The 60,948-nt window shown below is 37.5% G+C and overlaps 2 protein-coding genes across 3 annotated transcripts; one reads left to right on the forward strand and one right to left on the reverse strand.

The window, feature by feature from the left end:
- Positions 1-35,989: 35,989 nt before the first annotated feature.
- Positions 35,990-52,226, reverse strand: slc47a1 (solute carrier family 47 member 1). Its single transcript, XM_008427151.3, has 17 exons — positions 51,932-52,226; positions 51,523-51,624; positions 48,919-48,987; positions 48,701-48,849; positions 48,283-48,325; positions 46,118-46,162; positions 45,578-45,675; positions 44,867-44,964; positions 43,609-43,722; positions 43,025-43,092; positions 42,836-42,944; positions 41,974-42,049; positions 41,821-41,890; positions 41,601-41,733; positions 39,549-39,643; positions 38,062-38,166; positions 35,990-37,982 (listed from the first exon to the last, which is right to left on the reverse strand). The coding sequence occupies exons 1-17, from the start codon at positions 52,142-52,144 to the stop codon at positions 37,608-37,610; spliced, it is 1,962 nt and encodes a 653-aa protein (XP_008425373.2). The 5' UTR covers positions 52,145-52,226; the 3' UTR covers positions 35,990-37,607.
- Positions 52,227-53,001: 775 nt separating this feature from the next.
- On the forward strand, positions 53,002-60,731 carry tmigd1 (transmembrane and immunoglobulin domain containing 1). Of its 2 annotated transcripts, XM_008427148.3 has the most exons (6): positions 53,002-56,365; positions 56,866-56,952; positions 57,070-57,348; positions 58,823-59,110; positions 59,226-59,329; positions 59,414-60,731. In XM_008427148.3, the coding sequence occupies exons 2-6, from the start codon at positions 56,889-56,891 to the stop codon at positions 59,432-59,434; spliced, it is 756 nt and encodes a 251-aa protein (XP_008425370.2). In that variant the 5' UTR covers positions 53,002-56,365; positions 56,866-56,888; the 3' UTR covers positions 59,435-60,731. The 2 variants fall into 2 exon arrangements, with proteins under 2 accessions (XP_008425370.2, XP_081471599.1); XM_081615473.1 differs by having other exon boundaries at positions 59,226-60,731.
- Positions 60,732-60,948: the final 217 nt, after the last annotated feature.

The following is a 60,948-nucleotide window of genomic DNA, read 5'->3' on the forward strand; positions in this document are numbered from 1 at the left end:
CCTAAGTGGAGCTACCAGTCACCCCCACCTTTTTACAATCAAACTAAATTGATATTAAATGTTTGTGCTGGTTTGTGCAGCAAAAATTCTGTTTGTCATTTACAAAATCAAACAAATGCCAGGAATCTGGTTTAATTTTAGTAAGTGTATGAAAACGTACAGTGATGAAAGACTTATTAAGCTTGTGGTTCTTGGTGACGTCTGGAGGAAGAGTGATGTGATTAGAAAAGGCATAATATGCCTTGAATACATTTGAAGTGAGGAAGAATGACATCTTCTGGTCCAGTTGTGGAAGGTAGATGTTGAGAGGAAGGAAGGATCCAGATGGTGGAACGTCATCTGGGATAGATTGCTGTTGTTGATGAAGACTGCTGAGGAGTTAATGGATTCCTGGAGAAGAACTAGATAGAGCAATAGATTGTTGATTGCATCCAGGATGGCGTGGAAGCCACAGCAGGAGGTAAACCAACAAAGAACACATGGAAAAAGTAACTAGTGAGAAAGGTAACACACCAAGCATGACTGATCTCCATGTGCCATCCAACAGCTTCTTAAAAGCCTCTGCAAACTAAGAGATAATTGCAGACAGGTGTAGAGATTGCAGCAGGTTGACCACAACCTCCAGAAAAGATCTTCCATTAAGGAATGACCTCCCACACACACAAGCACAACCCAATATCAGGATCCTGACAAACCCCTCTTTAGATATCTCAATGATTGCTTTAAGAATTTGTGGAGAGTTAAAAATATAATTTTGGTATTTCTGAATCAATGCTACTGAAACATAATGTCAGGTGGTTTTATATTTCATAGGTGTGAGAGAAAGGTTCTGAGAATACCCATTTAAATGTTAAAAAGCAATCAGGATTAACATCTCCGGTCTTTGTGGTGCACTTATGCATTCTAGTGTTAGAATCCATTTGCAGAATTGGGTAGGAAATGGCCTTTTTTTTTTACCTGAAGACTAAACCAAGGTTTTATTTTGGCTCAGAAGAAGAGTGTCACTTATTTTCTGCATTACAATATGGGGTCTGAGTCCGTGGATGAAAGAAACACATCAAAAGGAGAAGCAATTTGTAATAATGCCTTGAGGCAGCGCATAACCTCCGTTTGATTAGATTCTGCACAAGTGATTGTTTGCTGCAGAATGCAGTGTTACTCAGTGTGTTTGCATGGCAGACATGTTTGTGTGAGTGCATGTTCATCTTAGTTGAAATGCTTGATGGCGGCAGCAGGCTCGCAGAGGTAAGTATGAAGCTGGAGGGCAGATGCTGATATAACGGTCTGGTATTATCAACTGCCACTCAGCATTAGTTGGCCCCTTACCCTCACTCCATGTCCGCACCCCCGCACTGACTCACGCTCCCCCGCCTGCTCGGCCACTCACACAGTTTAACACTGATGCACCATGGCTGCATTTAATGGAATACATGCACTGGAGAACACACACATGCCTCACAGTAATGGTTCCATCTCTCCCTTTGTTGTTGTGCTCTCCTATCTCTTAAACAGCATGCTCAAACATGCATCCCCTCTCATGCAGTCATGTACATTTCAAACAAATGAACCACAGGAGGAGCTTTCCCTGACGGTTCCCTGTGCAAGCTGCTAACACAAGACAATGGCTACATATAGATGGTCTTTTGTTTAATTTAATTAAGTTTTTCTTTCACCATTCTGGTACTGGACTGAGCAAGGCAAGCAGGGTTGTGGGGTAAGGTGAAAAATCGACATGCTTTATCACCGGGAGATGGGGAAAAATGAATGCTGACACAATTCTGGCCACAATTACGGTAATACAAGCGGGGGGATCTCTGAGCAGGCGCGCTAATGCAGCTCCTCGCTCAGCCCTGTGAACGGTTTCTACCTGGAAGTGATAAAATAGAGCTCATGATTAACAGAAGCTATTTCCGCCCACGGCACTTTGTCAGAGGAGGGAAGTAATTGCACCATAAGGTTTCTACAACACAATGCATAGCAGGGACTTGATGATGTGAGAGACTCTGGCGCCCACACTATAATCTGCAACAGAGGTACAGCCAAGTTTTTTTTTCTCTCTTTTTCCATGGTAGCAACACGCTTTTTCAAAAGTTTGAAATTGCTGCATGCAGTGCAATGTTAACTTTAAAAAAATCTGATATGAGAACCATTTTTTGTTTGTGAGAAGGACTGTATAAATGTTTTTGGCCTATTTTTGTGAATCTGATTCAGTCTCATTCTAACATTAGTATGTGAGTCAACTGTTAAAGGAGGCAGCACAGCATCGCCAGACAGCATTTCAACCTCATGGTGCTCTGCTCACTCTTGGAGTTGTTGTTTGGGTTTGTTAAATAAACAAAGAGCAGGATTGGGCTTTGTAAACCTAACTTTTGGTTTTCTGGTGAATTACAACAAAAACATAGATTGAGATCATTTGCCAACAATTTAAGTTACAAGGCTTTTCAAACTTTCTTTGAAGGTCCAAATCTGATTCTTAGACTTGGTCAAAGATCTGAAACATCTGGGGACACTTGTTGGATGACCAGAAACACTCAAATACAACTTTAAAATGAAACAGCAAAAGTAAAAATAAAATAAAAAATAAAGAAAAGGGTAAGCACTTTCCATAAAATACAGTGACATATAGCTTTACACTTGAAAAAAAATACGATTCTGCATTTTTATTGTATAAGAAAATAATAAATCTTTGAAAAGAAAGAAAGAATGAGCTTGAAGGTGGCAAAAATACTCTTTCCATTCCCATCTGCTCCTTAAATCTTTAACAGGGACAGCAAAGAATAATGCCCTGCTGCTCACATTGCACCACCCTCTGAATGAACATCACCCCTTCGTAAGTTATCTGTGGCAGGTTAGCACATCGACCTCATGATGAATATGGTGTTAAAAGTAATATTTGGATCTATGAGCCAGTATAAATGATGCGTAGAGCTCCCAGTGACTGCCAAGCAGCTTTTAGACTCATAAAAAGACTTATGACCAGAGTCCGTGGTGCCTCTGAAAGTGGATCCTGCTTGAAAAAATGTGTGCACATTCCTGGCGATTGTTGTCCCGCACTCTCATTGTCTGCTACTCAGAAATTATTTACCTCCTTTGACTATTAGCTGTTAAAATGTGCATTGCAACCTTTGAGAAAGTGGTGGTGTCAGTGATGAATGGTGTCGAAGGCCAGGAGCAGGCAATGAATTTGAGGTTGATGAGGCGACTCATAACAGGGCGTGCAACAGCAGTGCTCACCATCAATCTCTTCCTCTGTCCCCTGTAGACACCTGGCACATGCATCAGCAAACACACTGCTGCAAGTGAACTGAGTCAACCCAGGCGAACACACACACACAAACAGAGTAGTGCCAGGCCTTGTGGAAAAAGACTTGTCCTCCAGCCAAATGCTGCCATGTAATACAGTAGAACGCAGCAAGTGGCTTTATTAGGACACTAGTTTGCATCTATATCGTTTGGGTTCACGGCACAAATGGCAAAGATGGGAAACAGTTATTGTGGCAGGAAAACAATATTTGTGTACACTTTTGCTGCAAGAAACCAAAGTGAATAAACACCTACAATTTCTAATACGTTGAACGCATGTGCACAGCTCATGTAATTCAGTTATACAAAAAAAAGAATTTCAGAGAAATTGTCTTTGATATTTCTTCACTGACTTATTTTCTTGATCTCTGTTGTGTGAAAGTAATGATTGTGAAGCTCTGTCTATTTCATTAGTGTAAATAAGACATTATGTACCCACATATTCACTTTCATTTTCTTGGTAGTTCACTGTTAAGGAATTATGGAGATAAATAATGAATAAAAATGTTGAATTCTCACATTTTTAATTTAGACCATGTACAGAGAAATAAGAACCAATAAAAAATATAAATTAGCAGGTCGAATAAAATTGGTGCATCTCAAGTTTCCATCAAATAAGAAATGCAATCAAAATCATATGAGAATAATATTGTTCAAATGATAAGTCATTAAAATTCATGGCATCGACGGATGTAAACATTTACAGGATATTTAATCATATTTCAGCCACGGCACTAGTGCTCATCATCAGCCATCAGAGCAAAGGTTGCCATTTTATTCAAGTGTAGAAGTTTTAAGCTCCTTATACTTGGGATAGGATATGTATACATGCAGCGAGAAAATGTAGATGGCAATTTTACAAAAGAAAAGTATTTCCTCTGCAGCTTCATGAAATACACACATTTTCATATGGCTGAAAACCATTTCATCCTTACCCAACACCCTTTTTTTTTTCTTTTTAGAAAACCTCTAATTTTTACATTCATTTTCTAAAATATCAGAATGGCAATAAGTAAAGCACAGTTGAAAAATAACTTAAGTACCCCTTGAATTTGGATTTCTGACTTTGAAATTCTGAGTTTCATGAAATCCAGCACAGCTGTTTATTTTAGCCACTGTTGCTTTTCGATCATCTCAAATCCATCCTTCGTTGGCTTCTGATGGTCAGATTTGTCCGTACAGCTACTCCTCATTGGATGTTTCCTTTACTGGATGGTAGCTTGCCCAGGGGCTCAGCATGTGAATGCGTACGTGAATCGGTGAATGACTGAATGTATTGTGAAGCGCTTTTGGCTCCTTTGGTCTTGATAAAGAGCTATACAAGCCATTTACCAGACAGGAAGAGGAAACCTGGTTTGCAGCAGAAGATAATGGAGGCAGGTGAGTATCCAGGTAATATCTCACAAAGGAAAAAGTGACTCAAGAAATGTGGCAACTCAGGAGTTACATGGCTAATTCATCTCAGTCCTAGCTGTTAGGGCCTGGGAAGCATTGAGGACATACATGGTGAGTTTTCTCTAAGGCAGGGGCGCAACTACACATTATTCAGGTGTATGCGAAAACATAAATCGGCGCCCCCACCCCCCCCCCCCCCGGAGACGACGATACGTGAAGGGCGCACTGAAGTGTATGGGAAAACATCATCGGCGCGCCGCCCCCTCCAGACGGGGTTTTGACGCCCCCTCTGGTGCTGCGCCCCTATGCGTTGCATGCGTTGCATACCCACTTTTTGCGCCACTGCTCTAAGGAAGTTATTTTTTATCATGGGAAGATCCTTAATTGTACCGCATAGGTTGATGTAGTTCAGCAGACACCTGATGACGTGTTAGGTGTGAACACTGACTGCCCACTGATGCAAGCATTGGAAAAAGTCACAGAAACACACCCAACACACTCACAGTTCACAATCATGACAACAAACTGCTTGATTACAGTTATTTTAAGTATTTTTAATCAAATGTTTGACGAAGATCCAATAAATGGAAGACGCAAGCACATCTTAAGCAGCACCTTTAAGGCAAAAAACATGAACATTCCGAATCGGCTTAATGGCGCCTTTCTATGAACAGTAACCTAATAGGCTTTTTCTTAACTATTTTCCTACTTAAGTGGATTGGTTTTGCACCAGCAGCTGCAAGGTAAATACGATACCGTGTAATAAAAAAAACTCGTAATTAATGTATTTCTAACTCTTTTGTAGGAACAATGGTTATTTTCTCCAGTTCTTTTGCTTCTGCATTTGAGTGTGATTACTGTGGTATAGGCCAAATGCTGGTTAAGACTCCACTAGAGACTTACCTTAAGGCAAACAAACAGAAGGAAAGATGAGTCCTCCAAAACTCCTTGTCGAAGTGAAAACTGTTATCGGTTATCAGCGCACCACCCGACTGGAAGGGAAGTAATTTGAAAGCTGTTTGAAATGCAGTAATTTGCTAGTGTGACTCATCACTGACACCTACAGCAACAACAACAAAAAAACTCTGATCCTTTAAAGGCAGAGGAGGGTAACATAACTGTGTGTGTGTACGTGTTAGATAAAACCAACAAGATGGCATTTGAGGTTAATAGAGACAAAGCTATAGAAGGGTATGTAGCTCCAGCTACATAAATGTGGACTACACATGCTTGCTACTTTTTGCTGCAAATATTTTCCAAGTTGCACTTGCTGACCTTTAATTAGCATAATTAACACATGAATCTTTTCCTGTTGATTGCACACACTTGACTTCTCAGGCCTCTAATTGTATAGCTAGATTTATCATTTCTGGTGTTGGGAAATGTCTCTGTTAATAGATATTTTAGCCATGCTAAGCTCGATAAAGAAGAAAAACAACCTTAGTGTGGGTTGGTGAAGCCTTTCTTAGGGTGGCAATGCAAAGCACACCATCTGTATCCTGCTATCAAACAGGAAGCCACCGTCAAGTTAATATAATTTTGATGACAGCCTGATGGTATCAAAGCAAACAGTGTATCCTCACTTGAGGTGTCAGGTTGAGGGAAATTATTATGATTAATACAGGGTTACAGCAAGGCAGGAATGTAATCAGTCTTTGCCTTGCTAATCATTACCTTCCTCTGATTCATTTTGGCTCAAGATTTAAAAGAAGATATCAAGCTCTATTGTGGTAGGAACACAGCTCAAGCAAGAGTTTCATTCATGTATCCTGCATACGGTGAATTACTAGGTACTGGAGCTGGCAACTCATAAATAACGGTATTAATGACAATGATGGTAATGACTTCAGATCATCTTATAGCTGCCATACAAGAAATAGGACACTCAAAATGCTCCACTTGAAACTGCCACATTTGCTGTGGACAATTTCAGTCAAATCTTTTACATACATTTTGGATCATATTCCAGGGGATTCTCCAGGCTCCCAAAATTACCACGTGATTGTATGTTTGTATGCTGTCATGTCTTTGCATCTTAAAATGACTCAACTGTGTTTGGTCCACCTGGTTAGACTTATACAGGACTCTATGATGTTTCAACATAGATTACGTATTTAAGTTTAATCAAAGTTAATATAAACACAACAAACACTTCACTTTTGAAAGCCAGAAATTAGAAGAAAAACATTATAATGCAGGATCTATCTGCAAATCTTATTAGGTGATTTTAGATTTTTAGATGCATCCCTTCTCCAACACATCTGAATAAAACTAACGGTTTGTTACAAGGCCTCTAAAAGTTGCTGGGCGGCTTGATCTCGAAGACTGGACTTGGGCACTTCACGCCTACAAGGTTTCCAGTTATTTGGTTGACTTACAAACCACATCTTATCTAACTCAAGTAACAGTCAGATTAGATGGCTTCAGCTGGAAAAGGCAACTGAAGAATCTCTGAGTGTAAAACTATCCAGTTTATGTTTCAGCATTTTAGTTTTTGATCCACCTAACATTTACATAAACTGCCCCTGTGGGTGGAAAATGGGGGGAATAATGAGCCCCAGATGGAAATGTCTTTGGGTTACATAATGGCCTCTTAATTGCTTATATAGATTTGATTAACTACCCCTCTGGGTAAAAGATGGGGCTTAAATGTGTTTCAGACATTTTTAAGCATGTAAACAGATTTTCTAATACCTATTTTAGACCCAGAGCTACTTAGGGAGCACAAATAGTTTTGTTGGAAAGGTTGTATTTACTCAACCCAAAGAAGAAACCAGTTGTGAGCAATAGGCCACAACTGGTGAACTATTGCTCAGGCTGCATGGCTGAACAAAATCAGCCATGCAGCCTGAGCAAAATCCATATGGGACGCATAGTGATGGGAAGAGCTGGCTTGTTTGGCTCCCAAATACCTCTTAATTTATTATCATCTGCAGCCTCATATTTTAGCAACATTTTGCAAATAGGAATATTTTGTATGTTTTCTATATTTGATTCATCACGTTTTATTTGATTAATTGTAAGTATTTGCTCTGTTATGAAAGCAGACATTCTTACTTTTGTATAATATTTTAATTCAAATTTTTATTTTTTAACAAAAACAAATAAACGACAGTGCAAGCAAATCTGCCAAACAGACCCAAAATAATATTTTATTATTATATAATCTTCAGGTGCTGCTCCTCTTACAGGTATCAGTTATGTTCAAGTGTTTTTGCAACACACTTTCCTCCTCGCCACTGCCTATTGACTCAGGGATGGACTCATCCGATTGTTGTCTGTCCCCCTCTCTGTTTTCACATAATGGTATGATCCCATATCCCCACGTGTGATTGGCCACAAGGCTGCCACGTCATAAAGTTCCGCCAAAAGCAGAGCGCTTGCACTGAGAGTGAGAACTAAGCAGCTCTTTGTTTCTCTCTTTCTTTACACCTCTGGTGTGCTGTGCTGGTCGTTGCGTTGTTGTTTTTGTAGCCCCGCCCCTCATAACGAAGAACGGCTTTCAATGAGGAACCGGCTCCCGTCATTCACTTCAAAGAGTCGGCTCTAAGACAACCCATCATACATATGCATCTTGTTAGGGGAAGTACGCAACTGCAGTTATTTAGCCTTGATAGAAAGCTACAAAGCAGATGCTAACGTTAAATGTTAGCTGTGTACCGAGTCTACCGAGTGTCTAAAGCTGATTGCGGTTCAGAATATGCCACAGCAGAGTTAACAGTCAGACCATCAAGGCAACCACAATATTGCCTGTTAAAGTCTCTCAGGTAAGAAAATATTTGGGTCAGGTGTTATGTGTCCTCTCCATACATAACATTGGCATTCAGTAAAGGATTGCAGAGTTTAAAAAATTAAAACCACTTAACAAATTTCTTCAGTTTTTACTCAAATAGCTACGTAGAGTGACATTGGTCCTAGGATGAGCAGAAAGGATCTTTACCTCACTTAATGAATCTTTTTTTGTTACTTGAATATTATGAACTAGCGCTATTCTTGGGTACGATTTCTGGATACTTTATCCAATACAAGTAACTTCAGCAAAGAAAGAAGAAACATATTTTATCCCAAAATGTATGAGACACAGACCTCTTGTTTCTACACCAGCTTTGCTGTACTAGTGATTTTCTTTCTGCTGAGCCTGTTGTGCCATTTGGAGACTAATAAGACACAGTAAACACTGCATATTATCACTGGAAGTACATTACTGTGTTCCAATGTATAAACATTACCTACTGAAAGAATTAATTTTGTTTAATATTGGGGGAAAAATGGATTTGAAAACTTTTTTCCTCTGCCTGAATGTGTTATTTTGTATTTATTTGCTGTATTTTATTCTGTTAGTCTTTGAAATGCCAGAATTTGAACATAACTCTGTATTTTGATTGATGACATTTTAAAATATTAAATCAGATTTTATGATAAGTTACTCAGTACTTGAGTAGCTTTTTTCAATTTCTTGGAGAGCTACATTTTTCTTTTAGTAACAATAAGTTAAGTAGGGTTACTCTTAAATACAATCTACTCTACCGTACTCTGCCTAAGTTGGATAATAAATGCTATGAATAAGCCCAGCTCTCTTTAATTTCTGTGCAGAATTTGTGCACATTATTGCTTTAAAATATTTTTTTATTGTCACAACAGAAAGAGCAAAGTGAGGCCACACAACCAGAGACCAGCAGCAGGGACAATAATGCAGGGTCTTGTCAGGTAAAGGTAGATTATAACTTGTTGAGAAAAAGTTACCAGTCAATACCAATCTAATTTGATTGTTACAGGTATCAGAACATGGTTTTTACAGACATTTCAGGATTACTCTCATTCACACTCTTAAGATATTTTTTATCTAGGTTGTATGAAAAAAAAAAGTAAAACATCCGTGACATCCTCTATTTGGCAAGAAAAGCCAAAAATAGGTTGGTGGAACTTGTTTATTTACACGTGTACACGCTTTTTTTATCTTAAAAAATAATCACATTTGACAGAGGAACCTTAATCTTCAGATGCAACACAGTGATTTCCAAGAAACAGAATTAAAGGGTGAAATTAAAGGATTATACAGAGCTGAGTGCCTTCCAAGCTGCGAACGTGTAGCAAGTCAACGTGTTAGAAACATTAAATTATTCAGTGCTCTGCTCTTCGTCATGCCAATTCCAAAAACTCTTTAATGGAAACAGAATGAAGGTCAATGTTATACATCAAACAATAAAAAAGGTCACTTTAAGATTTACGATAACTTGATGACAATTCCTAGTAAAACAAAGTACAGAGCATCTCTTTCTGTGAATGGAGCATAAGGGAAGCAGTGCAGATTAGCCTGACTCGACTTTTGCCGAGTCGCATCATGACTTCCTTTGGCGCTTTCTTTGCCTATCAAGTCCAGTTATCTTGTGAGATCCTTTGAAGTGTAAATGGATTATCCCTGCTTGTTACCTTGAACTTACTGTGAAAATAGATAAACTTATTGAGCTGTAAAATGTGGACTGTGACTTCTGCAAGCACCCATCTGGAGTTGTGATCTCACATTTACTGCGTTTAAACAATAAAATAGTAACAGTAAAAATTTATCATTTTTACATTCACAGCGTTCAGAAATAACACCTAAAATTAAGAGTGTGATTAAGCATTTTATGACATTGTGCTGGAACTTTTTATATCTGTGTTGCATAAATATCTTCTGAATGAAGGACGCATGTCAACTACTCATTGTTTTTTTTTGTTTTTTTAAATCCGCTTGTACATAAAGAACCAATATGGGGTTCAGTTTTTTGGATTGTGGTTTTAGTCATGGGCAGAAGATAAAGCAGTCAAGAATCTGCAAGCAATCATACTGGTAAATATAGCTCTAATCTCATAACACCTGTCATTTGTCAGTTAGGATTTTGTTTAATACACAATAGTGTGTTAAAAGTGACAATTACAAAAGTGTCAAACACAGTGTTAATGTATCACTGGTTTCAAATTTATGTTCCTGTTCAATGACAAAAACAATGGACATAACATACTTTTTACGTGACCAACTACAAAAGGAGAGAAAAACAAAGTTACAAATGGCAGGCGATGACAAAATAAATAAGCTAATTTGTGAATGAAATCATTATCTGCATATTTTGAATGGAAAAGTTGATGTTCAGGTTGTAAGATATTTATTTTAACTTGGCTGGATTGAATTTAAACCAGAGGAGGCACTGCGTTATAATTTAGAGCTCTTAATTAAATGAATTGTTGTTAAGTTCTTGGTAGCATATATAAATTTTGGCATATGGTGCCTTAAAGGATCAGGAAGGCGGCCAACAAATTATTAGACAGGTGGTCCTATTATAGTGCTTAATCAGTTATTAAAGACTATAACCTCTCTTTAATAATATGGCTAAAAAGCCTTGACATATTAATCATATCACTTGGACTTCCTGGAAAGTAGTTGGGTAGAATAACAGAGCAAATCAGACACCGGTAAAACATAGATTTAACTTTTTGCTTTCAGTTGCAGACAATGTTTGATGAGAAAAATAAAAATAAACAGAATTGGTCATTTATTATATAGAAACATCACAATGTCCGTCATGTCGTCGTCGTCATCGTCATCATCATCGTCATCATCATCGTCATCATCATCGTCGTCATCATCATCATCATCATCATCATCATCATCATCATCCACTGACGAATTGCAAAGAGTCTTGTCTTGTTACCCAGAAGGCAAGTGCAGATGTAATGAAGTTTTGTAATCTTTGGCAAACATTATAATTATTATTTGTTGGTGTTACCTGTCTTTAGCAAAAGGAACCTTCAAAAAGAGTTGTGGTCATGTACAGTTAAGCATGTTCTTATTTCTGCCCAACTTTCTTATTAATTAAGTAAATTATGTATTAGAATATTTTAATTGGACCATTACATTCTCTGTTTCAGTTATATGCCATATTTAGCTGAACGTGAAAACAGCAAAACCTCTCAGAGATGAAAGAGTATTGTAACGTGCAAATATTTTACCATAACTCCAACTGAGAGGACTTGTGTTTAATCTACCTACTGCACTCTGGCTTTTTATTCTTTCAGACGGAAAAGAAATCCTCCTGTACTGAGTGTAAGCTTGAAAATGTGAAAGGATTCCAGCAATAAAAAGGCTGAATAAAGCCTTCATCCAGACAGCTGAGTATTCACAAAATTCATTTTCTAGATAGCACCAGCTGGGAATGAAATTTCCCATTTCTCTATCTGTCACTTGTACTAATCCAGAGAGTGATCTCCCTGAAACAAAGATGTGTTTTCTGGATGTAACTGAATGTCATAAGCCCTTTCTTCCTCTATCATTTCAGTTCATCATCTTCTCTGTTATGATGTTTCCTTCCTGTCTTTGCAGTAGTTTCCTCTGCCTCTCACGTTTTAGCTTATGAGCATAAATATAATGTTTCTTACTGGGGTTATTATGGTTTTCAAAAGAAGCAAACAAGAATAAAATACCAAAATGTTCCATGTATAATATACTGTGGATAGACTTTTTTTTTTTTTAGCTTTATTCAATATTCTACACAGTTTACTTGCTTAGAAAGGATTAGAATTAAGTTTTTACAATCTGACAGTTCTTTAGTTGAAACCATTGCCTAAACCTGTTTATCCTTAAAGAGGTTGGGGAGTATTAAGAACCACTGCACCAAGGCAGCCTAGTCCAAGTAACTATACTGAAGCAGCACTACAGCGCATTTCTTACACATGCATTCATACTTGTAATTTCTGTTATTTCTGTTTGCATATGGTTTTTGTATATACATACATTATGCATATTTTAAGTCAAATATCACCTCAGAACCTACAGCACAATAAAAACTTCCAGTGTGATTCATTATGTCAATAAAAGACGGCTGTTGTCGCATTTGTCTTAGCTATTTTATCGGTGGAAACATAGGTATCCTATTAGGTGGAAACTTTATCACTATAGCTGATTTGTGTTATGTGTCAAAAATCGGCAGTATGAGCATGCAGGCTAGACGGGAATGAAATTTCAGCATCACACAAACAGTTTCCAAAAACATTTAAGGTTGGAAATGTCTATGGAGATTATAGTAATAATTTGAAATTCCAGTTAAATCCACATGTTTGCCCTAATTGTTCTTTTAGAACAGATCATGTGAAAGGGTGAAGGTCATCCTACAATCCTGTACGCATCTACGTCAAAACATGCTAAAGAAAATGCAAAACAACACGTCGTGGAGCTCTAATCATAATACAGTGAGAATATAAAATTGTTATATTTTTATTTAATGTTATAATAGCCGATTATTTAGTGGACAATAACCTGACACCCTCACCCCAAACACAAATGATTTGGCTGCTGACACAACTTCTGACTATGAGTTCATTAAGCTGCACTGGTAGAGTTTAAAATGCTACAGGCAGAGAGGAAAATGTGCAGCTTCCTCCCGCTCAGAGTTAGGCAACCCCTGTCACTTTGACACTAAGAAATGACATCATGTCAGTAGTGTCTGGTTCCAGTCACAAGGAGTTATATTTATTTATTTTATATATATTTATATTTGTTTTTTTTTTCTTCTTCTTCTTTCTTGGGGAAACAAAAGAAAAAAATTTAGGGACTTGGTGTGCATGTTTTTGGGGGGGGGTTTTTGCAAACAATAAAGGCTTTTTCTCTTTTTTGGTGGACCTGGCAACAAAAAGCTTGTAGTCAGCAGCCTTGGTCGCACACTTTGTTTTGCTTCACTGATGCATTTAGTTTTCTGCTAAGAGAGGATGGTGTGGCAGCTGAAACCTTTTTATCTTTTGTCTTTTTTTCTGAACTGATCTGGAAAGATACAACACTGATTTACTGCAACACTTATTTTGGGGTTTTCATCTAATGAAAAGGACTGCTGGACAGTGAATTTACTGAATCTTTAGGAACCTAAAAACAGAGATTAAAACTGGAGCTGTTGTTACTTGGCCTGTGCAGGCATAAACAACGATTGGTTATTTGATGTTTGGCATTAGAAGATAGAAACCTCACCCAATCTCATATGTCTTTTGTCAAATTTGGCCTCAAAATGTTATTATCCCTTCTCGCTTTATTTAGCCACTTGCTCAACATGCAAATAATTCAATTAAAACTTAATTGGGGCAAAACTAATGAGTAACATTTTAAGACAAAAAAACAAAACTCAATGAAACATGCAACGCTGTGAATCCCTATTTTATTGGACTTTGCAAATGCACTTTTAATTAATGATAAGTACTCTGTCATTTTATTACCTAACCTAAACTGACCATGTTTAGAAAATATTAGTATTGTCATAGTAAAAGCAGATAATTGTCAGTAGTCCTCTCTAAATATTTAAGAAGTGTAAAATAAGCTGATATTTTTATGATCCATGGTATCTTTCTGTAATGTTTCAGGTGTGGCATATTGGGCAATTTTAATTCAGATTTTGATTTTTATGTTGGAAGGCCGTGGGATGCCATTTATTCTTAACAAGACATAAAAAAACCATTAAAATCCACTAATAAACACACATTTTTTTATTATTTAAAGTTAATTATTACCTAATTTTTTATTTATTTATGTTTTTAACTTTTTGAATTATGTTGGAAGCATAGCACAGGTTCATTTTAATACCTTAAAGAATTCAAATCCTGTAAACCCAAAATAATTTATATAGTAAAACAATGACTTCCTTACATTGCTAGTTGCAACAGTAAATTTTATTGAGAACTTAAAGGAGTCACTTTATAGAACCACTATCATCATCATGGGATAAATATAGTAAGAAACACTGCGACAATGCCAACGCTATCTCATGTAAAAGCACATAGAAAACACATTGCCTGAGGGAAAAACACACAATTCGACAAAGTGTGAAAAGCAGACACAAGACCGGGTTGCAATGGAAACCAGGGGTGGTGGGGTGTTAGCCCTGATTTCCTAAGCATTAGGAGAGTCATGAAGACCACTTCAATGTGTATTACAAAGACAGCATCAAGCATTTGTGACTTCTCCAGGGTTCATTTTGACTGCAGGTATTAAATCTCCATTATTGGAGTAGCAGTATGTGAAGTAGAAGGAGAGCAGTAAAACAGCATGGCATAATCAATGGAACGTATCGGTACATCTGGCAGCATAGCCCACTTGGTCCCATGAAAAAAATAGGACATCCAGTAACAAATTATTGGAATTTTACTGTCACTGTTATAAAACATGATTTTTGTTTGTTTTTAAAGGTTTAATACCTACATAGGTTTGCTTTTGGTTTACGAACAAGTTGCTACTCACCTCTCCAATTGGAAATAAACTGAAAAGTTTTAGTTTTAAGACCTCAAACATCCTCAGCCACCTTAAACTATGATTTAAAGAGAGCTTAAAGGTGAGGTATTATGTAAAATCGACTTTTTTGAGCTCTGTGTCATGCTATAATGTTGTTCCCTTATCAAGCATTCCTTTGATTCTTTCATGCATGTTTGAGAAATAACGACATTACAAAAACATTTATTACAAACCATTATTTTGCTTTCAAATATTAGTTGGATCAAGTAAAACATTTTTTCTTTTACATTTTTGTATAAATGTCAAACTGGTATTTTTACTCAAACTTATTGTGTGAAAATTACATTCTGGCCCAGAGAGAGTCCACCTTTTCCAGCAACACAAAGCCGATGATTTATTATTGTATTTAGCCATAAAAAATGCTGCCTTGTTACAATTCTTGGCCTAGAAGTTGTCTTTGATGATAGAATATAAATAATCGGTGGTTAAAAAGTGAATTGTTTAATGAGCCAAAAATGATTATGATTGTCTACCCCAGAAACAACCTGGATGGAGGAAGGAAAACATTTTAAGATCATAATAAAAAATCACAGTGACTCAGATCCAAAAGGACTCTCATCAGGCCCTCACAACAAACAAAATCAATGAAGAAAGGAAGGAAAAAGAACATTTTTGTCAAGAACTTTCTAACCACGGGTTTCAAATTGACTCAACAAGTCTTTGTATGCAAATATCAGCTTCCTTTCTTTTTCCCTTTTTCTTTTTGTGGCTGTTTTGTTGAATTTATTTGCCGATTAAGCCAGGCAGGGTAAAAGTAAACAATTAAACCTGGCATATTTGGATTATCATCATCAAGCAGGAATATTTGGGAGCAAAATAATATTGTCAGTTCTACTCTTATCAGGATCAGAAGCAGCTGTATTGACCAAGTTTGTTCACATATGAAAAATTATTAAATATAAATACATAAATTTGGTTGGAAGTAAAAGTAGGTTTGTAAAACTAAAATGTATATTTTAGTTTAGTGTTATACTGTAACACTTCGATTTAAGTTTCAGATGTTAAAAATGAACTGAGGGTTGTTCAGTTCTGAATTGTTGACTCATTCATATACTAAAATACCAGGGTTTTGCATTATGGTGAGTTAGTCACATCCCTTGAAATTTTCCAAATGTTCTCAAATTCCAAGCAGTAACTTTGGGGAATTTGAGATGGACCAAAAAATTGTAACATATTTTTGTGAAATGCAAAAAATGATACTTGATTGGATGCAGGGCTGGTTTTATACTGGGTCATTCAAACACAATGATTTGCTTTTATCCTTCCACTGTGGTTCCACTTATATATTTACAATCGTTTTGCAGCTGGCCCAGCCCAGTCATAGATCAGATTCAAAAGGTAACACCCATCTTGACTTACATTAATCTGCTTTGGGTTACATTTATCATATAGGATACGTTCTGAACAAGGCTGTACATGTGTTATCTTTACCTGAGACTAATAAAGAATAGCATTACCAGGAATATTCAGGATGTGCATGTTGAAACCAGATAAAAGAAATACTCAAAATTTGAGCAGTGAAGCCTTGTGGCTTTGTTAATGAACAAACAGCTCACGCCGTTTCTGTGCAGAATTCCTCGCAGTATTGCAGTCAGCTCAGAGGATAATGGCGCCTGATCTCCTCTGTCACTAATGCCCAGTACAAAAACTATTGCGCTCCGAATGTAGTATTTCATCAGACGGCTTTGCTACACATTTGTAAATAAATAAAAAAAGGCTCTACTGAGAATAAAACATCTATCAGGAACAGAAGCATACTGGCATACATCCGCCTAGCCACATGTTTTGTGTAACTAATTGGATAACCACACCAACTAAAGCACGAAATTGACTTCTTTTTTTTTTCATCCCTCCTGCAGTTGCAGTGGATGCAAGCCCTCTCTGCAGGGCGTTGGTGGGGCACACATTTATGAGTCATACATTTAATATGCTCTCCCTTCCTACTCATATCATAAACACTCAGAGGGATAGAAGTGAAGCATTCTCCTTTCTTTCTCCTCTTTAACCACATCGCAGACTTGGTTGGACTGTCAAGAGGTTCTTAGCTCTCTCTGTTTCAAGCTCCTGACTCTTCTTCTTTCTCTGACGACCGACACTTAAAAGTGCCGGTCTGACTCTTCTTGCAGTTTTTTTGTTTTGTTTTTTTATGTTAACATGTCTCTCTGTATGCGTTTGGTTGGAAAGACAAGAGATTAGCATGAGTCAGATAGTGATTCAGGACACCAGGTGGCAAATGCCTAAAATCATGCTCTCCCTCTCATTTCCTCTCACTTGTTCACTGCCTCCTCTATACTCTTCGCACTGTCACTGCTTCTCTTTTTGTTTGCCGCCTCTTCTCGCCGTTCCCACTCCCTTTTCCCCACTTTCCCCTTGCAATTTGTCTCCCTCAAATAAAAAATAAAACTCCTCCTCACACCTCTCTCCTCGTTCATGTCGCCTCCTGTTCCCGACACTGGCCATGAGTGCGCCCCAAACTTACTAACCCATCGTTTCATGGGTGGGCGGGGAGAGGTTAACAGGGGGCAGATAAAGAGGGTAAAGACAGATCGAGTCAAGAGGGAGATCGATGGCCAGATGTGTGGAGATAAACAGGAGTGTGTCGGATTGAGGTGGAAATTGAGCACGAATCTCGAGGAGCTTACCGGGAGGGGGGTAGCAGAAGCGTACTCCTTGTATCGTGTGCGTGCCTGAGGGAGGGCGGTGGTGTTGGTGGGTAATTTTGAAAGAGTGGGACATGGGAATGTGTAGCGAGAGGCAGAGAGGGTTATAGAGAGCTGTGTTGAGGTGGATGGAGGCAGGGATAGAGAGATAGAAGGAGGGGTGGTGATCCTGGGGGCCTGATGACTCATGGCTGTGCTGCGGTTTGTGCGTCACTGGCGCTGGCTGGAGGAGGAGATAGTGGAGAGGTCTACGCATTTAATTACAGCCTTCCAATTTAGACACACTGTACACACACACCTACATACACACACTTGCATCAAATAATATCACAAAGGATTGTCTTGCAAGTTCACTAATTGGCACGTATATACAGAGAAGCGCTCAAAGATCTTTGCCGCATGTTTGAAATACCTGCGACCGGAATGATATTCAATCTTTTCGCCCTACGTTCCTTTGGTTTCAAGCCGATGATTATGGCTCAGCTGCCCCCTTTCTCAGACAGACCTTGAGGCAAAAAACTTAACCCAACCAAAAGAAAAAAAAATCCATAATACCAAATTGCACACTATGAGCAGCTGCACCACACTGCTTGTGACTGGAATATGAAATAGAGTCAGAGACGTAGAAGGGAGATGTGGAGAACTCGCTTTGATGACGCAGTAGGGCAAACTCTTCTCCACAGATTATACCGAGAGAGTTTTCACAATCCAGCCTATGCCGCGTGACGTACAAGTCGTCCTGCTGGTTAAAGGTCATCCTGGGAGCAGGATTTCTGCATCGCCTGTTATTGTTGTTGTCTAATTTTTCACACTTGGATGGCTCCCACCAAGACACGAAACATCTGAGGGAGGTTGTTGTGCTTTTGATTTTTCAACATTGTAAATATCCTTGTTTCAGAATACTTTTGAAAACCTTCTTGCAAGTGACATTTCTTCCATGTATTTAGAAATGCTCCTTAAAAACATTCTTTCAGTGAAACGTTTTACAAAGCAGTGCATTTATTAACATAAAACAGGTATAAAAAGAAGAACAAAGGAGGTTAAATAATTTTAAATACCACTGTTGCCGGTATGTATTTGTGGTATATTTTTCCACACAGATATTCAGACTTTATTTTCTTGTATCTCAAAGGTAAACATTTTGGCTGTGCAGACATTCAGTACAGCTGAGTGTAACTTAAAGCGACTTCAGAGTTCCTGCTGTTTTTCATTTCACAATTTTTCTCTTTCCAGTGTTTTCTTACATCCCAAACAACTGAGTGAAAACACATTTAGCTTTTTGGGTGTTATTTGCATTTTACTCAAATCATGATTCAACATAATGATGAAGTTTTCTTCGATGTCGCCACTGTGGTAAAGTCTCAGATTATTGCCATAGTAGTATATCCCCATTGCAGATAAAAACAAATTTACAGAAAATAAAGCAATAAATACCAACAGCAGTTAAGAATCAATGGTAATTTATTATTATTGATAGGAAACCCGTTCGCTGCTTTTCCACATATAAAGAACACAATAAAAACACAAATAGATAACACAATAAATATAATGTACAAAAACAAGACAGCCAAGGTTCTATCAGTAAGCATCTACTAGCAGAGCCCAAATATTGCATAAAACAATTTAAGAGAACTGTAAACATAAATACAGTTGTAATCAGATATAGTTTAATTTTTGCCATTTTTAATTGACCTTATTAAATACAGAGAGTTTTGTTTATCACACTAGGCCAAACACAAACATGAGATTCTGATTTTTTTTTAAAACAATTTTTAATATGGGATCATATTGTAAAATGGTAATTAATTTTTTTGGATAATTTTATTATTTTAATTATCAAAAGTTAAACCCTGATGCATGTAAGTAGTTTTATTTTGACTGAGGGTTTTGTGCCAGTGATTCTTGAAGCAAAAATTATCAATGAGGTTCAGAAAAACAGGACTTGTGTTGTAGTTAATAAAATTATGTGGTTTAATTATAAATCTATTTAAAAAATACTTCTTTCTATATTCTTATATATTAATGTATTTTGTAAGAGAATTAAATGCGTATCTTGTAGATTCATCTTTAGTTTAAGGAGAAGAAATGCATGGTTTTAGATTGTTTGTTTCTTTGTAATCCTTCAAGAAATTCAAAGACCATTTGAAGAAAGCATATTACCTTTATCATCATAAACAGAAGCATTTCAAAACACAGCAGCTTGAAAACATTTCTGCTTTTTGTTTTCCTTCAAATATATACATTGAAATTGTTCAGACAAAAGGCCCACCTTTCGCTTAATTTCCCTTCCTCTCACGTCCAGACACATTTACCCTCCATGTGCACCAATTACACCCTAAGAGGTAGCAAGCCTCACTCTTAAACAATAGGACCAATCAGTTGCCCTCTCTGGCTCTCCCCCCAGCCTCGCATGCCCCTTTACTACACTCTATTTTCCAACCGAGAGTGCAGGGGGGATAATTTTCCAAACAACAGTGTTGGAGGGGTGGGGGAGAACGGCATGAGGGAAGAAGAGGGAGAAAGAGATAAAGAGAGAGAGAGAGTCACAGTGGATTGGCCTGTTCAGAGGCTAAAGGCAAATCTGACAACTCAGCACTGAATGCAGATTTTACTCCTCAGTAAACCCTGACATAGGTTCTCCAGAGATGTGAAAAAAGGAACAAAAACAATTAACGCATCTATTTAGAAGATCATGCAGCACAGGGCCCAACAGAGGTTCACGCTTTTGTACTTAAGAAATTTATTACAGAAATCTACCTGCATATAAAAAATATCTAAAATGATTAAAATAAATCTTAGAGCACTTTTTGTTTGTTTTACCTGCTTTTATGTTGCTGAAATCTTGAAACATTAAAAAAAATTATCCTGTGCATTTTATCAGCAGTATATATTTCTAGGGTTATGTGTTGTTTTTTTATTATCCATTCAGGAGGGGGGTTCTCCCCAGCAGTTTTCCAGGTCTTTCAATTTAACGCCTATTTCCTTTCTCATTCATGTCCGCTATCATGAGTCGTCAGCAGCTACGTCCCTGGGGAGGGAAATCCCAGCTGTCACTAAATAACTTTTCAGATCACACCAATGAAGCTAATGTCCGCGGACGCCAAAGGCCGCGGAGTCCATTTAACAGCCACTTAATGCATGAGCACACAAGTGGCGCACAAGCATGCGTGCACGGTCACACACACTGACTCAGCCACGCAGCGTGTCACGGATTACCCTAACCGAGCTAATGATCTCCTCGATGGGACAACTGGGACTCTTCTGAGGCTGTCTTCAGCCTGATGTCCCACTGGGACCCGAGGAGAGCCTCCGGGGTAATTATAATGTAAATTCTGTGTGTGTGTGTGTGTGTGGGGGGGGGGGTGTGTGTGTGCGTGTGTGTGTTTTATCCTGCCTGGATTTGCAGTTCCCAAGATTAGGTTAATCTGCTCTTGTCCTTTTTGTCTAGGAAGGTTTGGGATTTGATGGCAGTAACATTTTTGTTCATGAATTATTAGTGACTTAGAAGAAAAACCCCATCTTGGTATGTTTATTCCAAAATATGAGAGATGTTCATTGTTTGAACATTAAAAAAAAAAAGTAATGTAAAACCCCAAACATGGGGTCAATAAAATACCCAGTAAGATTAGATCAACTTCTTTAAATTTGACAAACAGAAAATTGCCAAAGATATTTTAAGAGAACATACAATGCTCTGAGGATATGCTTTTCCAATGAAATCAAATATTTAGATCAAGCAGTCCGAATCAGACTGGACAACGGAGAACACAAATAGAGGGGGAGGGAGCAACTGAGAGAGATGGATGGGCTAAATGGATGGGTGACGGATGGCAGTTTTAGGCGGAGTGAAGGCTGAAAATGAGGTGGCATCCTCACCCCCTTTTTTATTCTCCACACTGCCTTTGTTTCGGCTCCTAGCCCTCATCATCACCCATCATCATCATAATTGTTTAGCCCTCCCTTTCTTTATCTCTGTGTGTCACCAGCCTCTCATCCCACCCCTTTTTCTGTGACGCTCGCCACGCCAATCAGATCGTAACATGACATTATGGCTCATTACACCTGGGCTGGAGCATTCGATGCTCATGGACAGCTTTCACTTTGTGGCAAAGAAGGAATCATTTTTAAAAAAAAATCAAGATGCAAACATTTGGTTTGTCTTGTCATTTGTCGCTTTTGTCTCTGCTGTGTCCAGGCACAAACGCATGTGGCATCACGTGTTCTGGAGCGGCATGCTCGTTACACCTACTGGAGAGCACTAATGGACAGCGTGAGGTTTGGTGCTGGGAAAAATAGAAGCAGAGGAAGGTAATCATAGGAGAAGCAGAAGTAGAAAAGAAAGGCAGCAGAAAAACATTGTGGTCATCTGCAGTGCGATGAGTCACCTGTAGGCAACACACTCACTCTCTCTCACACACATATATCTACACACACACAAGCCCAAAAAAGGAGCTGCCACAGCTGTGTAGCTACTATGCCACATTGTCTCATGGACTACATTCACTGAAAACATTACACTCTCAGAGAAATCAGAGTAAACAAATGGAATCTGAAAAAAGGAATAGCAGATTGATGATTTGACCTTTCACAGCCTCGCTGCTGAAACGGAGATGTTTGCCAGATGATTAACTGACAAACAAAATGTTAATCAAAGAGCAAAAATTTGTATTTGTATGATTTACTCCTGGCATGATGTTTCCGCTGTCGTAATTAGTGCAAACAAAATCTGTGGGTGAAATCAGCCGTTTGCATCATGTGTATTTTCCTCTGCGTCTTTTCCGTTCTTTTTTTCTTTTAAAAGCAACAAATGGTAACATATGCTACGACTCGATGGATTCGAATACTCAACGCAGAACCAAAAGCGCAAACAAAAGCACAAACAAAAGAGCTATATCAGAGAAAGTTATCAGATCTTCAATGAAGTCCTTTAGAGAAGAATTAAACCAATGCTTTGAAGAAAGTTTAGTCTGTCAAAATGCAGATGTATTTATTTCTGTAGCCTGAATACTTTATGTGTAAAATCTTTCAGACATCAGGTTTCAACAAAAGATGCAATGTGTGTAGCAATACATCCAGTTCACAGAATCAAGACCAGATTTTAGTTTTCAGTTGTCACACCAAGTGTAAAGTTTCAACAAATTATAAAATGTGTTTTAAACTAGCTAAGTTCAGCCTGGAATTATTCAGTTCAGGCAATGTTTTTTTTAATTTAATTAGCAATGATCAAATGCAATCCAGACTCAGTGTTGTGAAATATTCCTTTGGTTTCCTCCGATCAGAAGTTGAACTTTAGCATTGAGAGAAGCTGTTTGTACCATTTTCTACATTTTTATAGTTAGAAGCTGCAATTAGTTCGCCATGCTATCACTGTTCCTATTGTCTGTCTTGTTCCAAAAATGCTGCCACAAACATGATTTAAAGGTAGAGGCTTCTTCAATTCTCCCCTGATCAAGTTTTACCAGCCTGCTGATCGTGAAGCCTATTTTTTTTTAAACAGGGCAGTTACTCTAATTTATGCTTTAAAATAAGACTCTCAAACATAAACACAAAAGGATGTAAAGCTTAAAGCACTCATTTTCATGTCACACCATAAAGATACTTCACCACATGAAGTTGCAAGCAGCAAAGGGATATTGCTCATGAGAAAGACTGCCCTTCGACGTGGCACAGATCAACATCGTTATAAGTGCTTGACGTCACCAACTTCTTTAACTTCCATTTTTAAGCCCCCAGTTTAAAACGCATAAATTGACACTCCAGACTGGCTGAAAAAGATCAGGTAAGACTATTCAAGTATTTTAATGTAAAAATGTCTCAGGTGTCTCGCTCGTCTTAGTTACAGAGAGATAAAACATTAGGATGGGGGGAAAAGGGAGGTAAATGTAGTCATCACTTGTTTTGATTCTCCCTGCGTTTAACTCGCACCCATTCCCCCCCCCCACCATCTACCCCGCCTTCCATCTCGCTCTTTTCATGCCTCACCACCAACTCCCCCGACTCCACCTCACTCGCTCTCCCTCCACAGTTACCCCCACCCATTTCCACATTCCTCAATGAGAATAGCGACTAATTCAGCCTATTTGTATTAATAGTAGCAGCTCGCGTTGCTTCTCTAACAGCGGCAAAAAAAAAAGAAAAGAGAAAAAAAACTCAAATCACTGGAGTGGGAGTTGCTCTCGTGTTGCTATCGCCTGCTGCCGCCTTCGCTCCCTCCTGTGTGAATGCGATCACAGCTGCATCTTATGAAGCATTTCATTTAGGCAACATTTTAGTTAAGTGATTTATGCAAGTTTCAGGAGTCTGGGAACATTCAGGTGAGAAAGACCGCGGAGAAGCAATTAGCCTTTTCACTGTGTAGTCAGGGCAACAGCGTCATTGACAGACGTTCTGATTATTAATATTTCCCTGCCACTTACTGGGCTCGAAACTTTACATTGTTAAGAAAGCAACGGGAGACGAGTTGAGAATGTTCCTGCGTGGATATCTTTGTCATCGCCACATGAGCTGGTTCTCTGATATTTTTCCATTTTCCGATCGCGACCTTCAGCTGTTCGGTCCGACCAAATAAACGGCCAAACTCTGTTTAAACACAACGTGTGAGACACAGACAAACACCCACAATGGAACGAAAACTGGGCTGCCTCCTGCACATGTTGGAAAGGTTGTCTCGGTTCAGCTCTTTTTGCACACGTTTAGACTATAATAAACTTAGTTATGCTTAAAGGACACATTAAAATGAATGCCATGTTGTTGATGCATCCTGTTTTACAGCTCATCTAAGTTGGGATAATTGTTTCTATTCTATTTTCAGTAAAATAAACAATGTTGAGCGTTTGTCAATTTGTAATGTTGAATGGTGTGATTTAAACAGGTTTAGAATATTGCGTGTAGATATTTACAAAGCAAATTAGCTTAAATGTTTTTCTATCCTTCCCTAAAGATTTGTGCCTTTGTTGACAGTTATCTCAACCTTAACATCTGGACTATTTTTATATCGTAGAATCATTTCAATGGCCATCAAAGCTAGTTATAAGCGAGAGGATCGTTTATGTGTCATGTCTGATTTGCTGCATGAGGCACTGAGAATATCAAAGGAAAAATGCAATGTTGTAAACACCCGAGGGCTTTTAGTCAGAAACCATAAACGTTACAAAAAAAGTTGCCGAAAATCAAAAACAAAATGTTAATGTTTGTTTATGTTATTAGAGTTTCCGTTTTTCACAGTATTAAGTATGTCACAATACAGAAGCAGTCAAGAGACGAGTAGTGACTCTGGAAGAGCTGCAGAGACAAACAGAGAATCTGTTGATTGGACATTTATTATTAGCACCCTCCACAAATCCGACTTTTATAGAAAAGCTGTAAAAGAAAGCTGCAGATTTATTAAAATAAGATGTCATTTACACACAGACCAAATGAACTCAGGTGAATTTGTTTCCAATCTGTTTACAAAGCCAGACACAGCACGACTGCTTTCACCATTCATCAGAGCAGCAGCAGATCGATTCAAAACCGAGAGGCTCTTCAGCCATTCAAATCCACTGACGGTTTGAGAACGTGACACGCCGCTGGTGAGTCCAGGTGCCGCCCGCTCCCTTCCCGCGCCTCTCACGTCAGAGTCGACGTCTCCCGCTTCACATCCTTGAAAGAGATTTTTAAAAAAGAAGCTCCGGAGGGTGAAGCTGAAAGTGAGAGAAAGAGGTCTGCCTTTTCTCCAAGGTCAACCAGCTGCCACAGTCAATGAGCCTCTTCAGCCTGGGAGCCAACAAAGCACGGAGTCACTTCCAACCATGAATTTGTCACCAACCCCTCCTGCCTCCCTTCACTCCAACCCCATTGAACCCTCAACAAACAAAAACACACATCAAAAAGCTTAATGAAACGCTTTTCACCAGCTCATTCAAGATGTCCTCAAAAACCTGTTGGCTTCGGATTTTAGATTCAGTTTTTTTATTGGCGCTCTTGTTTACATTCTCTTCCCACAGCAGGCAGTCTCCATTGGCACTGTCTGTTTGTGTTTACAGCCGGGAAACCGACTCGACGCTTTATCAGAGGTGTTACGGAAAGGACAGTGTGTCATGGGGGAAGCGAGCAGCACGGTGTCGCACTGTTTTGGACACCGGATGACTCACAGAAGACAAATCAGGGCTGGTGGCATTTGAGAGAGGGCTCGTCCATTGCATTAGGACGGCGCTGTTAAATCAACAGCGCAATCATAATGCGTTCCCGCGGTGCCTGTTTTAGCAGGTCAGACATGAAATTGATTAAGGCATCGTCCAACCTAATTACGAGGAGAGGCTCCTCCACCGTCACATGTCGTGACTGTAATTTGTTTTGGGGGTTTTTTTTCCTCTCCCTCTCTCTCTCTTCATAAAAGATGATGAAAATTCCCAAAACATTAGGCCTCTATTTATAGCGCCTACTTTTTACAATTTCGAGTGCAGCATCGCTGTGACTGTTTCAAGTAATTTCTATATGACTCACCAGCACTCATACATCACACCATGAAAAGAGCAAATTCTCGCCTGCTTTAGTCGTGGCTGAATTACTTCTCATCTGGCCTGTCACTTTTCATGTCTTTTTCTAAGACATGTCCATTCTTCACTGATTGGGTTCTTTGACAAAAGTCTAAGAGTCAAGTGAAATGCTTGACGCTGTGTGTCGATGTAAAGAGAAAATATAGTCACAAAATATGTGAGACAGACACACCCCACCCCCATCGTACGCCTCCCACTACCTAATTGAGGTTTTTTTTTTACCACTTTTCAAAATAATGGCTCTCAGTAGGGTTCTCTTTAGTAGCTGCATTAGATTTTTTTTTGTCTGTATGACAAAAGAAAATTACACAAGATTGCCCATCATACAAGAGGCACAGCTTTAAATGCTTTGATTTTGTTTGTCACTCTCAGGTCACAGACACGTGAATGTCAAGTATATGCAGCTGAATTTAACCCTGCCTTTTTTTTTGCCTCCATGTTTCCGCCTCTGTCTTCTCTTTGTGTCTTGCTGGCTTGCTGTAAGAAACCCCCTCACACACACACACACATGCACGCTGCCGACGTGAGATAGCGGCGGCTGCGTATCCGCGCGTGCCGTGCGTGACGGCCCGTGACGTACCCTGTTACGTGCCGTCGGGTTTTAGCGCTCTGCGAGAAGCTGATTTTTGGGGGGTTTTTGTTATCGTCCGTGGGCATCATCGTCGTCGTTGCTATCAGCTGGAGCAGACGTGACGGGTCCCTCTGCGTCATTGTTCACTCCGAAACCTCTAAAACTCTTGCCGCCAAAGCTAGCATCACCAACTAAATGGGCGGGGAGGTAGCGGGTGGGGGTGTTGGGAAGACGACGTCAAAAATTACTCTGCTGCTTTTTAGTTGTGTCTCCTCTCTTGCCTGCCTCCCCCTTCTTTTCTCTCTAACCTCTGCCTCTCTATTAAATGTTCACTTCTTTTGTTTTATCCACTCTTTCTTGTTCCATCTCACTCTATCTTTCCGCGTGACATCCTCTGCCCTTATCCATTCTCCGGTTCCACCATTATCTAAACCACCTATCTCCTCATCTTTCCCCTCAATTCCCATTTCTCGTAGTCGGGAAGAATTTTATATCCGAGAGAGAAAGATAAACCTGCCACCACCACTAAAAAAAGAAGAAAAAAAACCTAAAAGCTTCCCCTGTGCACACAGTCAGCCCCCACCCCTGCACCCCTTCATTGCCACAACCTTCTACTCCCCTAATCCTAATCACACCACAACCGTTGTCATCAGCTCTTATCTCTCTCCACCAAATCTGCTCTGACTCAAAACAATTTCCTCTCATTTGCGATTTCTTTTAACCACCCGCACCCCCTTGCCTCCTAGAGCATCATCACCCCTCCTACCCCTTTCAAAGAAAACCCCATATTCCTCAAAAAGCTCTAAAATCACTCCCCATCCAGCACAAACCCCACCTAAGACACACAAATGCAGAAGGGTTGGGGGTGGTGGTTGACGTTGCAAGTGTTGCCATTAAAGAGTGACTGCACGGCATGTGTAAGCGGCGTCTTGCCAGTGTCATCCAGCGGGGCGCGACAAGAACTGCAGTGTGACGTCACGGCGCACGCCGGCTGTGATGGTTGGTGGAGCGTATTTTACGTGTGTGTGATTCTGTGTGTGCAGTTGGGATGGGAGAGATTTGAGGAATACAATTTGGTTGGTAGGAGGACCCGTTGGGCCTTGCTGCATCATTGATCCCGGAAAATGAATGAGAGCCAACATTTAGTGCCACCCCCCACCCCAACAGTCCCGTCCCTCCATCGCATGCTTGTCTTTGTACATTTTCTCTGCTTTTTTTTTCTCTAGACTTATTTTTCTTTCCCCCAACCAAGGCAAAAGGGAGTTGTTGAATCTGTAAAAATTAATTGAGTGTTTGACAAGATGCTCTTCAATCCTGTGAAGGAGACCCCCTAACTGTGTTTTAATGACTGAACCTAGTGGAAGGGGGAGCAAATACTCGTTGAATGTTTGATTAACTGATAGGAAATCCATTCAAAGTTCAATGAAGCAGCCTGGTGTGCCAAAAATTTTAAGTGTTTGAATTTGAGCAGGTACAAAAACAGCACCACCCACTGGGAGAGAGTTAAACGGGAGAGACAGAGAGGGAGAGGAGCACCTCACCGTGTGAAGTACGAAGTGTTACAGTGGCAGAACATGAGGTGTTCTACATGATGGCTCAACGGGAACCAGGCGTGTGCATGTGTGTTGCTTCATAGTGACAGGCGGTACATCTACTCAGAATGAGAAAAATAAACGAGTGTTTCTGAGGAGGGAACATGACATGAGTTTGTTCTGCTGTCTCTGCTGTCATTGTTGGATTTCAGAGGGCTGAACAGATGGGTGAAAAGCTTTTCAGTTTAATGATATCACTTATTCTGCACCACAGATGAAGTAGTAGCATCATATTGTAACTGTCGTCTTTAGTCAATAACCTGGCTGTCCAGTTTGTTTCTGGCTTTCATCATTTACTGTTCCTTGCAAAACCATTCATACCTCTTGAACTTTTTTCCGTTTTTCCCACATTGCAGCTACAAACTTCATTGTTTTATTTGGATTTTATGTTTTATCCCAACAACAAAAAAATTATGATGAAAAGACTAGGATTTTAACAAATAAAAAAATTATACATCTAAATAAATTCAGTGCAAGTAACTGCTTTCAGAAGTCACTAAGTAAAGTGAAAGTAATTTTTAGAGAACATTAAAACCTTGTTAGGTCACATTTGATGCCTTCAACTTTGTGTAAAGCCTCAAAATATGTTCAACTTGAAGGTGGTTGTGTAAGATTTTAATCCAAAATACATAGCACACAGTTCAGATTGTTTTTTTTTTGTTCATAAGATTTTATTTAGAAACTATTTATCAATCCAGATCCATTTCAAAATTTTGCACCAACATCTGTCACAATCCCAACAAAGCACAGCAAAGTCTGCTCTTTTTCCTTTCAGATTTGTTTACTATGTTTATTTTGGTGTTTTCTTGCACTTTTTGTGTTCTGTTATAATTTAAGTATTATTTTTAATGCTAAAAAATTACATCATGCATAAAGTGTTGGTTCTAGTTTTGTACAATTTTATCTGAAAAGCTGCAAGCTGAAAATGACATTTGAATTAAAAGCATTCTTTTCCTTTTAACATTTATAAGCCCTTGAAAATGTGTGACACCTCTCTGACATTTTGGCACCGTTTCTTCCAATAGCGAAAAGCTTGTTTACTTGCCAGCAGCACGACTGCTGTCCATTCTCAAAGTCTCAGTTATTGATTATCCTACTGGTAATTAGTTATTGATTACTCCCTGCGTTTCTGTCTGTATGTGATGGGAGATTTTAGCGTACAATCATAATTTAGTATGGCACTGATTCTTGTTTTCTGCCGAACCTCATCTGAGAATGAAAGATTTAGAGAGCGAAAACACGAGTGGAGGAGTGAGTAGACGGACTGAAACAGACGAATCACCTTCTCTGCTGCTCTGAGTGTTGACTCATGCTGCAGATCTTGCCTCACGAGTTTCAAGCTCGGAGCAAAAAGAGTGAAACGCAATGCTTTCTGGATGTTAGGTGACATTTAGATGCAGAGATCTTATTATTATGGTAATTGCAAAAATGATCTAATGTGAATGGCACATATATATATATATATTAAACAAAAAACGGATGCCTTGTATTCACTTTATTAGCTTGGGATCGGCCTGGATTGCAGGTTCCTAATTAGCCTGCTTTTCATTTAGAAAAAGGTTTTAAATTGTCGGTTTCCAAGAAGATTTTATTTTATTTTTTTTTAAACTGTCATTATGCTAAAAATGAGACGCAGCATTCCAACAAAAAAAATTGCTTGTCAGTGATCTGATTGAATTACTTGAAGGCATTATTAGATCATTATTTGATCTTGAAGAAGCCATATGGAGGTTTGTGCAAAATCCACATTATTTTATCTAAATTAATTCCTCCCAAATAATCTAAAATTTCCAGACATGCTTTAGCATAATTGGTAGATGTTTAGGTATTCTACATAAATGGAGCATTTGTAGGTGCTGTATTGGTTTTTCACTTTTCACTGATTACTATTCTTTGCACAAACTGACAAATTAATTGATGATGGCATTTAGGTTTCTTTGTGCGAACCTTTTAAAGCAGAAAAACTTGTCAGAAACCTTCTTGAGCTATTGTGAATTCTTTTGTCAAAAAATGAGACTAAATGAAAGAGTTTTGGGCACACAAAGGTGCTGCGCAACACATCACCTGCCGGAGCAAATAAGAGAGATTTATTCTCAATCGGCATCTTTTCAGTGATTCATTTCTATGTGAAATACTTTTATTGTGCCACAGTCTGATTTTAATATTCAAGCTTTTTTGTGGCACAACTTTAAAGAGACTTTGTTTTCCTTTCAATTTCAAATGGCCTAAATTTATTTTTGTTACCCAACTAAAATTGTGGTCTAAATGAAGTAGAAAATCTTTTTAAAAACATTTAAAACTGTATATTTAAAGCCATATTCAACTACATTTGTGTCTTTAAAGAGCCCAAACATGAGATCATGCATGTTCATCACTTTTTTCTTTTAGTTATCCAGAAGCAGAGGTGGACAGAGTACCCAAAAATTGTACAAAAGAGAGAGTAACACTGCTTCAACATAATTTTATTCAAGTAAGAGTAAAAAGTATCCATCCAAGAAATTAAGTATTTGGTAAAAAAGTCCACTCAAGTACTGAATAGCTGGTTAAATCATTTAATATTTAAAAACTACATAATCAGACAGACCAAATTATGAAGTCAAGTGGAAATGACAATAATTCATATAAGTAACAAAACGTAGCAAAATCAGGCAAAAAAATTTTTTCCAAATTAGTTTCTGTCAATAAAAAACTTATAAAATATTAACAAAAGCTGCAGGTTTGTGTCTGTGTCTGGTAAATCTTTGGTTAAAACAAACATGCAGAGAATCCAGAAATGCTAAAATATTTTAAATTTAAAGGAAAAGTAGTGATACTTAATAAAATTACTCAAGCAAAAGTTAAAAGTACAACATAGTCAAAACACTCGTAAAAGTAATTTTTGTCAAAAATGCTACTCAAGTAATGAATGGATATACTTTATACATGTTGATCCCAGAAGGAAATTCACAATATTGTATCTTGATATTTCTGTCTTCTTGTCAGATGCTGGAGTGAAATGGGACAAATTCTCTGTTACTCACCTATTACCAACTGTATCCTCTTCACCGTTTAGAAATAAAAAAAAACCTCAAACCATCAAAAACAATCTTCTTCCTTCAAATTAAGCTGACATTTGATAAGATGCAGGGTTTAATCAAAGCTGTGCTGATATAAAAATATCTCATGTCCCATTCAGTCCACATGTGTGTAATTTACAGTTGCTTGCTTATTATGTTTATTTGTTTTATTAGTTATTTAGACTCAGTTGTATTTTGTTCAGTTATTTATTTTTAGAGATTGTGTTCAGTCATGAGACTTGCTTAATTTAAATAACCAGGCAGTTTAGTTATGAATGTTAGTCATTTAAATACGCTGGTAGTCTTTGCATATGTAGTTTATACAATAATTAATTCCTGTGTGATTCTCCAAACACTTTGTTTCTCTTGCTCTCATTAACATTTACGTATTATGTATGATCTAAGTGGAAGTAAGTGGGGCGCCAGGTGAACCTTTTCCACAATATCAGCGCATCATATTCAGACAATGCTGCAGATTGGCTTCATTGCTAATCACACATCAAGTAATTCAGAGTGAATTGTTTGGAGCTTATTTACAATTTTCTCTTTTCTGTTTGCCAGAGCGACGCTCAGCTGCATGCGTCGATCTTTATGGCGGCTCTGGGACTCAATTCAGCTTCTTGGCTTTGAACGTGTCTTTTGTATCTGCATCCTCACAGGCTGCACAGAACGGTTGCCGAGCAGCATTATCAGTCTAATTAACCCCATTTAGCTGGGTTGAATTTTGTAGCCTGCCTTTATTTGCCAGCTGCAGGAAGGTATCTTCAGAATCAGGTGCAATTCAAGACCAGAAATAGTGACTGTAGGTCTATTAGGGACAAGATTGCTTTGTGTACTTTGTTCACTGACGTTGAAGCACTTTGTGGCTCGCACCACCAGGAAATATCTGAAAAAACTCCAAGTATGGATTAAATTTCAGTCAATATTCTGCTGCTAGGAGTTTTGTGACACTTTCATTTGCTGTGTTCTTGTTTGTGTGCATCGACTCCAGAATGTAAATCATTTATGTAACTAAACTTTAGCCACTGTTCCCAGTATTGGTATTGTCCAGTAAAAACAAATACAATAATAAATCATACTGAAACTTCTCAGGTGAGCCATAAGTTTATCCAGGTGTCCTCCAATGACCTTTATAGCTAATATTGAATTTGTTCTAAAAAACGTCAATTCAACAGGTAATGGCTGAGTTTGATTAGCTTTGAAAAGTGATTTCTACTACTTTAAACTGCCTTGAACAAGTACACATATATAAAACAACTAACTTATTAAATAAATGGTCATGTTGTTATTTCTAATGCTAATAAAACTAATTATTTAAACTAATAAAAGGTAGTGCACTCTAATCATTTTAGCTTGTAAAATCCTGAAGTGCCTCAGAGACTACCAAAACATTTCTTACATATCTTTATGTTATAGCTTTTTAGGATAAGTAATAGAAATCTGTTAAAGTCAGAATGCATAGCTCAAAGAATTAAAAAAATATTAAGTTTGGCTTTAAAATTTGGATAGGTGCATCTTTATTTTTATGCTTCAGATTTATCTTAAATACAGAAAAGTGACAAACATTTTCTCTGGGTTTAATACAATCCAAGCTGCCACACACTGCTGGTCAGCTGGTTAAAAGAAAGCAGGTCCGTAACTGTCCTACTTTCTTGTCAATGTATTGTTTTAGCTACAACAGAAATAAGCTTTTTTTTTTTCTTCTGTTACTGAAACTATTTGTCTGTGGTTCGATTCCCAACCTTGGGATCTTTTCTCCTGTTTCTTCCCATTTTCTGTCTAATAAATGTCAGTAAAGGCCATTATCGCCACAAAATGTCTTTCCTTTAAAAAGGCAGTTACATCATAAAATAAATTTTGTCAAAGATCTTTGGAGAGCTCATGCCTACTTTAGTGCATTTCACATTCCTTCATTTAGACTTATAAGGCAAATGTTATTTTTTATGCTAATTTAAAAGAAAACATAACATAAATATAGCCTTTAAAAATAACCATTGAAGCCAAATCAACACTTTAAAAATCTTATGTATATATTTATGTATATGGTATTACTATGGTATTTTAGTTTGAGTGTTTTCTGCTCCCCTTAATCTGAACAATACAGTATTATTCGACACACAGCAGAACATTTCACAGCTGTTGTTCTGCATTCACACAGTACACAGAGGACCTTTGTTTAAAGCGTCATCCATCATTAAAGTCACTCTGGATGTTGCTCCTCTCTGCTTACTAAAACGATGCTGCAGCATTGTCACTGTGTGCCTTCGAAACGCACAAAATCTGTCTGTGTATCCTACGCTTTTTCCTCCACAATAAAACACAGTCAGGTTTTTAATTTAAACATTAGTCACAAAAAAGTGAAGGAAATGAAATAAAATTTTCATGTGCAAATGCTGCTTGAGCTTATGAGACATACATTCTCTGTTTTATAAAATCTGAATAAAATCCATAATTAAAAACGGTATTATATGTTAAATTTAGGCCACAGTGCATTTTTGCATGCATGCTTTCATCATCAAAGACACAAAGGCTGTTTTTTCTCTTTGATTTATTTTTCCTTTCCTTTGATCTTTGTTGCCAAATTTGATTCTAATGAAATGTCTGTGCGCTCTCTTCGCAATATGCCAGATAAAAACATGTCCCAGTGAGCAGATCAACCACCTGTTCCTCTGCCAGAGCTGATAACTAGCTTGCTACGGCTCATCAGGGACGAACCGGGCATAAGTAAAACAGTTCACTCAGGTTAACTGTGAACAATTTGTCAGATTTCTTTTTTTCGTTTATGAAAAACAATCTGACAAATTGATTTGTCAGATCTGACAGATTTGTCAGCATTTGCTGTGTGAATTTGGTAAATTCACACAGCATTTACCAAAATTGCTGTGTGAATTTTGGTAAATGATTGATGCAATGTCAGTTTCTGAAAAATATATGAAAATTAGGTCATCAAGAATGCCAAGGTTTTTGAAAGGTTCTACTTTAAGGAAATCAAATTCACTCCAAGAGTCCAACATCAACTCATCCAGGAGGTTAAAAAGAAGCCAGAACAGCATCTAAAGAACAGCTGGCCTCACCAAATTGGAGTATTTGGGATTCAGCAGTGAGGAAAAGTCGGAGCTAGACAGTTTCAAGGTGAAAATCCTACAGGCCTAAAGGTACAAAAATACTCATCTCAAATTTGTCATAAAAAAACATCTTCACCAACAGATATGTTGTTGTTTTACAAGACCAAAGTTGAACTTGTATGTATCATTACATTCGTCATAAAGCTACGACAGGAGGAATACAATAACTCAGACAGTCAAACCTGCTGGCGATAGTTTGATGATCAACTTTGTTTCTTCTGAGAACATACAACAAACTGATACTTATATTGGTGAAACCATAAATACATAACATAAAAACCCTTTAATGTGTCTTAATTAAAACAATTAATCTTGCAAGAAGAGTGTGCCAAAATTCCCCCAAAGCAATATAAAAACTCAATTCCAGTAATTGTAAATTCTTAAAAGCAAACAACTAATTATTTGGATCAGAGGACAAGTTCTTATTCAGACTGGTAATCATTATCTGATGTTAAAAACTGCTTGATGACCTAAAACATTTAGATTTATTTAGGTTGTAATAAAACTGAAAAGCAATGGAAACATGTCAGGGAGCAGATACTCTTTCACTGCACAGTCCTATCTCCCGATGCTAAAATGTCAAAACTTAAACGGCTTGTTTCGTTTCCTCTTAACTTCCTCCGAATGTAGCTGATCTGCTTCTTTATGTGATGCACAAGAAGCTACATGCAAGTAAACATAGTGTGTATGCCATATCGAAAATGATGAACAGTAAAGTTCACTTTAGAGCATTCCTTTCTGCATGCTAAATTATTACAACTAAAGCACATTCTGGTGAGTTTTGATAGGTATCTGTATACAGTATGAAGCCAGATCATAGATGAGACACTACTCTTACAGCAGACACTTCTTTGTTTTAGTCCTATAAAATGCAAAATAATGTATTGTTATTCAATATGTAAATCAGGTTGGATTCATACATGGACACATTTTGCTCATCAGCGGAGATCTTGCCAGAGGCTCCTCACAGAGACTGCAATCTTGGCCTACTTACCTCCAGAGACTGCAATCAGTAACATGCTGTGGCATCATTAACAAGCGGAAAGAGACAAAAATCTCCTGTCTCAATTGTATTTCAGAGTCATGGTGTACCATGGTCGCTTAAGAAATGATGCTACCTTATTTGTTGTGTCATGTTGTTGGGAAACGTCTAGCATGTGCTTATGTGATGATGAATCCTAATTGGGAAATAAATAGTTGAAATTCAGTTTTCATCTGTAAAATGGAGGTAATCTTATGTCTATGCAACATAGAAGCCATGACACATGCATTTTTTGTATTTTCTGATGTCGGTGCCTTTAGAAAATACCAAAAACTGCCACATTTATTTAAAACGAATCATATAGTGTCATATCTGTCTGACTTTCGCACTTCATCATACCTGATTTCTCTTGATTGACTTCATTATTTTTATTGGTAATGTTCATAAAATGTACACACAATCACATTGTTCATTTAAAATGTTTTAATTAGTCAATCATGCCGAGACAAAACTCAGAACAAATTTATAACAACACAAAAATAAAACCATTATTTAACATATTATTTAGTGATATGTATTTACATCTGTTCAGGTAATTTTTTCATGTGTACAAAATACATATTTACACTCAATGTTTAGTTTTCTAAAACATGATAAAAATGACTTAAGGGTTAAGGTTTTACTCGACAGGGCAATGCACACAGAAATCAAATCAATAATATGTTCATGCCAGATTTGTATGGAGGTCCAAAAGTGCCAAAATTCAGATAAGTAAATAAATATTTCAATTAATATTGTTGTTGGTTTCAATAATTAAAACAAAAGTCAATTTATAAGTAAAAATTATAGTTATTTCTCGACTTATTTAATTTCTTTATGGTCACATGCTGCATTTATCCACCCACCCACTCTTGGTGAGTGGGTGGGTGGCTACTTACTGTACAAGTTAACCAATCAGAAGCTGGCAGTGTTGTAGTCAGGACCATCTTACCCGCGTGAAGAGCAAAACCATTTTAAACGCCATTGTTGTAATCATAAATTTAGAGAAAATTAAAACAAATATGAATTTTCAAGTTTTTAAAGTTAAAAACTATGTTCCATTTAGTAAAAAAGTAGTCCAGAGGACACAAAGACTGAAAAGTGACCTTTGGGGTCACTGTATCACACAACTCAATGAATTGGCACATTCCAATGTACTTGTTTAATTACACATTTTCTACATATATTGACATTCCACAGTCTGTTTGATAAATTTAATGAATGTGACATATTTAGTCTTTCTGGTCGGCCATAAATTTGCAGTGAAAATGTGCGAAGTGAGTCAGGAAGTACCATGCCTCACTGATAGGGGGCAGTGCTGAGCATCATAGACACAACGAGCAACAGGTGCTCTTCTACGCACTGAAAACAGTCAGGGGGGTAAATACAGATAAACACAACTGCTCAAGCCACTTTCTTTGGCTGCTAGATTTTTGATAATGAAAGGTAAATGAGAAACAATGACTTTTTCTTTCTTTTTACAACAGAATGACAGAGATACACAGTACATATAAAATAAAGGTCAGATCATACATGATTTTCAATTTTAATCAGAAAAGAGAGGTCAGCCAAAGAAAACATCCAAATAATTTAAAAAATGTTACCTTTTTACATATTCTTTTATCTTTCTTGCTATTATATTGTTAGAAGCTTTAATTAGTTATGGTCAAAATTAAAATATAGCTTCCATATTTGATTTTTGATTTTGTACATCTGACTCTGGTGGAGCCTCACCAGTCATGAAGCTCACCGCACGTCACTGATAGCAGCATATATGGCACTTTATACTTAGTGTGCTGGTGAGGAATTTGTATCAATGCTCCTCACTACAATACAGCCATGTACTTTTGACTGAGAGAGCTAAAACCCGATCATTACTTCGAAATATTTGTTCTTCCTGCTAGAGTCAGTGGAGTTTCATATCGCTTGCTGGCTTCTGTGGATTCACTCAGCAGTTGGCCAGTAAGGCGTTTTGTTTCTCCCCACTGCATGGAGCCGGTGCAGTAACCACATGTTGTCAGCAGGGGTCTTCATTCCAAGAAGCTCACAAGCTTGTGGTCAGGTTCAGTGCATCCAGTGGTGTAGGAGTGGAGAAATTAACCCAGTTCAAGGTGGCGTTGGCCACACTCTGGGCACTGGGTGCTACTACAGGAAAAGCGATTTGGAATACAACTCCTGTTATCAAGATAAGAACTGAGAACAGCAAAGTTAGTCCCCGACGCATGATCAGCTGAGAGGTGGAGAGCTTCTCTGCAGCTTTGGAGTCAGATGATTCTTTGCTCTTTTCTGCGTCTCTCTCGTTTACTGCAGCATCGGTGTGATTTTCCTCTGACTCACGGCCTCCTTTCAGCTCCTGATCTTGGGTATTAACCCGACTGTAGCCCTCTGTTCTGACAGCTGCTTCGCTCTTTTCCTGGGCCTTTAGGATGACAAAATAAAATATATTATAGAAAATGCGAGGTTTGCATACAAAGCTTCAGAGAGAAATGTGTACCTACCGAATCTGGGCAGTCGATGACATCCGGTAAGATCGCTTCATTTAGAACTGCACTAACAGGACGCACTGGGGCCACAACCACCGTTTTCCCAGCTCGCTTCTGAGCCTAAAGCATGTTGACGAGATGTTCAGTTAGGCACAAATACAAAAGTAATTTACAAAAAACGATCCAGAAAATAATAAAAGATCTAGTTACAAAAACAATAGTTACACGCGGAACAACTTCAGTGGGAATTCTGAGTGTTTTGTCATAATTATCCACATTTTTGAATAAAGGTTACAAAATGTTTTTTCTTTTTTTAAAAAAGATGTTCGCCACTTTGCAATTTCATGCTTTTACACTTTTGTTCGTTTGGTAGCTGATCTATCCTGGCATGATGAAAGGAAAACATTTCTTATCAACCGTGCACTGATGTGTTGCTGCAAGCTAGAAGCAAGCTTGTCCCTGCTATGATAACTGAGGATATAGAGTAATTTTCTGTAATCTGCTCTAAATCTACTTTTTGTGAGTCCTGTAAATTTCTTTCATGATAATGGCAGTTATTTTGATTTTATTAGATTAGCTTTGATCATCTGTGTTGTTGCCATGAACATCATATCTGACCTTTCACTCACAAGAACAATCTTTTCCAAAAGGGAATTAACACCTACAGTCAGATTATCAACAAACTATAAATAAACTGCTTAAGCTTCATCAAAGGTGTTATAGCTATTAACTATTGATCATTTGAAATTAAATTATCGCTAAATAAATCCTCAGAGAGGAAATTAAAGCACACAAAGTAGTAGTTGCATAAAAAATATATGTTAAGGTTCCACAGTTTATGATTTTTTTATTATTATTTGTGCCTTATAATTGGCTTAAGATCCTAAAACATTATTTTGACTTAAGTTTGTTTTATTTTGTTTGCACTTCTTCTGCTTCAATTAAACTTCAGGAAATTGACCTTACAGTTAATAGATACGATCACTGATTACATGTAATAATTTGTTTGGTCAATAAAATTTTATTTGAATAAATATTTCCTCACTGGAGTAATTTCCTGATGTGAGTATAGGACTCACCCTTCTGACAAATGTGTTGTCAGAAGAATGTACGTTTTTATGTACGTTGATGTAACCATTAAATGTTATATGAATAAGTGGAATAAGCAGATTTGCAAAAGCCAAAGCACACAAGTATGCAATTAGATTTTTTTTTATGAAGTAGCAATGGTAAATTGGTAATTTGTTGGTACAAACTGAAGAGAGCAAACCAAACCAAAGCCGTAGAAAAATGTTGCTAGTAACAAAAAACTTGGCACAGCAGGAAAAAAAACATCAGTATGGAAAGACAGCAGATCAAAAAATGATACTCTTTGCTTAAAAAGCATAAATGAAGGTCCAACATGTAAATCACAGCTTAGTTTTACCTCAAAATATCTTTTTCTTTTATTGAATCCACTTCTTATTTGAAAATATGTATAAAGAAAGAAGAGAATAGCTCACCTTCTGCGTCACTTTTTTCCAGTCAGCTTTAAAGATCAAAGCAAGGAAGAAACCCGTCTGGATGAAAACACAAATTAGGAGACCGAGCCACAAGCCTGAAAAGACAGATTACCACATATGACAAATAACTACTGCGCTCTTAAGCAAGTATTGATTTAGGTAAAGGAAAGTAACCAAATGAGTTAACTGAATTTTATTTGAGATGTTTTGTTCTTGAACCAAACTGAAATACTCAACATGACACTATTTCTGCTGTTGGGCCTGTTTTTGCATCTATTTAAAGTAACAAAACAATTCATATTTACAGATGCACTAAGCTCCAAATCCATTGGCTGAGTTACTTTAAAGAGCATTTGCCTTCAGTTAGAAGATGAAAGCAGAAAGTCTGAAATGTATGTCCAGCACACTTTCCTAATGCTTTTCATGATGTTCCTAATTGCTTCACAAAGGAAATATTGACAGAGACTATAATCTTATTTCACAAAGTCAGAGTAGTAATGCTGCTCTGTGTAGGTCTGATTTAAGTGGACAGCAAAAAGCAGGAGGCAAATTGTGGAAGAAAAATGATGAATGGTGGTGGATGGACTCACTAGACTTTACAAATAACTCTGAGCTTTAATATCAACATCGGACATAATTTCCAATCCATTTCTTAGGAGCCGGTCATTCAGTATGCATGTACTAACAATTGTAAAGAAAATGCAAGAAAATAGGGCAACATGCTGATTAATATAAAGTAAATTTAGGGTGACTGCATGCTGCAGAATGATGCTCAAAATCTCAATTATTGTTTCTGCCACTATGAAATTACCATGAAGGAATCACTGAATGGATTAAATCTGACCTTTAAGCATCCGTCTGTTTGCTTTATCCAACAAAAATGCTTTTCTGACACGGACGATGTTTGATAAAACTGATCAAGCTAAACACAGGCACCCTGTGGAGGAAGCTCAAAACAATGATGTTATTGTTTTAGTCAGGATAGCCGCAGATGAAGATTGTAAAATTGATAGGCCAGTAAATCAACAGAGCTACCGTTCAGCTTGGCTCTTTCTTTACCACGACAAACTAGGGTGATGCCTTCATTCCTGCAGACAAAACCCCAATAAGTCTGTCCATCATCTGTATGACAGATTTTATCTATTCATTTACGACGTCTCTGACTCATATAGAGGTGACTCAAGAGAGGACACTTGGCCCAGTAATAAAACACTTTGGTGAAACAATCACCATGGGTATTGGCAAATGTCAGTTAGTTTTTAACATATCAGTATCGGTCCAATAAGCAAATCTGCGCTAAAATGAACAACCAATTTTATTTCCATCTTGCTGCCATTTGTTTGTGTTTAGGGGGCTGGTTATGTGGTGTTTATTGAGTCATGTGACAGTGATTGTGATGCAGGGCCGGATTGTGGGCGATTACACACAAGCAGAAAGCATTTGGCAATATATCTAATTCTATCATATTGGTAAATGTCGATAAACACTGCCATAGTAGCAGTATCAAAATCAAATATCAAATTTGGTGCATCCCTAACATTTTGTCTTCTGTAGCTTAGAAAGTTGAGCAGTAACAGCTGTGTGCACAGTTCCCCCTGCCACCCATTTGTTGTGACCAGAACAGTATAAAGTACATTTATTTTGTGATTTGTCCATAAAGCATCTAACAATTGTAAAGAAAATGCAAGAAAATAGGGCATTTTCTTTACAATTGTTAGATGCCTATAACTGAATAAAAATCAACCACTAGGAAATTTTAAAAAAGGCTGTGGTATTCCATGTATCACAGTAGTCAATTTAAGTCTGTCTATTGGTCAAACAAAGAAAACCTTGACATTTGCAACAATAACAGAAAGCTGCCGGATGCACTGAACAGAATGTCAGCATGTTCAGGGAAAACAGGATTTTTGGTTAATCCTAACTTAAGGTTCCACACAAAACACCCACCAGTCTCTGTACCAGTTGCAAAATGTTTGGACAAGAGCATATACAGGCATTTTTGATGTTGTGATGTGGTGATATGGACAGAAAATATGATCAAGAACAAATTACCTAATATTCGCAGCTTGGCCCAAAACATCAGTGCTATTCCGACAGGTAGGCCGATGAGGTAGTAAAATATCAAATTTGACACGGCTGCGATTTTCTGCATCCCACATCCAACAAGAATCCCTGAGCAGACACACTGAAGGATCCCAAAAAAAAATTAAAAGAACATTTTATTGATGGAAAAAAAATTCAAATTAATATAAAACACAAAAGTAAAACATACCAGAAGTGCATCAAGGAACTGAAGAAATGTGTAAACTGTCAAGTTGTCTGATACGAGCTGCACAATTTTGCTGCAGAAGACAAGGTGAGCTCATCAAGACAGAGCTGCTTATTCACTGCATGGGAATGAATGTGTGTTTGCTTGAAGACTCACGCATCTGAGGTAAATATGTAGCCAATGACGGACTTACAGCCAGCGAGGATGAACCCCTGGAACAGAGCCAGCACTCCTGTGGTGCAAAGAAAAGATATGACACTTTACAAATTATTCAAGATTGGTGTTGAGACGCGCAATGATCATAACCATTATATGTGTTGGATATAACACAAGCAGTTTCCTTCCAGTAGGAATGTGTCAGACCTGTTTCATTTTTGAAAATGACTTTCGCTAACATTAATTCCACTTTTTGTCCATTTCAAACCACAAACTATAACTATAAACTATAACTTTAGAGGTGTTCATGTGACAGGCCAAAACAAAGCATCATTGAGTTAGCTAAGGGGCATTTGTTTAGTCACACATTTCACAAATATACAGAAGATTGACAAAATAAAAGCAATAAGGAATCCAGTTTGCTGGAAGCCTTTCAAGGAACACAAGAAATATGTGGATTAAAGAAAAGACATACGTGACAGAAAACTATGACTAACATCGCTCTGAATGCACCACAGTAAAATATGGTGGTTGTAGCAGAAGAAACTGGTTAAAGTTGAAGAAGATGAAGCTAAACACTGAAAGACCCTTTAAGTCAAGTTTCTTTATGTAGCATATTTCAGCAAAGAGGCAGTTCAAAGTGCTTTACGTGATTAAAAACATGACACAGTAACTAATCATGTTGGGAACAGCAAACGAGCCGTTTTATCGAACACAAGCATTAAAATCGTCAAGAGTAATCATCATCAAATACACATCAAATGTATCAATCAATGGCTGATTACTTGTGCATGTCTCATGTTTTTAAAGCAATGTATCAGATTCTTTCCACTTCAAAAGCATGTAATAAGTATCTTCATACCTGAAAGAACTAAGGCCACTTTGCAGGTGATTATGGCTCTTGACGTGTTCCCGGCTCCCAAAGCGTTCCCCACACGCACACAGGCTGCAGCGTGGATACCTAAAGGAAACTGCAAGAAAGCATATATTATTCAGTCCAGGTTACGTTTGTAAATAAGACCGGTGATCATTTATTTCTAATGATGCGTACCATGTATGTTATGGCTCCTATTTCTACCATCAGATGCTGGGCAGCCAGGTCATCTTCTCCAAGCCAACCTAAAATTAATCAAAAGTTTTGGGTTTAACAGTTTGGGAAAGAGCATGTCACCAAGTAAAACAGATATTACTGGACTAGGGCAAAACTAAATCAATACATCATAACAAGTAGGATTTACCTTTTTCAATAAAAAGAATGTACAAAAAGAAACAAATTTCAGGATGATGCATCTTATCTGACAATTTAACTGTGACGAGTTAATATCTATGCAGGTGACGCACATTTCTAAATAAATAAATTGAGCCAATAGGATAAATGTACTTGTATTCCATGAACAGACTTATAATTGACAGATGTAGGTGTAAAAGCAACATACAATGATTAAAATGTTTTTGTTTCTTTTATTCTCTGTATGTATAAGTCATATTAAGGATTTTCACAGGCTGGGAATCATTGCTCCATTCCAAGAAAAAAAACAATTTACAGAAACCCTTATCAGGTCTGTCAAGACGATTTTGCAAATATCTTGTCAAAATTGTGATGCGATTGTGTAAAAGAAAATATAAAACACAAACCTGCAAGAAAGCCTCCAACCTCCCAGACCCACCACTCAAAACAGATCATGAACGCGCTGGGAACGGCCAACTTCATATAGGAACCCCAGCCCTGCAGAGATTCAGTGGACCAACCTGCAAGGAGGTTTATCCAGATTCTTAGTAAAAAGCACGACTCCATTAACCCAGATGAATATCTGTAATATTTTTAGTCTGTCAGGATCTTGTATTTTAATTTTAGACATTAATTTTGATTAACAAAATTAACTAAACTTGAGAAAAAAATTATAACATCAGAATAGTTAAAAGAAATAACATTTTTTTAAATAGAAATCATATTTCACGCTTTATAGAATCATCTGGAAAACAGTAGGTAGTCAAACAGGGAGGAAAACTATAAAATGTATCAATGCCATTGATACTATAAAATGTATCAATGGCATGTATCAAAGGTTAGGCAAAAGGAAAAAATGGGGTAGAAAAGATGTATTAGCAATGGTTATAACTGCAGCTTTTATTCATTTCAGGTTTTAGGGACAATCACAGTGTCTGTGCTGCAGATGGAGTCAATGTTTCAAGAACCAAAGTACACAGATGTATCCAGGACATGAGCCACAACCATTTTATTTGTTGTTATTTATGGATTTTCTATCCAGTGAATGGAAAACAAACATATTTTAACATTCACCAGACACACACTCCTGCAGTTTTTGTTCAAGTTTTTTGTTCAACTGATTTGGAAAAAACGTCTTTCATCTGATTTTGTAAAAAAAAAATTCTGCTAATATGAATGATTGTCATTTTGGTCCTTAGAATACCAAAGTTTCCACTTAACTTTACAATTTGGTCCATCTGGTTGTGTCATTTTTAAATATTAAATGATTGATAATTTGATCAACAACTCAGTACTTGAGTAGACTTTTTACCAAATACTTTCTTACTCTTACTTGAGTAATTTCTTCGACAGCTATTTTTTACTTTTACTTGAGTAGAAATAAGCTGAAGCAGTTCTACTCTTACTGGAGTACAAACGTTTGGATGCTCCGTCCACCTCTGAGTCTCCATAGTCAAAGCAGAGGAGCTGAAAGTCTATATTAGCAACTCAGCAGATCTGCATGCTGATCACCTCCATGCCACATAACAAAGGTGTAATTCAGGCAAAACAGTGAAAAAATTATGTTTCACTGTCTTCAATCCATAATCATCAGAATTAACAGAAATAAAGAATCCAAGTATATTTTTGTGACAGTCTATTGATAAAAGAGCCTCTTGATCTTACCTCCCCATGTCTGCTTATAGAGCTTCTTCCACCTGATGTAGCCAAACAACAGAAGGCAAATGATGATCTGAGAGAGGCTGTTGGCAGCCGCTGATCCACTGCAAACACACACACAACAGAGCGGATTTATTTCTTAATCTGGTTTACGTTAGACGGTTAAAAGATGTAATTTTACAAGTGTATCTCTGCAGAACCATACAGAGGAAAAACATACACTGCGACTTGCACATAAAGGAACAGTAAGATCGTTCAATAGGCCCTTAGCAGGTGTCCCCGGTTGATATGGAGCAAGTGAGGAGTGGGGAGACGTGACCCGAACAGGGAGGCCCGATTGGTCAAATTGCTGATGAATCAAATGTTTGTACAGCTGGAATCTGGAATGAGCTGTAACATTTCTTTCTTGTCTCTTTTTGCCCTATTCTGACCCTTTCTCTCTAAATAAAGATCAAAAATAATAAACGTCAGTGAACTGCTGACTCAGTGTGAACAAAAAAACAAATTACCCTTCAAAGACAAATTATAAGATAAAATGCAGAAAAAAAATACTTCTCTTGAATGCATACCTTCTTCCCTTTCTCTTTGACTTCCTGCTCTTTTGACTATATTGATTATTATGTATTTTATCTGTTCTCACTTCTGAGGTTTGATACCATATCAGTCAATACAAAGTCCATCAAAATTTCAAAGGCAGGAAATGTTAGGCACACTTACATTACACCCAGCTTGAGCACAGAAATAAGAAGATAATTGATCCCCAAGTTCAAAATGTTGGCTACTGCAGCTGTGTACATCTGGGGTAGAATGATCCCCTGATAGATACAAAAATATAGAAGTTAGAATTAGAAAGGCAGTCTGCAGTGACGATTTTCAAACACTGGCTGGCCATAAAACTTGAAAAAAAGAGGAAAAAAATAGCACATGTATAAGAAAAATGTACACCAAAGAAATTCTCCAACAAGATTAAATATTAATGGATCATTTAGTCAAATATATCATAATGATCAAATCTGATAGACCAGTCAGGGAGGACTTGAGTACCATGTACGACATCATGAAGATACATAGAAAATGGAAAGTTTAGTAGAAAACTGTGGCACCAATAAACTAGGTAAACCAATAAAATCAGTAAAAGGAAACAAAAACGGGATCTGAGAAGAAATAGAGTTAAACTGTCTAAACAGGTTGAAAGGTTTTCCCTTAAACAGTTTCCACAAACTCAGATTTTGAGATGTAACGTTTCCGGGAATGTACCTGGTTTTGTAGATAAGAAACCTGCAGCTGATGCAAAAACATAGCCTGGAACAAAAAGAGACAAAAGTCGGTTTTTATATGACTGATCTCATACATCTCTTGGTGTACAGTATTTTTAAAACATTACAATTTTATGATGATATTGAGACATATGATTCTCAAATGTCTTATTTAGTGTCAAGTGCCTAAGCAGGTAAAGAAAGCAGTACTGTTTTAATGTCATATATCTTAGAATAAAATATGAAATACATATAAAGTGGGATGAACTTTGGAAACTAAACATTCAAGAGTGAACTCTACAGTCAGATTTTAGTTTAATGTGCTTCAGGAGGTCATTAGGTGTCCTTTGATTCATATTTTTTGTGGCGCCTCCAAATTGCAGCAAAGTTTTTAAATAAAGCAAAATCAGTGGTTAATTAAAAAGCTTTAAATTCATAGATGGCAAAAAGAGCGTGGTATTCCGCGTCTTTGTTATTTTTGTTGAAAGTCAGCCATGATGATAACAGTTTACCCCCCAGCATCGACTTTTTAAAAGGAAATTGTGTTTCTTATCCATCTCAGTTGAATAATTGCATTAATCAACTGCTGTATTATCTTAGTTAATTAGAAATAAGAATGAAAAGATAAACAGGAATGGCAGAACAACAAATTTCTAATATTCTAAGCTTCACTTTGTTTTTAAGCATGATCATACAGCCATGGTAAAAAAGAAAATGCACCCGTCAGTTCAGAAGATTTAATGTATGAATGAGCTGGCTTTCACCTGATTCTGCACTTTTTTTTTTGTACAAATTTAGCATGGATATTTGTATTCTTTTTTGTGTGAAACCACACACCATAGAATCCCCTATTTGCCACTGCAGGAAACCTAAGGACACCCGCAAAACTTTGGACACATGCAAATTGTGGAAAGCCCTACAATTTAAATGACAAATGATTTATTTTTTCTATTTCTAGCCCCAGAACTGTCTTAGCATTCTGTCACATCCAGCTATAGGCTCCAGTGTATTCATCTGGCATGTCGTGTGGTTGACCAGCAAAAAGTATTCAGACCTTTTTACTCGGGTAACAGGGGCAATAACATCAAGTACAATCAATTACCTTCAAAAACTATCAAGATATGGCCGTCTACTGAATGTCAAAACAAGCAATGATTATCGTTCAGAAAAGCAGCTAATGCCACGTGTCTATTACCAGGTCCACCATGGTTCCTCCCCATTTTTTATAACCACCTCAAGCCATGTGTTACACACAAGGATTTGATTGACAGCTGACTGCATTCATTGATTGGCCCGTGATTTACGTCACTAGATGAGCAAAGTGACGGAAACTCCTCTAACAGCAGCATCTCCACCATCATTTTCAGGCTGTGGTAGCTGATAAGATGGCGAGCTGCAGATTGATAATTCTACTGTCAAACCTTCAGGTCCAAACATTTTTATCTATTGTGGCAGAAGAGCACATACATTGTCAGCTGAACCAAGCAACTCACAACAAACAAATATACAGAGAGATTGTTGGCACCCAAGGATACATGTGCAAAATTACACTATCTGAGCTTCAACCACAATCCCACATTCCCGCTCATGTTCTTGCCCATATTCACTCTCACATTTAGTGGAGCTAAACTCAACTTGGCAAGAACCAAACCAGACATTAACTAGTTAGATTGAGACTAGACAATCTAACTGGTTGTCTAGTTAGATTGACAAGCTAAACCTTTCAGGTTAATGAAAGGTTTAACCTGAAGCTAAACCTGAAAGGAGTCCCATGCTAAACCTGAAGGAACTGCAGAGATTTACAGGTCAGACGTTAAAATTTGGAGCGTATGGAAGAAAGGCAAAAAGTGTTGATACACTTGAAAGTCATTGTTGAAAGAAAGTTCACCACAAGCTTTGTATGAAATAGAAAGCAGGTGGAAGAAGGTGTCCTGTCCAGATGAAACCAAAGTTAAACTTTTTGGCCTCAATATGAAAAAATATGTTGTGGAAAGCTAAAACAGCACGGCACGTTGACTACAACTTCCCCACTGTGGAACATTTTTGGTAAAACTGCAGCTTTTAATACTTCTGTTGAATTGCTTTACTGGCTAATTGCATAATTTTTAAATATGTATGTAGTTTATATTTAAATAGAAATAGACAAGTTCAGTTTATTGTACTCACAGGAACAGCAGGAAGAAACGCCATCACATAAAGGTGGGCAATTCTGAAATGTTGCAAAAGAAGAAGAAAAAAACACTTTTCAACAAGTGCCATAAACACAGTTAGATTTTTGACTTTTCATACCCTGTTTCTGCAGAATGAAAATTATGTTTTCAAATCTATGCTTTATTGTGTTTGTAAATGTAATAAATGAACTAAAGAGATAGAAATCTTCACTTGGGGTCTTACTAGATTTCATCCAAGGCACATAGAAAGCTGAATAATAAACTGCTTAAAGATAATTTAACTGTCAGTTCTACTGATAAGGATTCCAGCCTTGGCCTTGAAGATGAAGATAAGCTTTTTTTTTTGTATTTTATGTTCTAAACCACAGTTTCTCCCAGACAGAGTATAAAAACATCAGAGCTGCAGGATATACCGGGCCACTTCATGCCCTTGCTGAAGAAGGAGCAGTAAATTGTGAGAGTTGACAAGGAGAGCCCAGCAAGGCAGACAAAACATCAGCAGGATCAGGGTGCTTTTCTGTAGAATAACTCCCACACGTTTCATGTTCCTGCTGCCATATGTCTGCAAAACAGAGACGTTTCAGTGGATTGTTTCAAGCACAATAAATCACCGACGGAGCGCTCGGATCACCTGGGAAATGAGAGTATCACACGCGATCGTCAGGCCATAGCCCGTTGCAGTTGTTGTCACGTTGATCGTCTAGAGCAACAGACAACAAAACCCAGTTATGAGATGTTTCACGTTAAATCTGATGTTCACGCAAATATCTAGATTTTGCCAACAATTAAAAAATGTTTTGTGAGCAACTTTGCGAACTCAGTTTAAGTTTAATGCAAACTACTCAGGGATAGAAGAATAGATCTTAGGAATACACACATGTACAGTAATGTGTAAATACAATAAATCTGGGAAGTCTTATAAACTCCAGCTCTTCTGTTTTAAATTGTTTGTTATATTTTTAAAAAAAGTAGAGCCATGTCAGAAATCATTTATAAAATTCTCAATATATAGAGAAAAGGATAACATTAGAAGCGCCCAGTTGTTTGTCTGTTTCCACTGATATTCTGACCGTTGCAGAGAGGTAATGTTATCCTAAGTCATTGAGTCTGAAAGGTCTCCATGCCATAACCCTAATGCTTAGCTCTCTTTACAGGTACTTTGTCCGATTTAAGTCAGGATTCTGACTGAGTCATTCCAATAATAAATGTTATTTTAACCTGAAGAAACACGCTTTTAGGATTAAAAGATTATTTCAAACTTAAATTTCAATAATTCTGAGCTCAAGTAAGTCTGAAATGTGGTTATCTAGCCTTTGTACAGATGTTGACAGAACCAGTGTTTTATGCTTCTTTTAAAACGGCACACAAGCGAAGTTAATGACTGCCCACGGATTCACGTAAAACATTTGACAGACTGGAGACAGGAAGATACTGTACATGCAGCCACGAACAAGGACAAATTGTGTTTCTTTAACTATTTTAATTTGTCACTTTAATTGCCTTTTTTTTCCTGCTGTTTTAGATCTTTAATGTGTATTGCAAATCACGCTCAGCCACTGACGCATCGTATTCTGTATGTCTAACATGCAAACACTCGGACACCAAGAAACCCAACAGTGTTCTGGCGACAATAATACACAACTCAGTACAAATTGATTAACAATAATTAAAATTTACCAGCAGATAAGCAGTGACAGCAACTTTAACCATAAAGAAATATTTTTACATGAATGATGCATTATGTTCTCTACATTGCATGTAAATTTAGATTCAAGCATTGCATGTTTTGATTTTATTTTTAACCCCACGATTTTTGGATGTAATATTAATGTTTTGGAGTTTACCAGCCGGAGTCCTGTTTTGAATTTACAAGACTTGTAGCTCATCATTAAAATACCAATGGAAACATAAAAAATGGTCAGCAATTGTAAGAAGAGTTTGATTGCTGTAATGCCAAAAAAAAAAAAGTTCCACCGATTATTACTGTCTTGTTATCTATGGAGCAACGCCTTTCTCATCTCCAATGAGAAACAAACTTATTAGAGGACTTAAAACATTAAACCTGACCAGCATAGTCTACCTGCCACAAACCACCTGGAGCTTTGCAGTCAAAAACTCATTGGAGAAAATATTTCAGAAAGAATAGTTTAAAAAGAAGTTCAAATTAATTTTTTCAATTGAAGCAAAGTATAAGCTGGTGTCTTTTCGTCAGACTATTTTTATATATTAGAAAGTTTTATGTAATTCCACATGTTAAGAACACATTTGCTTGTTTGTTTTTAAACTACATGTCCTGTTTTAAATACACCAGTCAGGCAAAACATCATGACCACTTTTTGCTGCCAAAGTGGCCTTAACATCTCCAAGAGGTGGACTTCACCAGACCTCTGAAGGTGCACTGTGGTATCTGGCGCTAAGATGTTAACAGTTGATCCTTTAAGTCCTGCAAGTTGCAAAGAGGGGCCTCCACTGATCAGCCTTGTGATCTGTGGAGCCCCTTGATCCATTAGACGGAGTTCTGGTGAATTTGGCGGCCTAAGTCCATACATTAAAGTCTTTGTGCTTCTCAAGCTATTCTTAAACCATTGTTGTTTTGCAGCATTGCTGCTTTGTGTGCGGAAAGAGAACCTTCAGGGAAAATGTTTGGCTTCCAGCATTGATTAGGAATGTCATAAATGCTGAAGTAACACTGATTTAGCGGGTTTGCTTTTTTTCCCATAATGCATTCTGGTGCCCCATGTTGCCCAGCTGGGTGTTTTTGGACTATAAAACACATTTTTATCGCAAACCTTTGAATGATCACTCTGTGGTGAGGTTGAATATTGATTAAACCTTATTTTTGTAAATAAATTACATAAACTGACTCTTTCTTTGGAGGAACTCGAACAGGAGAGCATTCGCACAATAACTTTCACTAGTCTGAAAAACATCATTGCTTGCGTTAGAAGCCCTTTTATGTCCTACAATAAAACTGAAATCTTATTTCACAACAAGTCTTGATTAAAACAAAGAAAAAAAGAGAACAAAATGGAACTAAAAAATAAACATAATTTTCTAAGCTTTATTTGATGACATCTAAAAATCCACAGATTGAATCCTGTCAATAAAAAGACACATTCTGTCAAGAACTGCTAACAATTCAAACACCTGTCATATTTTCTAATCATCTAACACACACACACATGCACACGCAAACTTTATGGCATTGTTAATCTGCAAAAGAACAATTTCATACCGCTGAGGCAAGGGCATATCCAGCCAACTCTGCATTTCCAATGTGACCGCAAAAAATGGTGATAACAAACGGCAGGAGAAAGTTCAGAATCCGGGACAGCAGCTGCAGAAACACAGTTTGGACTGATTTTAGCTACTGGCACTAACTGCATCCAGGCAATTACAAAATAAAGAAGTTAGACAGCAGTGGTGTGAAATCAGCAGCCATGAGCTAATTATGCCCCTATTCGATAAGCAGAAGGGTTTTTTTTGTTTTTTGTTTTACTTTTAGCATAAAATATTCACAAATGATTACACTATTAAACTTGGTTATGAACAGCACATCACACAGTAAATCAAATCAAGTAAAGTCACTCCGATGGCAGCTTTTTGCAGATTAAAGAGCAACACTTCAGTTTCCGTCTACTCACCAGGGGGCCTGTGAGTCGTAAGACGTGATAAAGTTCCTCTCTGTAGGCCAGAGGCAGCCAACGCTTCACACACGCACACCAAAACAGCTTGGAGCTGGCAAATGTTGCCCCCTCATCCGCAGGAGGCGCTTCCATCTTGGCACCATGAACCCCTGCAACGGGTTCTGCACCCTGCAAGGGGGGTGCAGGTTCCAGAGAGCCTGGCCTCTCCATTCAAGCACAGGGAGAGAAGACAGGACAGGAAAGAAAAGCTGCAGAGCAACGGAGGGAGGGAGGGAGAGAGGGAGAGGGGGAGGGAAAGAGGGCAATGGTAGGGAGAGAGAGGGGGGCAAGAGAGTTGGCCTATGTGTTCAGCACAGGCGCTGTTTGTAAGTTATTGATTGCATCACACTGTTTGAAGGAGGAACAAAAGAGAATGAGTGACAGAAAGAAAGAAAGCAGAGAAATAAAAACAAAAAAAACAGGTGAGTTGATGGGATATTCAGGAGGATTGATTACATATGTCTTGTTTATTTTCCCGACAGGCAAACAAAAAATGGCAACAACAACAAAACAAAGAGTCTGTAAAGTCATGTGAACTCTGTGCCTGCCCTTCAGGTTTACCCCGCTGACGAAGGGGTCACATCAGGGCTGTGGGAGGCGGGTTATTGTTGGGGGGCAATGAGCAGTGGATAAATGTTTGAGTTGGATACACACAGTGAGAAAGCGCCATGCTTTCAAAGCGCCTGTGTGGGTTTGTATGAGTGGTCTCAGCCCTCCACAGTAATCTGATGAGGAATGCTTTTTTGTTGCTCATATGCAAGGAGCTACATTGACCGACTGCAAGCTAAATCATATTTGTGCTTTTACGCTTATCTTTTGCTCTTTTTTCAGCTTTATTTATTTTTTTGGACATGCATTAGACGCTGATCTTATCTCACGCCAAGTGTACTTTGGTCACTACCTGGATGCCTGCGTTCTCCCTCCTCCTGTAATTTCAACTCTAAGAAAACGAGTCACATGAACACGCAAACTTGCTCTTATCCATGTTTGCTGACTCAGCTCTGGAATTTCATAGATACGTGTAACTTTACGTGAATCTGATGAACAAGCTCATTCAACCATGGAGCATATAGATTTAGGGGACAGTGGGTGTGGAAACACGCTGCAGCAGGCAGGTTGCAAATCTTAACAACAAAAAGTGTGTCCATGTGTATGGTGGAAAAATTACTTTTGACATCTATCTCTCTGAATGAACTGTGCGTAGCAGGTGGAGCGGTACCCGATGAAGTCCTGCGTGTCAGCAGGAGATTATCTGTGTGACCAACTTTCTTCTAACCCTGTTGTCATCATGTGGTTCTGGAACTGCTTACCGTGTTTAGAATTGTTTTCCTGATTTGCATATCCAGTCGGTTCTGATCTAGGAACAAGTTGAACACATGCATGTAGATGTCTCTATATGCATGTGAGATATTTCTTCCGGTACATAACCGTATAAAAGAAAGTGTGTAATTTGTGTTTTCCGGAGCTGCATCCTCTCTATGTGTAAACTGTTCTTTGCTGCAAAGAATAAATTCACAGTTTTCTTTGGTTTCAGAACTCATATAACAAATTTTACAATGTATGAGTAAAGGATTTGTTTATACACTATGTGCACAGGTTGCAAGCATACCAGTTGTGCAATGTAACATGAAGAGAGCATTCCTATCAAGCCATGGATGTGTCAAAATTGCAGCTGATCTTTGACCTCTGATGAAAATAGGTAGAGAGATTTCCTGAAAAGAGAAATGTAGAGCTTGTAATGGCATAAGGAAACACAAAGGTAAGAGACAAAGACATTTAAAATGTAGGAAACTAATAAATTGGGCACACATGCTCAGCTACATCACAATAAGGGGTTTTGGATTTTTATTCAAAGTAATTTAAACTGATAGAAGTTCCATAACTTCTTGTTTTTGATTAGACAGAAAAAAAACACACAAAAAAGTTGACTTTGTATCTATGAATATACTCTAATATATATTTCTCATTTTTTAGTCAAATATCTTTCTGGAAATAGAAGTACAGAAATAATCTCTTCCAGAGTTGGCCAATGCCTCACCCTAGTGGGTAAGCTAGAAAAAGCTCCTGGAAACATTTACAAACAGCACTCATAAAAAAAACATTTCAGTTCTGTGGGAAGAGATAATGACAACAGTTTGTATTATTTTACAACTCCATTCAACTGAAAGACAATAAATTCAAGAAAATACTCGTTAGGTTTTTCAATTTGGAACATGTCATTATTTGCAGATTTTAAAAGTAATTTACGTAGAAAAACCTCTTGCTGTCAGTGAAGTTGACCAACAACAAGTCAGGTAAGTGATTAAGAAAAAGCCCCTGGATGAGTTTTCAGAAGTTAATAGGGAAACAAGAAAATAGCTTGTACCAATTTGAAGCTTTATCTTGTGAATGTGATTCTTGAATTCACAAATCTCTCCGACTGGTTAATTTGGGATGAATCACAAATCCACAGTTTCTCACTTCCTGCACAGATTTCCCTGCAAATAATCATTACCCAGTCAGCACAGAGTGACGCTGCTGTGAATGTGTTGTTAGCTGCTGATCTTCTAAAGAAGTTTTAGTTTTCCACAATCCGATCAAACAACAGGAAAAGCAGGTATGTTGACTCAACTGTGCAGCTTTTACAGTTCAGATTCATTTCGGTTATGGTTTGCTGATGATGATTGTCTTGGTCTTTCATAATTAGATAAAGGAGAACAAAGAGAAAGCTCTCCTTCATGGACTTCTGTTAGAATGAAGACAAAGTTGAAGTTGAAACTAGAAAAATTGTCTAAGAAATTGAAAGCTACTCTCTTTATACTTGATACTTTCTATGCAAACTTTGGTCTAAGCATCACAGCCTCCCTGGATGTTGCTGCTGACCATTTCCACCCCTTTATGACCACAGTGTATCCATTTTCCTAAAGGAACATTCTGTAGCAAATGCACCATGTTAAAAAGGTCAAATGATCACAAACAGGGTTTCTTGAAATTATGAGTTTGTTCCACCTCAGTAGCTTTCATAGTCACCAGATATCAATACAACAGAGCACATTTAGGATGTGCATTACATTATCAGGTGTGCATCCGACAAATTGGTGTGATGCTACTGTCACGTCAACATGGACCAAAATCTGAGGAATTCTTCTGACATCTTGTTTCAGAATGGTTCTTTTAGATTTTTATGAAATGCAGCTCTTTTCGTGCTGTTTTTCTACATATGACTTTTTCCTCTGGTGAAGAATCCTGAAATGTAAAAGAGTAGGAAATTGTGGCTTTCAAGAGCCTCCACTTGACTTCTTTTGACACCGAGAGGTATTAGAGGATGTACCACATAATTAAATTGTCCAGATACTATCACATGCAGAGCTCTGCAGTGGTATGCAGAAGAAGTTAAGACTGCAGTTCACCAATAGCTGTGTAGGGGACTATTCATGTGTTAAAGTGACCTGGTAGAAAGACTTGAAACTAGCTGAGAATCAGTGAAAAAGTGATGTTTAGACTCACTCTCCATCCAAACTCATTCATTTTTCTTCTAATGTCAGAAAAGAATGGGCAGAAAATTCAGTTTCTATATGCAAAGTTGGTAGAGATATGAATCAAAAAGGGTTACTGAGATCTCCTTATCGCCTATGATCTGTAAGTCCAATGACACCTTGGATTTAGCAAGCTGAGGTTTGCCAGGTTAATGATCGGTTTCGCAACAAGCCCCACACGTGTCTCAAGACTCTCAGGGGTTGCGTAACGCCATGCCAGATCCCCTACACTGATTTATTTATGCTGGACAACTAAAGGAAAACCACGGATCTTTGCTTACACCAAATTATCAGAGTTTAACAAGAAAACACAAAATCAGTCAACAAATAATAATTCCCCAGATGTTACTCCATAAGTCCCTCCATCACAGTTTCTGTGGTTTTGTGTTATTTCCATCAAAGGTTATGAAAAAAGAAAAACATTTTGTTGTCTTTGTGTTTTTATTTTTTATCTTTTCAAAGCTAATCTCTACATGCAGTCATAAGGAAACATCAAAGCCCTAAAAACAGGAATAAAGAGTCTTGTAAAATGTGACGTTTCAGCCCTCCATCCACACCCAACAGGTTTTAGTTCAACTTTAATGGCCATTGCCAATAAAAAGATTCCTTGTGTTTGCACGTTATAACAGCATGACAATAAAACGAGGAATGAAATAAAATCGGGTGGAAGGACCGACAGGGTGTTGCCAGGAACAGGTAAATAAAACCTGAAGAGGAAAAAAAAAAAGTTATTTTGGGGCAGAGAAGTTGTAAAAGTGTCCTGTGGGGTGTTTAAGAGCGGCTGAGGATTCGGACCGCCTTTCATATGCTCACATTCACACACACTGATCACAGCAGGGAAGACTGACAAGATAAAATAATAAACAGAAAGTTAAAGGTGAGTGAATCCTTTTTTAATTTTTTTTACAAAATAGCTTCCACACATATCGGAAGATTTAAAAACTTACTTTATTTACTCTTTGCCACTTAATTTATCAATAAATTCTCATTGTGATGGCAAAACCTTATCTTGCGAGCCATAGTTATGCCAAGGATCAAACATGTTACACAGATATTTAAAAAAATTTGTTTAAAATACTTTACCTTTATTTATGATGACAAAAATTCTTGTTATATCATAGGTTGTCATGCTAACAGTAATTTCCCATTGCATCTGGAAACACAAGCATTTATTTGTTTTGTAGATTATGTTTCAATTTAAATTGAGCTGGAGCTAAAGTTGATCCAAGCTGTCATAAGGGCATTTAGACTGGAGAAGGAATCATGGATAACAGTCAATAATAAAATAAAATAAAAAACATCAACAAATACAGAAAGAGATTTAAAACTTTAAACATATAGTTTGGATGTTTATATGAATATCGTTTCTTTATTTAGGTTTACCTGAGAAGACCATCGAAATGAAGTTAATGATCAGTATCGTGCTTTTATTTTTGCTGCCCTCCTATGCAAGCCAAACATCGGGTAAGCTTCGCCTCTTTACATACATAAAACATTTGTTCCCTCTGTCTTGGTTTTCAACTTATCATTCTTTCAGTATTTGATGCATCAAACCCGTCACTTGTATTTCTTCTTTCCAAGTCGTCTACATTATGTCCTCTCCCGAACCACTTAATGGTGTAATCCAGACTGAGACTGAAAAGACAGTGTCTCTGGTCTGTTTTCTTAATGGCACCCATGAGGATAAGGAGTTGGTGTGGCTGAGGAATGGCGCTATGATTAAACTAATCGATGGAAACAAGGAGAATAATAGCAGTATATGCATCAATCCTGTCATCCGAAAGGATGAGGGCGCCACGTTCACCTGTCAACTGAAGAGCAATTCCTCCCATTCGGCCTCCGTCACCCTCAGCGTCACATGTGAGTCCCATTAATGGATGTTTATGCTACAAGAATAGTACGAGTCAGGAGGTGAACTTAAAGATTAAAAATTTGAGATTATTTTTTTAAATCTTGGTTCATTCTGGTATTACATGGTTCGGATTCAACTTCACCTTTTTGCTTTTGACATTTGAAGGTCTTTGTGTTAAACATGGTTTCAGTTTGAAAATGTTTTCAGCACCGTTTTTCTTATAAAACTATTCATTTTTGTAATTTTCCTGCTATTTTTATCCATGAAAAACCAGGAAGTCACTTTACATTCAGTGTAGATTTCCATGAAGTGTAACATCCTGCATTGAGTATAGTTATCTAAGAGCTACACTAAGACACATAAAAGAAAAAATTTGTTGCAGATTGAATGAGTGAAGAGGTGGTTTTAAACGATGAGAAAATGAAAAGAAATTACCCCAATATTATCCATCAAAACATCGATAATTGTATCCTGTTGTAGACTGAAAATGATTGTGGTTCTTCGTTTTGATGCATTTAATAAAGCTGAAAAAAAATGGATTTTCAGTATTTGACATGAGATGTTCAAGACAAAATTGCCCATTTTCAATCTCAGGCCAGTTAATTATTTTTAAAAAGCAATCTTATGACTCCTAAAACAAATCACATCTAAAAGGAACAATTTATGACTGATGCATCTACTATTAAACTAATGTTACTTATATTATTAATGCCCTTTTTTATTGACATTTCAAGATCTTTCACTTCTTAGTTTATGTTAATTGTTTCAGGTTGTAAAAATAGGAACCAATATTAAAAATTCAATTCCTTTAAAATAAAAAATTACAATTCAATGTTGTTCTTTTAATTTTTGTTTCTGAAAAAGAAAATGATTTAATTTTAGCTTAAAACTAAGTATTAACCTGATTCCCCTTATTAAATAAAATATATAAACACAAATGGATTTTCTTGCTAAGGAAAAAATTGGGACACCCAATCTCCTAATAGCTGGTCTAACCTGCTTTGGTTGAAATTACTTCATCAATTTCCTGTCTTACACATCTTGCATTGACTGTAAAAGTGTGTAGTTTTACTTCAACAGTAGATTGTGTTGTAATCTGAAAAGTATTTTAGGATTTTTGGAGAGTTGTTCTATCATCTATTGGTCTGTGCAACATGTTAGATTTGAGCATTTTATGATGATTCATGAAGTAGGAAAGAACAAAATGGCACTGCGTGGAAGCCACTCCCAAACAGCCTGGACAGCATAAAAGAGTTTTTGTTGTCATTGTTTTTATTTGATATTGCCTTTATGTGTCCCTTTGATTCCAACTCAAAATAAAATCAGAAAAGGCTGTCCTAACCATACCGCTGATTGCTGCCTTATAGGATGAACATCACAACCCTATTAAGTCTCAGCAAATTCCCCGCACCAAATGTACAGAAGCATGTTAAACCTGCTCATTTGTTTTAGTGTCAATAATTTTTCTTACATTTTGCTCAGATCAGGCAGACCTCTCTGGTTCAGAGGACGTTACAGTAGAAGAGGAGGAATCACTGGAAATGCAATGTGACATGAAGGCCAACCCTTTGGCAACGTCAGTGACGTGGGAGCTAAACGGAACCATGGTGGATCTATCGACATGGGGCTTCATTATAACCAACAACGGCATTAACACCAAGCTATATGTCAAGAAAGTGGACAGAAGCCTGCATGAAGGCAACTACACGTGCACGGTAACCTCTCCCATCTATGGACCGCTCAGCAAGACTTTCCAAGTCACTGTCACAGGTGAGTTCCCTCACTAAGAGCTTTAAATGTTTACAGAAACCTGTACAATCTACATAAATAATACCCCACTCAAAGGTGCCAGAGCTAATCTGATTTCATTTGTCTTTGTCCACAGATAAGACCATAAAGTTCCCGCTGATGCCGACGATTGCGGGAGTGGTGGTGGTGGCCCTCACAGCTCTTCTCGCCATAATTTCACGGAGGAGGGTGATTGCACGGGTAACTCACGCAAAACAAACTCAAACGTTACTCATTCGACTCTTGCAGCACAAATTTCTTAAGAATTTCATTCTCCTTCAACAGTGCTTCAAATCAAATAAGTGATCCAAAAGAACCTGGTCCTCTGCACTGTCATCAAGTGAGACCTTCGGCGAAGCCTTCTGCGTGGTGCAAGAGATTTTGATCACCCAGTTATATGGCTTCTTCTTATTTAATTTCTGACATTTTTGTACTTTACCCGAAGCTAGACTCTCTTCCCTACTTAATTAGTAAGCAAATAAATGAAATAGTTGAATTTCCTGGAAGAACTGAACGTATAAGTCAGTAAGTTTTAAATGGTGTTAACTTATTTTAGTTTAATTCTAATAGATTCAAACAAGATTTGCTATTCTATTGTGTTTTCATTATTATTATTTTTTTTAGTTCAGGCTACAATCATCATGTTGTTCCCTTGTTTCTGGGGAAGACAGAAGAGTTGGCTTTCCCACACTAACAGCTCAATAAGCATTTTTCCTGTGCTAAATATTCAAATGTATGTCAAAATGTACAAACTTGTGTATACTGTAAGGGATATAGTAAGCACACTGTAATGACGGATTTCAGAATCATGTAATGAGGCATTAAATGTAGTATAACCTGCTACCACAGAAGAAATAAACCTATTTATCTGTTCCACAAAGAAAAAAACCAAAATGATTCACAAATACAGTTTAAGTTGAACATTTTTAAAAGAAATACAATGTAAATTATAGAGTCAGCAGAGAAAGACAGGATTTAACTTAAGTTAAGATGACTGAGTTTGTGTTTGATGCTTGGTTAGGACAAAAAAACAAAACTAAACTCAAAATAAAGCTATGTTAAATTTTGGTTTGGAATTGAACTGGGTTTTTTCACGCTAGCTTAGGAGACATAAATATTGACATCTTTTGATGCTAGCAATGATTTAATACCAAATTCATATCCTGATCTGTTATTTAGAGTTGATAGTTAAATCAAGAAACCTATTTCCAAAAAATTACAAAACTTTGTATTTAAAAAAAAGTTTTTTAAAAAAACTATTAACTTTTTTATTTTTTAAATGCAGGAAAAGCATTTCTCTTTAAACACTAAGCACTTTTTTGAATTTTTAAATATTTAACATGTTTATCAATGCAAATGTGTATCTTAATGTTGCTTGTCAATTGTTGTCATATGTATGTATAATCGTATAATGTATAAGTAGAAGTAGAAGTACTCACATTTCTTTTTTTGTACAAAGTACAGACAGAAATCAGTGATTCTCAAGAAGCTATGCTATCAGCTAAAGGACAAAAAATCAGTAGCTCTCTGATTCTTCAGATAACTATTTTAAAGCCTCACCTCGTGTAATAGCATCCGAATTTAATTCAACCACCATAATATATTTTGGTGTCTTGTAAAGCGTTATTTTTGAATCTAGTTTCTCTGAGGTCCACATGTCCACTGAACTTTAGCTCCTGACTCAACAATAAAGCCCAGGCTTGTTAAAATCATGTTATACATTTACTCTTAATGTGACAAAAGGACAGGGATTATGAGGTTGTGTGGTTCAAGGTCTGGATCTTTGTTTTCCTGCCCATGAACAAACACTCTGGAGGCTT

Source organism: Poecilia reticulata, chromosome 14, assembly GCF_904066995.2.
Source record: "Poecilia reticulata chromosome 14, P_reticulata-male-v2, whole genome shotgun sequence".
In the NCBI taxonomy this organism is placed as follows: Eukaryota; Metazoa; Chordata; class Actinopteri; order Cyprinodontiformes; family Poeciliidae; genus Poecilia; species Poecilia reticulata.

Excerpts from the sequence above, each read along its gene's own strand:
- slc47a1 (XM_008427151.3), bottom strand. The coding sequence starts at position 52,144 with ATGGAGAGGCCAGGCTCTCTGGAACCTGCACCCCCCTTGCAGGGTGCA. Across the intron at positions 48,326-48,700 it reads CAAGGGCATGAAGTGGCCCG|AATTGCCCACCTTTATGTGA; the intron begins GTATATCCTGCA and ends GCAACATTTCAG. Across the intron at positions 41,891-41,973 it reads TACATATTTACCTCAGATGC|CAAAATTGTGCAGCTCGTAT; the intron begins GTGAGTCTTCAA and ends TGTCTTCTGCAG.
- tmigd1 (XM_081615473.1), top strand. The coding sequence starts at position 56,889 with ATGAAGTTAATGATCAGTATCGTGCTTTTATTTTTGCTGCCCTCCTAT. Across the intron at positions 57,349-58,822 it reads CGTCACCCTCAGCGTCACAT|ATCAGGCAGACCTCTCTGGT; the intron begins GTGAGTCCCATT and ends CATTTTGCTCAG. Across the intron at positions 59,111-59,225 it reads TTTCCAAGTCACTGTCACAG|ATAAGACCATAAAGTTCCCG; the intron begins GTGAGTTCCCTC and ends CTTTGTCCACAG.